The 72,089-nt window shown below is 37.0% G+C and overlaps 3 protein-coding genes, 2 long non-coding RNA genes and 1 other non-coding gene across 6 annotated transcripts; 4 read left to right on the top strand and 2 right to left on the bottom strand.

Moving 5' to 3' along the window:
• Positions 1 to 26,733: 26,733 nt before the first annotated feature.
• On the top strand, positions 26,734 to 28,736 carry LOC141655588 (uncharacterized). Its single transcript, XM_074462659.1, has 3 exons — positions 26,734 to 27,288; positions 27,343 to 28,684; positions 28,732 to 28,736. Exons 1-3 carry the CDS (start codon positions 26,734 to 26,736, stop codon positions 28,734 to 28,736), a joined length of 1,902 nt encoding a protein of 633 aa, XP_074318760.1.
• Positions 28,737 to 32,944: 4,208 nt separating this feature from the next.
• On the top strand, positions 32,945 to 33,053 carry LOC141658267 (small nucleolar RNA R71). The gene has a single exon (XR_012549161.1). It is a non-coding gene; the product is annotated as a small nucleolar RNA R71 (small nucleolar RNA).
• Positions 33,054 to 35,509: 2,456 nt separating this feature from the next.
• Positions 35,510 to 36,258, top strand: LOC141655586 (uncharacterized). The gene is made up of 2 exons (XM_074462658.1): positions 35,510 to 35,514; positions 35,664 to 36,258. Exons 1-2 carry the CDS (start codon positions 35,510 to 35,512, stop codon positions 36,256 to 36,258), a joined length of 600 nt encoding a protein of 199 aa, XP_074318759.1.
• Positions 36,259 to 39,565: 3,307 nt separating this feature from the next.
• On the top strand, positions 39,566 to 45,667 carry LOC141657601 (fructose-bisphosphate aldolase 3, chloroplastic-like). Its single transcript, XM_074464885.1, has 7 exons — positions 39,566 to 39,729; positions 40,718 to 40,908; positions 42,695 to 42,964; positions 43,079 to 43,188; positions 43,343 to 43,433; positions 43,823 to 44,092; positions 45,080 to 45,667. Exons 2-7 carry the CDS (start codon positions 40,741 to 40,743, stop codon positions 45,356 to 45,358), a joined length of 1,188 nt encoding a protein of 395 aa, XP_074320986.1. The 5' UTR covers positions 39,566 to 39,729; positions 40,718 to 40,740; the 3' UTR covers positions 45,359 to 45,667.
• Positions 45,668 to 49,061: 3,394 nt separating this feature from the next.
• LOC141656181 (uncharacterized) lies at positions 49,062 to 50,467 on the bottom strand. The gene is made up of 2 exons (XR_012548402.1): positions 50,273 to 50,467; positions 49,062 to 49,401 (listed from the first exon to the last, which is right to left on the bottom strand). It is a non-coding gene; the product is annotated as an uncharacterized LOC141656181 (long non-coding RNA).
• A 4,133-nt stretch (positions 50,468 to 54,600) lies between these two features.
• LOC141656180 (uncharacterized) lies at positions 54,601 to 55,652 on the bottom strand. Its single transcript, XR_012548401.1, has 3 exons — positions 55,261 to 55,652; positions 54,990 to 55,120; positions 54,601 to 54,747 (listed from the first exon to the last, which is right to left on the bottom strand). It is a non-coding gene; the product is annotated as an uncharacterized LOC141656180 (long non-coding RNA).
• Positions 55,653 to 72,089: the final 16,437 nt, after the last annotated feature.

Below are 72,089 nucleotides of genomic sequence, written 5' to 3'. Positions count from 1 at the left end.
GTAAATTTTCTATGTGTTTTTCATAAAACGATTTTGAAACGATTGTTTTTGTCTTAAAAACCGTGCGGCATCAGCCAATTTTTCTCACGGCAGAAATTTTTGATTTGGTCACTTATGCGTTTTTATGAAACCGTGACATGTTTTACACGGTTATTTCATGTTGTTTTCGTTGATTTTTGCATATTGTTGTTTTATACGGAGATTATAACAATATGTCATGTTTTTGTCAATTGTTAAAATTGATTTTATGCATTTTTGATCAAAATTGTTGTGGTTTTGTATCATAAAACTTGTTTCACGAGGGTTTGGAGTTTTTCAGAAAGTTTTGTACTCGATCGAACAAGTTTTTAATCGATCGAGTGTTTTTCCTGTCTTGTTTTTGCTCGATCGAGTCCCTGTTGTATTCGATCGACCCCGTTTCAAAAACCTTTTGCTCGATCGAGTCCCTGTTGTACTCGATCGACCCCTTTCAAAACCCTACTTTGCTTCGATCGAGTTGTCCTTGTACTCGATCGAGTAGATTTGTCGATAAAGGTACTCGATCGACCACCGTTTAGTCGATCGAGCACTTCTGTTTGGCAACCCTCTCGATCGACTTGCGCTTCATCGATCGAGCCCTTTTGTCCCTCGATCGAGCACTTATGTCCCTGGATCGAAGGATTTCCGTTTTAACAGCTTTGAAAATTTGTTTCTTTTGATTTAAATTTTCTTTTGGCTTCAATATGTACTTTATACGGATATTGTACACTCGCTATGATTGTGACACGGTTCACACACGTACCATTAAGTTATTTTAAAGCGCATTTAAAGTAACGGATTGTAATGGATTAAAATTAAATGATAGAAGCGGTTTTATCACATGAATTTTAATCATTAAAAGGTGGTTTGGATAAATTTAACATAATTACGGAATTATGTCACGAATGAATTTGTTTTTAGTTGATGCATTTTTATTTATCGTTTATCTTGAATGCCGTGAATGTTTTTTTATTACGTTTTTAATTTTTGCAAACGGTTGTAACTTAGTGTGGCCTTAGTAGAACGTGTTACCGTAATGATGGAACACGGTCTTGGTTGTATTTTGAGATCTCATAATCTCCGTTTTGGATTTTTCACTTGTAATTACAGTTTTTAATTAGAATGTAAATAGGTTTATTTTTGTAATTTTAAATTGTAATTTTTGAGAAGACCAAAGATGGAGACCGGATGCTCACTCCCGCTACTTGGATCAAGATGGAACATCAAGACAAGCTTCTCGGGTCCAACGGTGGATTCCAAAGTTGTTTTATGTTTTGTTTTACTAGGATAGGCCACACTAGGAATTTTTATTTACGTATTGCATTCAATTATTTATTTTTCCGTAACGATTATATGCATCATATTCCGCCTAAAAACCAAACCACCTAATAATTGCATGAAAACTGACACATATAGAGGTCACGAGTTAGTTTTCTTTGACATTCGTATGTCACACGATTTTTATAAGCCATCACCCAAATTAATTCATTCACGCAGACGCTAGTTATTCGTTCACTTAATATGAATTATAATTTAGTTGATGCGATCTTCCTCGTATAAACAAAAATTGAGAACGGTCTTTATAGGTCAAACTCCAATGAGTCCCTTCTTCGTCGGTAGGCATAATATGACCCCTTCTACGTCGGGTAAGTTGGAACCGATTGACCTATTTTATCTCAACACTATGGTCACTCGTACGATCCTGTGATCATGGTGGACTATAGATAGGATTTACGGAAATCTATCGACCAAGAGTTCTTCCGGAAGAATTAGCTAAACAGTTGGCTTATCAATTTACAGAAATTGAGTCTTGGGATCACTTGTATCATTCTTGAGGGAGATCAATTATGCAAGTGCAAGAGTCTACATGTTTAAAATGAATTTTAAAATAGACTTAAATCACCTCGATGAGTTGCTTATTTCGTTTTGTTTTTCTTTCTTTTTCAGTGTAGATCACGTTTTTAAACTGCTAAACAACAAATGGCTGGTTCTACAGATAACCCAATGCCAAGTGCCACATTGGACCGTGAGTCCTGGCTTAGGATCTTCATGAATCAGATGAATCAGTCTACTCGACTGAAGAATGATGGATCCAACTTCGCGACCGGGAGGCGGCATTACGGAATGCTGCTGCTGCCGACGGAAGCTCAAATATCTATTAGAGCCCATCCCGGCAAACCCAGGTCCCACGGCTAGAGCTGCTGAAATCACCAAGTTTAATGATTTCTGTATGGAAGCGGGTGCGATTAAAAACGTACTCATTTTTGCAATGGAACCCAATTTGCAGAAACGCTTCATAGCCCATGGTGCAAACAAGATTTTCACCACGCTCACCAAGGAATTCTCGAAAGCACCGAGAATCGTGACTTATGAGCATACCACTCGCTTCTTTGATGCGAGACTCCAGAAGGGCCAACCGGTTAGCCCACACATTCTCGGCATGATTGAGAATGTCGAAAAACGGAGACCTTTAATTGTAACATCAGCGAGAACATTGTTATCGACCGCATACTTCACTCACTCCACGATGGTTATTCGCAATTTAGAGCGAATTACTATATGAATGATTTGAAGAAAACTCCCCATGAACCGCACTCCCTTCTCGTACAGACCGAGAAGGACATGAAGTCCAATGGGAGCATGAAACAAGATGTTCTCGTTGTGTCAAATAAAGGAAAGGGTAAGGGCAAAGCTCGGCAAACCTAGCAAAGAGGTAAGGCGAAGTTCAAGAAGTCGGGCTCAGGTAAGAGTGGTCCTGGTGAGTCGAGTAACTCATCGGGCGCGACAAAGAGCAAGAAAGATAACATGGAATGCCATCACCGCCACATGATCGGGCATTGAGACGCACATGTCCTGTTTATCATGAGGACATAAAAGCGGGTCGTGTTAAACCTGTTGGTATGTCTTCTTCTTCTACTTTTATTCATATGATTGAGATTAACCACGCAAGTTACGGAACTTGGGTACTTGATACTGGTTGTGGTTCTCATCTGTGTAATCATGTGCAGGGGCTCCGAAACATCGAACCCCTCGTAAAGGGTGAGGTGGACCTGCGTGTTGGGAATGGAGCAAGAGTAGCCGCCATCTCCAAGGGGACATATGTGATCCAACTTCCTAGCGGATTTGAGTTATCATTATATGATTGCTATTATGTACCTAGTCTTTCCAAAAACATTATTTCAGTTTAAGCTTGATAAACTTGGTTTTTCATTTGTAATAGAAAATAATTCTTGCATTTTCTCATTACACGATATGATTTACGGCAAGGCAGTCTCCATGAACGGAATTTATGTTTTAGATCAGACCACGGAAATATTACACGTAATGAATAAAAAGTTAAAGGTTGGTGACAAAGATCAAACGTATCTATGGCACTGTTGTATGGGACACATTAATGAGAAACGCGTAAAACAGCTCATCAAACATGGAGCTATCTCGGCCTTTGATTTTCAATCATATGGCACGTGTGAATCATGTCTCATCGGTAAGATGACTCGGATTTCCTTCAAAGGTGTTGGAATGCGCGCTGCTGACCTATTAGGGCTCATACACACGGATGTATGTGGTCCTATGTCAATCACCGCACGAGAAGGCTATAGGTATTTCATCACTTTCACGGACGATTTGAGTAGATATGGCTATGTCTACTTAATGAAGCACAAAAGCGAATCCTTTGAGAAATTCAAGGAATACCAAAATAGGGTACAGAACCTATTGGGTAGAAAGATAAAAACACTGCGTTCGGATCGTGGTGGCGAGTATCTTTCTCACGAGTTTGATCAACACCTAAAGGACTGTGGGATTGCCCTACGCTTAACTCCACCGGAACACCTCAGTTGAATGGTGTGTCCGAACGGAGAAATCGAACACTACTTGATATGGTTCGATCCATGATGAGTCACACGGTTTTACCTGATTCATTATGGGGTTATGCTCTTTTGTCAGCCGCTCTAATACTTAACCGAAGTCCGTCTAAAGCTGTTGACAAGACTCCATATGAACTATGGAAGGGAACGGTCCCTAACTTGTCCTTTATACGGGTTTGGGGCTGCGAGGCTTATGTCAAGTGGAGACACGAGGATAAGCTCGGCCCGCAATCGGTCAAGACATACTTTATAGGTTATCCTAAAGGAACACGTGGTCATTACTTCTATTCGCCAACCGAACAACGCGTTTTTTGTTGCGGCTAGTGCGACATTCTTAGAGAAGGAATTTCTCGAGAATGCAAAGAGTGATAGAACCTTCGACCCGTTTGAGATTCCAAACCAAACACCGAGCAACCATTGGAGGAACCTGTTCCTTCAATCCCGGCTGCGGTGAATATTCCTGAGGAACCTAGGAGGTCGGGAAGAGTCTCTATTCCTCCGGACAGATACATTGGTATGGTCGAGGAACACGACATAGATGACGTTCTACTCTTAACGAGTAGTGAACCCGCAACCTATAAAGGTGCCATGACTAGTTTCGACTCAAAGCTATGGCTTGAGGCCATGCAATCCGAGATGGACTCCATGTATGAGAACAACGTGTGGGATCTTGTTGACTTACCTGCTAAGGTTCGTCCCCTTCAATGCAAATGGCTTTACAAGATAAAGCATTCTGTGGAAGGTCAAAAAGATATCTACAAAGCACGACTAGTTGCTAAAGGCTTCACCCAAGTGCCAGGTTTGCACTACGATGAGATTTTTGCACCCGTAGTCATGCCGCGTTCCATTCGGATTATCTTAGCGATTGCCGCTTTTCATGACTATGAAATTTGGCAAATGGACGTGAAAACCGCCTTCTTAAACGGCTTTTTGGAGGAAGAGTTGTACATGGTACAACCCGAAGGTTTCATCGATCCAAAGACATCCTAAGAAAGTGTGCAAGCTTAAGCGTTCCATTTATGGACTTAAGCAAGCATCAAGGAGTTGGAATCATCGCTTCGACCAAGTGATAAAAGACAATGGATTTACTCGATCGGTCGAGGAACCATGTCTATATATCAAGTCGAGTGGGAGCAAGATTGTCTTCCTAATATTGTATGTTGACGACATACTCCCGATTGGGAATGACATACCTCTCTTAACTTCGGTGAAAGTATGGTTGAAAAACCATTTCCGGATGAAAGATCTGGGAGAGGCACAAAGAATTCTAGGCATTCGTATCTATCGAGATAGATCACGACGGATGTTATCTCTCGCCAGAGTCTTACATAGACAAAGTCCTAGAGAGATTCAAAGATGACCAACTACAAGAAGGGGTTTCTTCCTATGGCTCCAGGGGTGCATTTGAGCAAGTCTCGGGCACCCGAGACACCGGAAGAGAAAGAGCGCATGACACGGATTCCTTATGCTTCGGCTATAGGATCAATCATGTATGCCATGATATGCACACGTCCGGACGTGGCATATGCATTGAGTATGACAAGTCGATTCCAACAAAGATCCAGGTGAATCACATCTGGTTAGTCAAAGAACATTCTTAAGTACCTACGGAGGACTAAAGATTGGGCATTGACTTATGGAGGCGATCAAAAGCTATGCGCAACCGCTTACGCAGATGCTAGCTTCCAAACGGATCGAGATGACTCGAAATCTCGGTCTGGATTCGTTTTTACTCTTAATGGCGCTGCAGTCACCGGAAGAGTTCGAAACAAATCATTACAGAGATTCTACGACCGAGTCCGAGTACTATGCCGCGTCCGAAGCTACAAAGGAAGCGATATGGATGCGTCAATTCTTACATGGGCTCTCTCGTGTGCCTGTTCGAATGACCCGATCACCATCTATTGCGACAATAGTGGTGCCATCTTCCAAGCTAAGGAGCCAAAGTCTAGCAACAAGTCTAGACATGTACAACGGAAAGCTCATCTAATCCGGGATTACGTGGAGCAAAAGGAAGTAGTGATAGAAAAGATTGCTACTGATGATAACATAGCAGATCCTCTCACTAAAGCATTACGACAAGATAAGCATGAAGGGCACGTAAATTCCATGGGAATCAAACGAGTTCCTGAGTTGTAGTACTTTTATGGATTAGATTCATTCTCTTTTGTACTCTATACGACATCATCGTTTTGATATTTATATATATTTTGTTTTTCATGTGGAATTGTACGACAATTTTGAACACCACAAAGTGAACTGAACAAACATCATATATTTTTAGTCCTTAATTGCCCACATGAGCTGATAACTCTGGCAATTATTTTGTGACGTTGGTTGATGGTGGGTTCAACGAGCCATAAGTCAACCGGTTGACTGACCAATCACAGAGGCGATTTATACGGATATTTCGTAGGACACACTTGTGACATCGACGTGGAGTCCTAAATGTTTTATAACATTCGTTGTCTTGGCGTGGATAGGACTTCCATGGTGATCCTAAGAGTCGATTCTTTTGACTATCGACTGTCTCTTGAGACTAAGGCATTTTGGGTGACTTTGGTTTCTTTCTCACGGTCATCCGTAACTGGGGCCAAGTAGATTTTTTCTGGGTCATTTCATGCCGTGCTTAGATCGGAAGGAGTCGAGTTGAAGGAAATATTCAGCCTTTATCGTGTACTCGATATTTCTCGGGGCCACTCGAGGAGTCAGAATCGAAATGCATGGCCATGCTCGGATACGGATTCGTTTTATCGGTTGAGTTACTCTCTAGTCGGGGAAACCACTCTAGATACAGATCGATTGTAAAATACGACCTTTGTGGATCCGGATCCGCAAATTGTTTTACATTGAGTGGGAGAAATTTTAAATGAATATGAGAATCGGTTATCGCACATACACTTGTACGGACAAGTGGGAGTTTGTTGGAGCTTGTGTCCTCCAGTTTAGTGCGGATAACGTCATTGCACATGCACTTGTACGGACAAGTGGGAGCTTGTTGGGGTTAGTGTCCTTAACGGTTAGTGCAAGGACTTATAAACCTCTAAAAGGATCAAAGGGCATACTTTTGGTATTATTATCGGTTGATCCACGTTTATCAATAACGGTTGGCTTGCTAGATAAGTTTGACGTTATTGTCATACAGATGGCGGTGATCAACTGGTCCCTAAAAGTCACACCTATAGGATACGTTCGAGAGATGTGACGGTATGAAAATACAGTCATGTAGATGCCAAATCTGACTAACCAGTTAGTCCGAGTTATTTGACTAGTAATTAGTCAAATATGTGATGTTGAGATATTATATTTAATACGGATTAAATATCATGGGCTAAGGCGAATTAACCAGTTAATTCGTAAAATTAAATATAAGCGTTTTATATTTAATTAAATGTATATTGAATATAATTATACAATATTGTTTTGTCGGACACGTATTAATAATTCAGCTAACCCGTATTATTAGCTGATGCCTTAATTTCCGATAACCGATAAATAGCTTATAATAAACCGCGTCATATACATTTAGCAATTTATGAGCCGGACCACGAGGTAAAATTAAGAGGAAGTGGAAGCCCACTTCCCCATGCAAACCCACGGCTGGCCGAGGTTAACAAAAGGAGAGACTCCCTCTCTTTTTGACGTAGACATTTTCATTTTACAAAAAACTAGGGTTTTGGAGACACTTTCTCTCTGAAACTCAGATCTCACATCTCGAAAACCTCACAACAAGTTCTCCCAATATTGCAAGGCAATCGGAGAACACGTTCTAGCACAAGGGCATATCTCGGACAAGTCTTGGGTGCAACAATTAGGAGGGAATCTCGTTTGATTTCTGTTCTTTACGCCGTGCATCAAAGGACCCGAGGTTATTTCTTGTTCCTTATCGTTTCTATTGTATTTATGTTTTATGACCATAATCACATGTTTAAATTTACGTTATAGTCCTAAATTTAAAGGGTATTATACGGATGTATACCCACATATTATTCATTTATTTAATCATTTGTAAATCACTAAATTTTGTCATTTATTTAAGTTGTTCTTTAATTGAAGTTTTGAAACACTGCCTCAGGAAACCGAGATGGTAACATCCTCCCATTACCTTTGTCGGGTAAGAAAGGGGTGTTACAACCTCAGTCGGGTAAGAGAGGATGTTACAATCCTTATAGCATATCCGATACAAGGTAATTAGCGGGCCTACTGCGCCCTTTCAACTCATAACAAGATATTCATGAGGTAGAATACTTTATTGCAAAGCAAGTAGAGTCTTGTCAAAACTTTGATACATCCATCCAAATAAGCACATAAGATCAAATTTGATGTATATATAAAAGAATAGTCACTCTCCTCATTTAAGTGGTGAAGTCATCTAAGATGGAACCGATATAAGTGTGTATACTCTATTGTAGGCACTAGTTTTATGAAATACTAAGCCTAAGAGGATAGAAATAAGTCGCCTCCAAGTGGTGTCAAACTAGAGCTTTTCGAACCAATTACTAAGATGTTTCATCAAGGACGATAGACGAAAATGGAATGTAAAGCCCCATGACGTTAGAAAACACTTTAAGTTTTTGTGGATTCCGCCTCTCACTTAGAGGAGAGGAATGGTCGTCCCTCCTTGCCAAACAACCAATTATGTGAAACCATCTAAAGGTTAGGAAAAAAATTTGATTTGTGACCTCTTATTGATTGTGTTTTGGATGTTTGTATGATAGGGACCAACAATAAGCAAATCCATGTGTAAGCAACTCAAGAGCGGCCCCTTGCGTAATGATATTGCTCGACTAGAAGTCCCAATTACACTCCTAAAACTAAAACACAATAAAATGATACAGCTTTTGGCAAACAAGATATTTGATTTAATTTGGTTTGAACTTGATCAACTTTTCCTTGTTTGTGTAGGTTTTCCTTTTTGACATTCGTGAACATGAGAACGGAGATGGCGAAGAAAAGGTAGCCGTAAGGCTTAGAGGTCACCTTGGAATCGCTGCAACCAAGGAGTTATCACAAATATTCTACATGCCGCACAATTTATCTAACAACATGCGATTCTCCTAACAGCAAAGAGATACACAACTGCAAATTCCTTAAAGTACACATCATGATCATCAACAAGCATCCCCGAAATCTTCTCGTGTGATAAAAGAAAATAGAAAGAAAGGTTGGAGAGATAGAACGGTTATACCATAGCGATCTTCTTATTCCCAAAGGCAAGCCTCATATGATGTGTGATGCAACTCTAAAAGGAGAACAACACAACACAAGTATATACAGTCTAATGACTCTAATCTAAAATCTTTATGGATTTTTCAATTTTTTAAAATTTTGAGAGATTTTTGAAATATGCAAAATTTTAGTGATTTTTGGTATTTGAAGAGGAAATGCTATAAAATAAAAATATGTTTATAGGATTTTGAAATTTTTTCAATTCTTATGAATTTTTGCATTATAAATTTTCATCCTCACACTTATTGACATCGTCCTCAATGTACAAAATGAGAAAGAGAAATGAAAGAGTAAAAATTTGTTTTCGGTAATTTGAAGTTTTTCTTAAATTGAAAGAATATGTTTTTGGATTTTCAAATATGGAATTGGAAATAACAATGCAAGAATACGATAAAGTTAGACTAAATGCAAATGAATGAACTAAATGAAATGCAAGTATATTAAATGAACTAGTCTAGACTAAATGAACTATTTGAGATGCAATATCTAAACTACATGAGCTAATTAGACAATATGAACTATCTAGAATAAATGAACTATTTGAGATACAATATTTAAACTACATGAGCTAATTAGACTATATGATCTAATTAAGCTAATTTAATGCACGACGATCGATTAGAAAGAGAGCAAATTTGAATTAACTTGGTATGCTTGCAGTCTAACCTGTGACACCCCCATATACCGAGGAGCCTTAACCAGACCTTCCTTAGCATATAAGGGCATCACCATCTCGGTTACCCGAGATAAGTAATCATCAAAAGTCGATAGAAGAGCAATTACAGTTATTTTACAAGTGTTACAGCCAAACTACTAAATAAAGATACAACTCATCAACTATATACTACTTCTGTCATAACTCGTGAGGAGTCATCCCAGCCAGGACTCCAGCAACCATCCAAGACAACACCTGCTAAGACGGACTGCTCACCATAAGGGATCACGGCAGACACATAAAACAAACAAGACAACCACACAAGGTCAGTAACTGAGGTATGACACAACAAACAGTACCAACAAACTACAAACACAACCAAACACACATACACAGTCACAACCACTCCAACCAATCTCCGTCACCGACTGTCCACTGGACCAGCCCTGCCATTGAGGGACCGTAGCTGTACCCACCAAATCCCCGCTCATCATACCGAGCGATAAACCCTGTCCCATTAATGTGCACATCCCCTTTCGTGGCGGGTTCCACGGAGGGCGAAACTAGGGCGTGAAGCCACTCCCGCAAGTGATTCCACTCAGCCGAGGACGCACCTCGAGAACCACAGACAATCAGTCACAAACAGTTGTATCATAACAACGACAACCACAACAACGACAACAACAACAACCACAGCAACGACAACAACAATCAACAACAACAACCGACACTCTAACAACCAACAGAGACTGAGTAGGCGAACCTACCTTTAACCAAAAGCAGCGATTCCTCGATCAACCATACGACATCAACCAAGCAATCAATCCCTATACAAATAGTATACAAGCCTATTACTACCAATACAACCTTACAAAGAACAACAAAGACAAAGATGATGATGACGACATACCTACGCCACTCACAACGGTGTTAAGACCGCTACCCGACTCAAGCAACTCATCCACAAGGCTCTAGCATCCTCAAAGGCTCCCATGGAAGGTATTAGGTGAAGGGAAAGGAGGGAGGCGACCTATAGATCTGACGGAGGGAGGCAGAAATGATTTGCGGTTTTAACAAAACATGATTATAAACCCTCGCTCAAAAGCCGCTACTCGATCGAGTAACCCACTTACTCGATCGAGTGGCCCCTACTCGATCGAGTACCCAAGCTACTCGATCGAGTAGCCTCTACTCTATCGAGTACCACTCACTTCTAAAGGCAATCAAGGCACAAAGTAACTCTGGCACGCATCACTAAGGGCTATTGCCTGCCCCCAAAGGTCGGTCAACGTCGGTCAACAGGTCCCTAAAAGGACGGGTATTACATAACCTCCCCAAACCGAACAAAACATTATGTCGAATACAAAAATTTGGAGGTTAGTCTGCAAGTGATCTAATATGGCTCTAGCCTCTATGTGCAACTATTATAAGGTGATCCTTAATCTCTCCAAACAAACTAAAACCTTATCTCCAGTGCAAAAATGGGAGATCAAAGATCACTAATTAAATGCAATTGACAACAAAAACATGAGAGAAAGGAAGAGGAGGAGGTAAACTTACAAATATCCATGAGCAAGATGCTAACCAAGCCACCGACGTGGAGTCACACACTCTTAACCCCCGGACTTGTCATCTTCTTTAATACAAGATTAAAACAAATGTGAAATACCCTCCCTCACTTTCGCTCATACAAAAACATAAGTGAACATGATTCTAAACACCTTAAAAACACAATCAAGAAGTTAGTCCTTTAAAAATCTAGTCAAAGATTTCATTAACTTATCAAAAAAAGTGGACCAATTTTCAAGAAAGTGGTCATAAGCAAACATTAACTTATCAAATAGGTCATGTTGGGTCAAACATTAACAAGTATATACTTCAATGTTTGACCTTACAAATTATAATTCTTTATATCAAGTTAACTGGGGCTTGCTTTCTGCGCGCCTATAACCCGTAAATGCATTAAATTTTATATTAATATCCATAAAAAAAATCATTTCATTTTATATTACTCGATTTTTATTCAGCCTTTCGATTACCATATTGTTAAGTAAGAACTCATATTTGGTTACCAAGAGACAATTTATACTTCAACGAGTACTCGGATATTTAAACCTAATACTCTATATCGTAACTTCGTCGTTTAGAATCTCCTAACTGCAAATGTACTCTATAATTTAATTCCAAATCTTCAAATATGACTGCATACATAATTTTACAAAGTTTTTTAATAAATTTTTGGGATATTATACGGGATAACCCTACGTTTTTTCGTTTTCCACATGATAACCTCATTTTCACCAAAAACTCATTTGACTGGCCATAACTCACATCCACGAGTTCTGAAAGCAGCGATATCGTTGTTTTCAAATTGCCTGACTTTACGAGATCTTTGATCTAGAAAAAAACAATTGTCAGCTTTTGAACTCATGGCAAGAATTACGGTCAAACTTTAAACTTTAACTAATCGTACCTCTTTGTCGCGAGTTTCGAATGCGACATTTTTTTTCAAATCGACAATCTTTGATTTGAAAAGAAATCGTCACTTTTAGAACTCGTGGTTGTGAGTTATTTGCCAATCAAAGTCGTTTTGGTGAAAATGAGGTTACCATGTAGAAAACGAAAAAAACATGGGTTTGGCCTGTTTTTTAAAATTGTATTCCGTGCAAATTACACGGGTTTAAAACTAGTCATGCATTAAAAAAAATATTCCAAATAGAAAAATGGAAACAAATAAAAAAATAAAAGAGTAAATTAGATTTTTTGTGGGTTTGTCCTGGTTTTTAAAATTGTTTTTGGACTTAAAAATACTTTTTGGCCAAGCACATCATCATTATTTAAAAGCAAAAACAAAATTTCTCAAAAGCAAAAAAAACCATGTTTTTACTCATAAAAATAGAAGCAACAATTTGATGTTTCTGCTTTTGAAAAACGCTTTTAAAAAATTAAGCTTCAAAAGCAAAAACTCATTTTCAACAAGTTAGGTCAAACATGCTCTTTACGCCCTTTTGAAACCAAGTTTTTTTAAAATAACTCCGTTTTGATTTTTTTTTTTAAAAAAAAAATTACTCCCTTAAGTTGCATTTTTGGCTAAAATTACTCCGTTAAATTGCATTTTTTTCCTAAAATTGTTTCAAAACTTCAATTTAAGTAGACTTATTTCCTCTATTTATGAACTCTCCCTACATATTTATCTACATAATTATACCTTTCAAAGTATAGATTGGCTAAGGCACAAATGAAACAAATTTAAAAACAGACGAAATAAATCACTTTAAAGGGAGTTTGGGAGTAATTTTAGCAAAAACAAAAATGTAATTCAAGGGCGTAATTTAAGCAAAAAAAATTTAAAAGAGAATAATTTTAAATATTTTGATTAAAAAAATCTAATTTACTCAAATCTTCTCTTTATAAAACCAAGAACAATCTTGCAATATAATGCACCCACGTCATCAGACACAATCTTCTTTGTTTTTGCATAGTGGCGGGGCCAGTTGGAAATAATAATATAGCAATTCTCTATAGATGCAATTAATAGTCTCAGAATATTGTGTAATTCACTTTCAATTTACTAAAATCGGGAAAAAAACAAATAATGCAAATTTTGTTAAAGAACACAAAAACTATTATGGATTACTCTATGGAAAAAAACCTTGGATAAAATTAATTCTAGACTCTGATTCTTTGGAAAAAAAATCCCATACTCGAGAAAATAATAACATATTTTATGGCATAAAAAGTTTCCTAATATTTATAATTAAATCTTAATGTGGTTATAAAATAAAGAATATATCTCTTTACAAAAATCAATAATATTTAAAATTTATAAGATCACTAAACTTACCAGATCTAGCAATATCGAAAAAAATGATTACAATATAAACTAACAATTAGAAAATATGAAAGTGTTAAAAATTAAAAATACATAATTTACAAAACGATTTAATGGTAATAATTAATTGGATAAATTGATAATGTATACCTTACATAATACTGTTTTTCAAATCTTATACCTCAGATATTTTTTTTCCAAAGCTTATACCACAAATGCCTAAATGTTATAAACTTAATACCAACGACAAATCCGGTGAGAAAAACTAAAAAGTGACAGTTTTGCCCTTCTAATAATTGGTCACCCACTATTTCTTTGACTCCCCTACCTTCATTTAACTTTCCTGACTTAAGAAACCTCCAAATTCCCAAAATAAAAACCCTAAATCAATCTTCCACAATCATCAATCTTGTACCATACAACTAATACAACTTCAATCCAATCAATACTAACCAATCTTCCCCTCCTTATATTGCGCACCTTTAATCAATACTAATCAGATTTGTACTGTTTTATTTTTTTTTTTGTCTACTTTGGTTGATTATGACCCAAATTAGTGTTCTTTATTCGCATCAATAGAGCTTTTAATTTGTGTTATGTTGTTGATGAATTACAAATTAATAGAACTCTTATTAAGTTTTGCATTAATAGACCCCTTATTTTTTTCGCATTCATAGAAACCTTGGTCATTGAAATGTTTTTGTTATGTTGCTGATGTAATTCTGGAGTAGTGAACCCATAATAGATGGCTTGTTTTGATACCATATATTGTTGTTTCGCTGTTTTCATCTTTTTCCTAATTTTATGATTTTCTTTGTGTGTGTAAGAGGAGTTTGAGCCTTGAGGTGCTGTCATTGTTGAACATTTTTGCAATGACAACAAACAATCATATTTAATTAATGATTCCCTAGTTTTAATTTGGGGTTTTTTGCTACACGTAACCCCAAATTCAAAGGACTGCCAAAACAATAAAATATGAGAGAAATAGAGAGCAAAAAAGTTGAAAACAAATGTTAACACAATAAATGAAATCAAAGATAAAGAATTCCAAATTTCATTTGATGTAATCTGGGAAGAAGAAAGAATAATATGATGATGATATGAACATAAACATAAGAACTTGTGTGTTATACAAAATTACAAACTACTAGAAGAGTAAAGTTGGAAACAAATATTATATTTAATAGGTAATATTTGAATTTTGATGGAATCCGATCATTTTTTATCACCAAAGTTGCTAGTTGGTATTAAGTTTATAAGTTTTAGGCATTTGTGGTGTAAGTTTTGAAAAACAATTATGTTAGGTATAAGATTTGAAAAATGGTGTTATGTAAGGTATAAGTTATCAATTTACCCTAATTAATTTTAAAAGTTACAGAGATTAGTTTGTAATCTGTATACTTAGAGGTTGTTTGGTTGATAATGGGAAGATGAAGTTCCCATGAAATAAAATTGATATGATTTTGCAATTCATGTGAATTGCAAAAAAGTTGTTTGATTGGGATATGAGAACTCAATTCATGCGGGAAATTCCACTTACCAAGGGGTGCTAAGTAAGTGACTTCCTACATTATGTAGGAATTAAAGTTCCATAGGAACTTTAACTTCCCATGAATTGGGTAACCAAACAAGACCTCATTTTTGCACTTCCTAGGAACTTTCAGTTCACATGAATTTGGAAGGTAACCAAACAACCCATTACATGAGTAACAGTTATTTGACCTAAATATCTTCAATATGGTGCAAAGTATCATACAAAAGCTCTTTTGATGTGAAGAGTAGATGAGTGATGAATTAAGAACAATAATAAGAAATAATTCTATTGATTTGATAGTAATAAGGAGGGGAGAAAGAGGAGTGTGTAACTTTGATTTAAAATCAAGTGATTTCAGATAGAAAGAATGGCGAGTGGCAAAAGTAATGCATGCATCTTACTATTTTGGCTATGGTGGTGGTCCTACTGCCATATAAGCCCATTGATAAGAACTTAGGAGGATTAGGGTTATTGAATGTTTCTTGGGGCCTTGGGGGATAAATATAATAGAGCAACTCTCTTATAGGACCGTTCTATAGCATATGACTGACCCAAAAGGAGAGAAGCCCAAAAATAACACCTAAGTTAATTAATATTCTATTTTTATTTTAACAACATAACATTTTATGATAAAAACTAACATATTTAAATTACAATTTATTAATATAAAATTTTAGTTTATCAAAATAAAATATTTTTTTTACAAGTATATTAAGGGCTTTTGGTTATTTGATTAAAAAAGGGAGCTTTAAGTAATTGTTTAGGCTTTTGGATTATGGACTGGTCTTATGCTATAAGACAGTTCTATACAATAATTTGTGAATATGATATTCATTTTAAATGTTTGTCAAAGTCTCAATTTCAATATGGGCTCAATTTAATAACAATTCCGAGCCCAATTTTTTTAAGAGAGATTATGAGTGGATCGCCTTATAATTTTAACTCATCGAATTAAACTAATCGAAACAATGTTAAAATAATCGATTTTTTATAACGGTTTTTCTATCCTATGCCCACTAGGCATAGGATAAGAAACTTAAAGATGAAAGAATTAATGATGTTTTTCTTGTAAAGTGATAGAGTATTGTAATTTCCCATAAAAACATCATTAATACTTTCCTCTTTGAGTTTCTTATCTTATGCCTAGTGGGCATAGGATAGAAAAACCCTTTTTATAAATCAAAACAAATTATTAATTAAAATAACGTTAAATTAATCGACGTAAAACGAAACGATTTTTTTAAAAATAAAGGGCAAGTATAACCACCAAGTCGCTAACTAGGAACAGACATGGAGCTATCACCTCCCCACTTGGATTCAGACATACGCATCTTTTGATTTTTAGAAAAATCAATTCACTATTTTATGTCGATTAGTTTAACATTTTTTTTATATATAATTCTTCGAGAATTAATAGCAAATGGGATTATTCTTCTATTATTACTCGAGATTATTAAGTCGATTTATATTCACATTAATCTAAACATATTTGAATACTAGATTTTGTGTCCGTGCGTTGCACGGGTTACAATATTGACTCACCTCTAATTGTTGTGGAACTTTTAATACTATTTTAAACGTTGATCACAATTACGAAATAATTACATGGAAAACAATATAATAACTATTCTTATAGTTTTAATCATTATTATATTGGAAAACAAATAACTATTTAGTTATTATATTGGAAAATAGAACATTATTTAGTTTTAAGTAACTATTGAGTTTAGGGTTATTTAATGGGAATATTATGACCTATGGCAGTCCTTCTCAAAATACTATAACCTATGGATTAACTATGAATATCACCAACTATTGTACCATTCTGATACCGTCGTTTAGTACCAAAATTAAATTTATAATTCCAAACTAAAACTATAGCTAGTGATAGTAAGGGTCGAACCACAGAGAGACAAGGTTGATTTTGTTTGCTATTTTTCAGTCTATAAAAGTAACAATTAATTGGGGGTTTTGAATTTGGTTGATTAAATGGCTAATTGCTAAAATGAAAATTCTCAACAAGATAAAAAAGGGGATCGGGAACTTCGGTTCACCATGGCAAACATCAGGTCAGTAAGGTAGCATAGGTCTTATAATACGGTCTCAGGGAAAATAAGCTAGCCTTTCGATCAAAGCTCAAATAACCTCACGGTCTATTAATTCCCCAGAATTTATCAAAACTTTCGCTCAAGAGAAATTCCTAATCTAATGATAACACAAATTACCAATCTTTCAATCTAGTAAAGAAATTTATCAAAAGATAACAAGACCAATACGGAAGAACTCATACTACACAACAATCCTAATTTAATACCATGGCTCACCTTGTTCCCAATCAAAGAAATTACCTACGCATAATCATAACTATACTAACTTCAAAATTAATAGTAAAGAACAAATTTGACATCATTGAATCAAACTAAAACAAAAGGAAAGAACTCAATTGCTGAAATTAAATTGATGAAAACAAGAATCAAAATAACAAGGAAATAAAGAAGAGAACGAATTGCATAAAAGGCTTACTAATTGAATTCAAGAACAAAAATATTGCATTCGAAGATTTCCGTCTCCAAGCTAGATCTAAAACTGAGTTTTTTCCAGAATGAAAAGCATAACCTAAAAGTTGTTGCGTTCTACTGATAAAAAGATACCGAAAGTTAATTACAAGTTGGGCTTTTAAAAGTCTAACACGAAGAAAAACGTATCAGCTCGAAAAGTGGTCGATCGACCGGTCAGCATGATCGATCGACTGAATATGCGGAACAGTAGCATCTGATGAGTTTCAGTGGTCGATCGACCTCACAGCCTAGTCGATCGACCGAATATGCTGTGCAGTGGCTCTCTTGTTCCTTCCAATCAACTCTTCACTCCTTTGCACGCATCCCAAGGTGAGTGAATACGACTCTCCTTCTTCTTGGCTTCCTTAAACTTGCCTCCGGAGGACGAATTAGGCTTGATTTAGCTTACTTCCACTCATTCCTACAATAAATCATAGAAAATGCAAAGTAAACCGTTTCGGGAGAAATAGTAGCCTTAAGCTAACAATTATGCATAGAAACATGTGCCAAAACCACAGATAAAGTGTATAGAAAATGCACGTATCAAATCTCCCCAAACCAAACCTTGCTTGTCCCCAAGCAAGCACTATGACCCGTATAAAAACTAAATGGAAAGGAGTATATCTCAGAGCTAACTACAAGCCAATGTCAAACCGTTTAATGCACAAAGTCAACTACTGTAAAGCTTAAATCAAGTGAACAAATTTATACATATAATAGAATTAAGTCGGCCGTTCGACCTTGCAAGACTCATACAATCGGACTCTCCCGGATCACTCTTCTCTCAACAAAGCAAATGGTAAGATTATATGTAAAAGAGAGGGAAGAAAAGTACAGTCTCTCACCTAGACTGCGACCGACAAAACATGTATGCTTGACTAGCATAAATAATGATTCTAGCTACCGTACATACGCATAACCACCGTCAAGGACTATCACATGCCGAACTATTGCAAGATTTGGATATGTGAGGCTAAGTGGGAAAGAGGGGCAAAACAATTATGGAAAAGTGAAGGTAAGAGCCAAGCTAGTACCTAACGAACCATTAGAAACCGTATCCCGTTCTTCCAACTCAACATAAAGACCATGCCTTTATTGACTAGGCAACACAAAAACCCAAACAAACGCCTCCAAATCATGAGGTAAGCACATGAGGCGTGTTCTTATTTCAACCAAGACCTTATTATTTTCAAGACTCTTTTTTTTTTCTTCTTCTTTTTCCTCTTTCTATTTCCCTTTTCTTTTCTTTCATTTCCAAAATTTTTTTTTTTCAACTTCTGAACTGGTGGTCGATCGACCAGTGATGGCAGTCGATCGACCACCCTGCTACGACCAGAGCACTCTGCCCAGGTAAATCAACTCTTTTTTTTTTTTTTTCATTTTTCTGAATTTTTCTTTCTTCCTGTTTTCAGGCTGAAATAATTCCTTCACTTCTCAAAAATACCCGCTCCAACATTACAAGAGCGAACCAAAACAGCTTAAATCGACAAATTCCTCTACTACTTCCTAGCTTGGCACAATGGTAGGCTAAGTATGGGATGTAGTTGAGGGCAACTGGCAGTTATGGCTTATAGTGGAGTTAATGGGGTAAAATGAGAAAGGGGAGGATGCAATAGTTCTCAAAACATGCAATACCGACCACAAACCAATGCGTATAGGCAATAAGCAATCAAAACTCATACACGTGCAAAACATGAAATGAAGGGAGTAACTACTCTCAATCCTAAATTAACCGGTCATAAATGTCACCAGTTATAGGCTCTATATCTCAGAAAGTATAAGTAGTTTGCCAAAAGTAATGAGTCAAGTCTAATTACCCGAAATGAATTCCATAACAAAATTTGAGAAATCACTTATAATTCTCGCTAAACAGTTGTGAAAAGGGCATGGAATGACATATTTGACTAATAGTGCAAAATCATCATTAAAAACTCCAATCCGACACAACTATATGCAAAAGTAAACGTGATGTTTTTGATTTTTATGGATTTTTTTCGAAATTTTTTTTTGAACAAATGCAAACAAAAATGCACTAAACATGTGACTGAAATGCAGTAAAAAAAACAAATGCAGATGCAAGACAAAAAGGCATATGCAAATACCCTCCCCAAACCAAAACGCACAATGCCCTCATTGTGCTCAGCAGCAAATCACCAGCAGAAAATTGGGAGAATAAAAGCATAATAAAAGAAAAGGAAGCTAAAAGAGAAAGGAAAATAACTCACAAAAACGACCTCCCCAAACCACCCAAAAACGGGAGGTCACCAAAGATCTAATCTCCACCCTCGTAGTCGAGTCTCTCGTCCTCGTCGGACCCCGAGTCACTCTCCTCCTCCTCCTCCTCCTCGGCCGAAGCAGCCGGGAGTGGCTCTCCGGAAGTGGAGGCATCGGCGAGTAGTAGTGGGAGGGGTCTCCGGCAGGTGAGGGTAACCGCCCGCAGGGGGACAAAGTAAGAAGGGTGAGCCCGGTCACCTCGTGGAAGCATCCCCCCCCCCCCCGAGCTAGCTCCTCGTAGACCGGGTACATGGGCTATGGCCGTGTCCAACCTCTGCTGGTTGAAACTCCCGCACAAATCACCCAAAACACGTGACATTGCCCTCGGTCCATGACCGGAGGGACAACCAAAGGAGTAGGTGTAGAAAAGTGGATGTACCAAAGCGGAGGGGTGGTAGTGGAGGTAGGGGGTGCCTGTGAAGAGGAGGCACGAGCTCTCCTCGAAGTGCTAGCAGAGGGAGTGGCCGCCACCGAGGAAGCCTCAGAATCGGGCAAGGGCGGCCGAGCCGCCCCCGAACAAGAGTAGTAAGGGCGGGACGAGGGTAACCAAAGGATGGGGATGCGGTCACAGATGAAAGAATCTATCTTCCACCGCATCTGTCTATCGACCCGAAATGACCCTCGCGTAAGGAAGGTCCATGAAACGTTGGTCGTGGTCGATGGGGTCCTCCTGTCGAGGGAAAAGTAAAACAAGGCGGTTGGCGATACGTGTCACCAACCCACCACAAGCAATGGTGGTCAAGGTGCCCTCACTTACAGTCTGAAAGTGAGCGGCGGTCAAGTATGCAATGTTATAGATGCGGGTCCGATCACAACGTTCGTATAGCCTCGCTAAGATCGAAAGCTCAATATTATTCACATTATTAGACTTTTTACGGCCAAAAATGGTGTTACCCATCAGCCGTAGAAAATAACGAAGAGGGGGCAAATGGACGGAAGTGCCCGTCCTTTTTGCCCCGTGAAAGTCACTGATACAAGACCACATGACCCGGTGAATGTCAAAGGTAACCGAGGTTCGGCCCTCGAAGTGAAGACCCAGAAAACCCACAAAGTCAGCCAGCGTCAAAGAGTAATTGACATTGAAAAGACGAAAAGAAATGCAAGGTTTGGTCGAATCAGCCACGAAAGCTTTCGTGTCGAAAGCATAAGACGAAAAGAATTCAAGGGTCAAAACATAATATGTGAACTCAGCCATGTCCACAAGACCCATCATACCTGTCCCATTTAGCAGGGACACGACCGACTCAGACATATTTAGTTTCTCCAAAGTGTCTTTATGGAGAAACCGGGTAGCTGTGACCTTCGTACGCGAAACAAAGAAGGAAAATTTAGCGCGCTGAATAGATTTAGCAAAGATAACCTGCGGATAGTCAGGTAGACTATCCGTAGTGGCTTCTATCATCAGGGGCGGTCCGCGTGGCCGCTTAGCAGGCCCTTGGCTCGATTGTCCCTCCTGCATTGGCTCCTTTCCTTTTGTCATTGTTATTACCTGCAGTTAACGCATTAACAACGAGAAACCCCCTAGCAATGTCAGTTTCTGGAAACCCGCATCAAAATCAGAAGTGGAAATCAAATTAGGGTTTCGAAAAAATTGGGGGAAATGGCTTTAAACACATCCTAGTTGCTTATTTGCTTTGAAAATCAAGGGGGAAAGGGTAGATTAAGCAATTAAAGTATAAAGAAGGCAAGAATTCATACCCAAAAATCGATTTTCCCAAATCGATTTATCCATCTCAAAAGCATATAACTCGAAAATTTCGCATAAAAGTTCAGCAAAAACGCGAATAGAAAGCATAAAGATAGGATTAGGAACATACCTTGAAGATTTACTTGGAGATTAGAGCTAGAAAAGAAGAGATTAGGGCGGAAACGGCAGGAAAATCGCGAGGTAGAAGAAGGTAATAAGGGATTTTCTGATTTTTGGGAAAATGAAAGAATAAAAGAGTAAGAGTGAAGACTTCCCTTAAAGTTGTGTTCTGATCCCGCGACGTGGTCGATCGACCACTTTACTCGGTCGATCGACCAAAATCCCTGCACAGTAGCTTCTGGACTCTCCTCGTCAGTCGATCGACTGAATGGCCTGGTCGATCGACTGCAAACGCTGGCATTTAGACTTTATCTCGTCAAAAAAATTCATTTGCCAACTTAATTTCCTGTCTTTCTCACACAACATCCAGTAAACCACTTACGCACTTTGCATAAAATAAATTCCTGCAAAAATTATCAAAGGCGTACAATTTTCCAAACCAAGAAATTGCGAATTTAAAGAGATTAAATAAAACCAAAAAGAAAACTCAAAAATGCAAGTTGAATGAAATAACAAAATAGAATTCCTAAATTACAAAAAATTACAACCTGGGTTGCCTCCCAGTTAGCGCTGGTTTAAGAGGTCCCGCACGACCTTTTTACCTCACTTTTCATCATCTGATAGCGGGTCGAAGTACAAAACCTCGACTTTCCCAACATATGCATCTGATCCATGATAGTGCTTCACATATTGGCCATTAACCTTGAACCTTTCTCCAGCAGAGGTCTCCAATTCAACTGATCCAAACTTTGTGACTGCTGTGACCGTGTAAGGGCCACCCACCCGGATTTCACTTACCAGAAATAAACGGATACGAGCGTTAAAAAGAAGTACCTTATCGCCAATATGGAACTCGCGCTTGATGATTCTCTTGTCGTGCCAGCGCTTTGATTTCTCCTTGTAGATCCTTGCATTGTCATAGGCTAGCAGCCTAAATTCCTCTAGCTCATTCAACAGTCATGCGTTTCTCACGAGAGAGGTTAGGATCCAAATTCAAATCACAAATAGCCCACCAAGACTTACGCTCTAACTCAACAGGTAAATGACATGTCTTACCATAAATCAATCGGTATGGTGACATCCCGATTGGCGTTTTAAACGCAGTTCTATAAGCCCATAAGACATCATCCAACTTAAGACTCCAATCTTTCCGTGATTTAGAAACAACTTTAGCTAAGACTTCTTTAATTCTCTGTTAGAAACCTCAACCTGACCACTAGTTTGGGGATGATACCCCAAACCTCTACGATGTTGGACACCGAATTTAGTCCATAAAGCACTAAGTTGTTTCTCTTTAAAATGCATTCCCCCATCGCTAATGACAACCCGAGGTACACCAAAACGAGGGAAAATGATCTTTTTAAACAGTTTAATCACGGCCTTTGCATCGCAATGGGGAGTAGCAATAGCTTCCACCCATTTGGATACATAATCTACAGCTACGAGGATATATTTATTACCTTGACTGCTCGGAAAAGGTCCTTGATAATCAATGCCCCAGACATCGAAAATCTCAACCTCAAGAATGCCTACCTGTGGCATCTCATGTCTTCTTGAAATATTCCCCGATCTTTGACAAGCATCGCACTCAAGAACAAAATCATGACAACTGCATGCAAAGTTGGCCAATAGAAACCAGATTGGAGTACCTTAGCTACAGTCCTGGACGGACCGTGATGACCACCATAAGCAGAAGAGTGTCAAGCCTCTAGGATATCCTTCACCTCCCACTGAGGTACGCATCTCCGGATGAGACCGTCTACGCATTCCTTGAAAACATAAGGATCATCCCAAAAATATTGTCTAGCATCATAGGCAAACCGCTTCTTCTCACGCCATGAAAGCTCGGGTGGTATCCTACCACACAAAGAAAGTTAGCAAAATCAGAAACCACGGAGGTGGATAAGACCCTGAAGTAGTAATAGCTAACCGACTCTCATCGGAAAAGAATCATTAATAGGCAACGAATCCTCCCTTTCTCATCACCGTAGACGAGATAAGTGGTCAACTACCACATTCTCTGCTCCTTTCTTATCTTTGATCTCCAAATCAAACTCCTGCAAAAGGAGTATCCACCTCAAAAGCCTCGGCTTTGCATATTTCTTAATAAAGAGAGTCTTCAAGGCTGCATGGTCAGTATAAACAATAACCTTATAACCTAACAAATAAGACCGAAATTTGTCTAAGGTAAAAACAACAGCTAGAAACTCTTTCTCAGTGGTAAAATAATTAATTTGAGCCTCATCCAGAGTTCAGCTCGCATAATATATGGCATTCAGAGCTTTATTCTTCCGCTGTCCCAAAACTGCACCGACTGCATAATCGCTGGCATCACACATGATCTCAAATAGGAGGTCCCAATCAGGCGGCTGAATGATTGGCGCAGAAACTAGGGCCTCCTTTAACCTGTTAAACGCGACAAGGCACTCATCAGTAAATTCAAAGACAGCATCCTTAAGGAGCAAATGTGTAAGTGGTTTAGCAATTTTTGAAAAATCCTTAATGAAACGCCGATAGAAACCAAATATGACCAAGGAAACTCCTCACTCCTTTAACATTCACGGGAGGAGGTAATTGCTCAATCACCTGCACCTTTGCCTTATCAACATGTATACCTTTATCGTAAATCGATGCCCTAACACAACTCCCTCATTGACCATAAACTGACACTTTTCCCAGTTTAAAACAAGATTAACATCTATACAACGCTGCATGACTTTATCAAGGTTAGCTAAACAACGATCAAAGTCACTACCATAAACTGAGAAATCATCCATGAATACTTCCATAATATTTTCGATATAATCGGAAAAATCCCCATCATGCACCTCCGAAAGGTAGCAGGGGCGTTACACAATCCGAAAGGCATTCTACGATATGCAAAAACACCCCCGACAGGTAAAAGTAGTCTTACTCTGATCGTCCGGATGAATAGGGATCTGAAAGAACCCTGAATATCCGTCTAGAAAATAGAAAAATTTGTTAGAAGCAAGTCTTTCAGTCATTTGGTCAACAAAAGGGAGAGGGAAATGGTCTTTCTTGGTGGCGGCATTCAACTGTCTATAATCAATGCACATCCGCCACCCTGTCACTACTCGAGTTGGTATTAATTCATTTTTATCATTTTTAACCACGGTAGTCCCTTCTTTCTTCGGGACTACCTGAATCAAGGGCTAACCCACTTGGAGTTGCCAATCAGTATAAATAATACCCGCATCAAGTAGTTTCATCACCTCACCATAACAACTTCCCCGCATCTTCTGTTCAACTTGCGTTAACCCCGTCCTCTAAGGCTTGTGGCCTTCTTCCACTCTATCCTGTGCATACAAACATCGTGGCCGATGCCCTTAATGTCATCCAAAGAGTAACCCAAAGCCTTCCCCGTTTTTCTTAAGTACACACATCAAAGCGCATACCGTCATCGTTAAGCTTAGAGCTGACAATAGCTGGGTACTGCTCCGTATCATCTAGAAAAACATACTTAAGATTAGGAGGAAGTGGCTTACGCTCCGGTACCTTTACCTCTACAGCATAGACAGAATCGGCTTCAATGGTGTAGCAAGTGTTGACCAAGTTATCGTTGGCCAGGCTCAAAAGCATCTCATCTTCTTCTTCATTGAGCTCGTAGCTCTCCATTGAGGCAACCAAAGCATTTGGCTCCTCAAAGATTCTCCATCAGATTACCTGCACACTCATCTAAACGGGTTAGATCAGCTAAGGGATCCTTGGCTAAGGATTCCCTCCAATTACAAGTAACAACCCTGTCAACAATATCAATGGAATAACACGTATCCTCATCAGCAGGTTCAGTTCCTTGTGAGCAAGACTGAACTCAATGGTGTCATCCCCTACCTCTAAGGTGATGGTTCCGCGTTTGACATCTATCACAGCCCCAGCTGTATGTAAGAAAGGTCTGCCTAAAATAATAGGTATCTGACTGTCCTCTGCAATGTCCAAAACAACAAAATCGACAGGAATAAAAAACTTACCCACTCGAACGGGTACATCCTCTAGAACACCTATAGGTCTCTGAGTCGATCTATTTGCCATTTGAACGGTAATATCGGTCACCTTAAGTCTACCAATGTTTAACCTTTCGCAAACAGAATACGGCATGACACTAACACTGGCCCCTAAGTCACAAAGGGCCTTTCCAATTGATGCGCTAGAAGATGCCGAGGAGGTCACGGTTGGGCCAACTGATGAACATGGGCTGGTTGCTACTAATTCTCGAGTGGTGGATTACTTGGGCTCGCATTTCCAAGTCCAGGGAGTCGGAGTTTTATTTGTTGGGGATCCGAGTTGAGCTAGGCGTGTGGAGTTGAAGCATGGAGCTGATTGTTTATTTCCAATTCCGTTATTTCCTTATTTCCTATTCTGTTATTTCCTTAATCTCGTTTTAGGATATTTTATTTACTGCTATTTTCTTTTAACCAAGAATAATATCTCATAGGAGATACTAGGTCAAGTTTATTAGTTTATTTGTAAGCCTATATAAGGCGTGACATGCTGCTGCGTTTTGATTCATTCATCGATTAATAAAAACTCAGAAAACCCGATCAAGTTTGATCACCAAACCCTAGATTTGAGAACGTACTTCAAGTCTTTCGCGATTGTTGTTCGGGCTCCGAACTCCTTCGTTATTAGCTGCGAATTCAGGTCGAATCTCAAAGCTAAATATCCCTTTCTTGTTTCGTGATTGTACTGTTCATTCGTGTTACTGTTCACCGTCATACTATTCATCGTTACTGTTCACCCGTCACTATTCACTCGTTACTATTCACCCGTTGTTTCCTTAGTATTGCTGTTGTTATTTGCGTCATAAAATCACAAAAACAAACCCCTTTGTTTTCGCTATTCTGCTTTTGTTAGTTGCTGAAATTCGAGTCTTAAATCGTCACATTTAATTCGTTAATTGCTTCCGCGTTTTATATCATTTGTGGTAATCAGAGCAAGGACGATGGGAGACGACGCCAATCTATTGCAGCAGTTGCGTGAATTGTTTCGTGCAAACCCTGACTTAGGGACTCGCAATTTTGGTAATGCTAGACATTTTGAGAGTGCAAGGCCTGTGGATGAATTTAAGATCACGGAGTTACCAGAATTCGATGGTAATACAGACCCAGAGGTGTACCTTGAATGGGAACGGAACATAGAGAGGATGTTCGAGTTCAAGGATGTTCCTGACGAGAAGCGTTGCAAGTTCGCTATTCTGAAATTGGTGAAGAATGCGTCGTTGTGGTTTGAGAATCTTAAGGCCAAACGAGCAAGGGATGGCAAGGAGAAACTGAAATCTTGGGATGCCCTAAAACGAAAACTCAGAAAGAGGTGTGTTCCGAGAAGCCATAAAATCGATCTTTATAGAAAAATTGCTGAATTGAGCCAAGGGAGTTTGTCAATTGTCGATTACATTGCTGAATTTGAAAAACTCTCTTTGATGAGTGAAATGGATGAATTAGAGGAACAAAAAATGGCTAGGTTTTGTAGGGGACTGAACAAGAACATCGCTTTCACGGTGGATTTACAGAGTTATGATTCGTTTGATATGCTATGTTAATTATGTTTGAAGGTTGAAAGACAGAATAAAGTGAGTCGTTCTAGCACAAGTTTCACCCCGAAAAATAATGCGTGGTCTAAACCCGAGGGAGCTAGGTCTGGTGGTTCCGTGTCTACAGTAGTCACGCCTACCCCCACACCCAAACCGCTCATTCGTGACAAACCAGAGGCGAGTAGCAAGGAGAAAGACCTGGCCAAGGTCCGTTGTTTCAAATGTCAAGGGTTTGGTCACTTCCGAAGTGATTGCCCTAATAAAAGGATTGTTATTCTACGAGAAGCCATGGATTTACGTGATGAGCTATCGTATGATTTGGCTGTTGAGGAGGAGGGATTGTTTGTGTTGAACGAAGAGGAGGAGGCCGAGAATGAGGAGTTGTCTTATGAAGCTCCTACATATGATACTTTGGTCTTACGACGTATGTTGCACTCTAAGGTTGAACCGGTAGTTGTAGAGCAACGAGATCAGATTTTTCACACAAAATGTCAGGTTGGTGATAAGTGGTGTAGCGTGATTGTTGACGGTGGGAGTTGCACCAATGTTGCTGCTACGGAGTTGATTGAAAAGCTTGCTCTCGTGACTACACCGCATCCAAAGCCCTATACTTTGCATTGGCTTGATGACGGTAGTAAAGTGAAGGTTTCGAAACAGGCCCGAGTGAATTTTACAATGGGTCCTTACAAGAATGAGGTTTTATGCGATGTTATACCTATGGATGCGTGCCATTTGCTTCTGGGACGTCCTTGGCAATTTGATAAGGATGTAACGCACCATGGGAGGAGCAATGAGTACACTTTCTTCTCTAATGGTAATAAGGTAACATTGAAGCCTATGACCCCGAAGGCTATTCGTTCCATGTATTCGGGCAGAGGTAAGAAGCCAAGTTTAACCATGTTTGCAAATGAAAGAGAGGTTGAACAGGTGCTCGACAATGGTGGGTGTGTTTATGCGCTCATAGCCTTAAATCAGCCCCAACCACAAGTAAGTGAGCACGGTGCTATCAACGAGTTGCTTCTTGAATTTGCAGATGTATTCCCGGATGAATTGCCTTCTGGTTTGCCGCCAATAAGAGGAATCGAGCATCAAATTGACTTGATTCCAGGAGCTCCATTACCTAATAAGGCTGCTTATCGAAGTAATCCCGAGGAAACTAAGGAGATGCAGCGCCAAATTGACGAATTGTTGGAGCGTGGTTATGTGCGTGAGAGCTTAAGTCCGTGTGCTGTTCCGGTCTTGCTAGTTCCCAAGAAAGATGGTTCGTGGCGAATGTGCATTGATAGCAGGGCTGTCAATAACATAACCATTAAGTATCGATTTCCCATCCCGAGACTTGATGATATGTTAGATGAGCTTCATGGTTCAGTGGTATTCTCGAAAATTGATTTGCGAAGCGGATACCATCAGATTAGAATGAAGGAAGGAGATGAATGGAAAACTGCATTCAAGACCAAACACGGCCTGTACGAGTGGTTGGTTATGCCTTTCGGGCTCACGAATGCACCTAGCACCTTCATGAGACTAATGAACGAGGTACTCAAACCTTTTCTTGGCAAATTCGTTGTTGTTTATTTGGATGATATACTCGTGTACAGTAGAAGCATAGATGAGCATTTGCGCCATCTAAGGGCTGTTTTTGAGGTATTAAGGGCTCAAAAATTATATGGCAAAACCGAGAAGTGCTCATTCCTGGTCGATGAAGTTGTCTTTCTTGGCTATGTCGTTTCTAAGCATGGGGTGTCCGTGGATAAGACTAAGGTAGAAGCTATTTGTTCTTGGCCAGTACCTACAACCGTGACTGAGGTACGTTCATTCCATGGGTTGGCTTCATTTTATCGTCGTTTTATTCGGGATTTTAGTACCGTTATGAGTCCTATTACCGAGTGCTTGAAGAAGGGCTCGTTCATTTGGGGTACAGCAGCCCAACGAGCTTTCGAGTTGATTAAACATAAGCTTTGTGAAGCACCGATTCTTGCACTTCCTGATTTTGCAAAACCATTTGAAGTTGAGTGCGATGCTAGTGGTGTCGGAATAGGGGTTGTTCTTGTCCAAGAAAAGCGTCCCATAGCCTATTTCTCAGAGAAATTGGGTGGAGCTCAATGTAATTATTCGACATACGACAAGGAATTCTATGCTATTGTTCGAGCCTTGGATCATTGGAGCCATTATTTGAGGCCGAATCATTTTATATTGCATTCTGATCATGAATCTCTGAAATACATTAACGGGCCGCAGAAACTTAACCCACGACATGCTAAATGGGTCGAGTTTCTTCAATCGTTTCATTTCTCATCCAAGTACAAGGAGGGTAAAAGCAACGTGGTAGCTGATGCGTTATCTCGCAGGTATGCATTACTTACAACTCTTGGAGTAAGGCTACTTGGTTTCGAGATGTTGAAAGAGTATTACCCAAGGGATGTTGATTTTGGCGAGATTTTTAATGAATGTGCTGCTGGTTCATTCAAGGATTACATACTGCAAGACGGGTTTCTCTTCAAGGGAAATCGTTTATGTGTTCCTAAGCATCCAGTTAGAGAATTGTTGGTTAGAGAGGCTCATGGTGGCGGCATTGCTGGTCATTTCGGTACTCAAAAGACGCTCGAAATCTTACACGAGCATTTTTATTGGCCGAAGATGTTAGGTGATATACAGAATTTGTTGAGCAAGTGTGCTACTTGTCATCTCGCAAAAAGTAAGTTCAAGCCGGGTTTATATCATCCCTTACCAGTTCCTAATCGGCCTTGGGAGGATGTATCAATGGATTTTATCGTCGCTTTGCCAAGAACACAACGAGGTAAGGATGCTATAATGGTTGAGGTTGATCGCTTTTCGAAGATGGCACATTTCATACCATGCCACAAGACCGACGATGCTGCGAATGTGGCTGATTTGTATTTCCGAGAAATAGTGCGGTTACATGGTGTCCCAAAGACAATTGTGTCCGATCGAGACTCGAAATTCTTAAGCTATTTCTGGAACACTTTGTGGAGGAAATTGGGTACGGTTCTTTTGTTTAGTACCTCGCATCATCCCCAAACCGATGGGCAAACCGAGGTTACTAATCGTACTTTGGGGACTATACTTCGTGGGCTGGTTAGCAAGACACAAAAGGATTGGGATGTGAAGCTAGCTCATGCCAAGTTTGCATACAACCGTACTCCAACCATAGCCACGAAGCACTCTCCTTTTGAAGTGGTATATGGCGTTAATCCGTACCTGCCCATAGACTTCATTCCGCTTCCTAGTGATGAGTTGGTACACAAGGATGCTGAATCAAAGCTTAAATCGATGTTGAAGCTACATAAGCAGGTAAAAAGGCGAATTGAAACGGTAAATGAGGCTTACAAGAAAAGATCGAACAAAAACCGTAAGCCTAGGCTCTTTGAACCGGGTGATCTGGTTTGGTTGCATTTAAGGAAGGAACGTTTTCCAGGAAAGCGCAAGAACAAGCTCATGCCTCAAGCCGAGGGTCCTTATAAAGTAGTTGGGAAAGTGAATGACAATGCTTACAAGCTCGAACTTCCCGGAGACTATAGAGTTCACGCCACATTCAATGTGGGAGATCTTTCACCATACTTAGATGATGAGGGACTATCCGAATTGAGGTCAATTCCCTTTCAAGAGGGAGGGGATGATGCGCTAAAAGATGCCGAGGAGGTCACGGTTGGGCCAACTGATGAACATGGGCTGGTTGCTACTAATTCTCGAGTGGTGGATTACTTGGGCTCGCATTTCCAAGTCCAGGGAGTCGGAGTTTTATTTGTTGGGGATTCGAGTTGAGCTAGGCGTGTGGAGTTGAAGCATGGAGCTGATTGTTTATTTCCAATTCCGTTATTTCCTTATTTCTTATTCTGTTATTTCCTTAATCTCGTTTTAGGATATTTTATTTACTGCTATTTTCTTTTAACCAAGAATAATATCTCATAGGAGATACTAGGTCAAGTTTATTAGTTTATTTGTAAGCCTATATAAGGCGTGACATGCTGCTGCGTTTTGATTCATTCATCGATTAATAAAAACTCAGAAAACCCGATCAAGTTTGATCACCAAACCCTAGATTTGAGAACGTACTTCAAGTCTTTCGCGATTGTTGTTCGGGCTCCGAACTCCTTCGTTATTAGTCGCGAATTCAGTCGAATCTCAAAGCTAAATATCCCTTTCTTGTTTCGTGATTGTATCTTGTTCATTCGTGTTACTTTTCACCGTCATACTATTCATCGCATTCGTTCACCCGTCACTATTCACTCATCGTTCACCCGTTGTTTCCTTAGTATTGTCAGCTGTTATTTGCGTCATAAAATCACAAAAACAAACCCCTTTGTTTTCGCTATTCTGCTTTTGTTAGTTGCTGAAATTCGAGTCTTAAATCGTCACATTTAATTCGTTAATTGCTTCCGCGTTTTATATCACCAATTACGTGGTTACCTATAGTGCAAGGAATTGAAAAACTACCCGGGTCCTTTAATTTAGGTGGCACATTAACTTGTGAAAGAGCATTACATTCCTCCACAAACGCAACATTACCATCATCACGAAAATTTCTCTTACGATTCAAAATATCTTTCATAAATTTAGCGTAAGAGGGTACCTGGGTAATTAAATCATGAAAGGAATCACACCTCGAGATTCGACCATCTCCGAAACTTACCAAACTTACGCTCCAAATTAGTAGCCTTCAAACGCTCCGGATACGGATCGCAACACCGCCGTAGGATCGGTAACCTTCGGCTTTCGAGGTTTAAAACCCCGTCAAATCATCAATGAGTGACGAATCATGCAAACTAGTTGACGGATTTGCATCCTCGCTTCGAGTTCCAATCGATCGATCGTATGAGTGGTCGATCGACCAAGTAGCCGGGCGTGAATGCTTCCTCGTCTGTCAATTGACTTCGTCAGGTATCTCAGTCGATCGACTGAGAATGTTGGTCGATCGACTGGATGTGCTGGGTGTGAATAGTTTCTGACCAGAAACTATTTTATCTGACGCTTCAGTCGATCGACTGAGAATTCTGGTCGATCGACCAGAAGTACTGGCATTCAAGCTCGTTTTTGCAGCAGAATTTAAACGAGCTTCTTCATCATTTCCCGAGTCTTCCTTTGGCTTGTCGAGACTTTCATAAGAAAGGCCACTTCTGAGATTGATGGCATTGATCGTCTCAACCGGCCCTTCACATTTGCTTGAAGAATTACCAGCTTGCTTAGCCTCCATATTCTCCAATTGTTTCACAAAATTCCTTGAGGACTCAATCCCGGCTGCTTCCATATTCGCCACTTGAACCAAAAGGAGTTGGACCATCTCTCTCAACTTCTCGATCTCCTCTGAGTTTTGAACAGGAATTTCGACTTTCTCCTTGGAAGCTTCAGAAATCTCGAGCTTCTCGAGACGGGTAGAAATGGAAGTAATAAGTGTCACAACGGCACTCATTTCATCACTTTGCTTTCGTGACTTCCCACGCGAACTTCCAAACTCAGCTCTATGGACTGCCATCTCCTCAATAGTGTTCCAACCTTTACTTTGACCGGTATTGTTTTGAAACCTGCCATTAGCAGCTGCATCCAAGATGACCTTGTAATCATCATATAAAGCATTGTAAAATAGGTTGCAAAGATACCATTCTTGAAACCATGATGAGGGACAAACTGGACCAAACTTTTGAAACGTCCCCATGCTTCACAAAAATCTTCGTCGGCTCCTTGCTGAAAACTCGTGATTTTACCCTTCAAGGCATCGGTCTTTGAAAGTGGGAAGTACTTCTTGTAGAAGGCTAATGCTAAAGATGTCCAATCCGTGACTCAACAATGCTACCCTATCGAGGTAGCGGTACCAATCTCGCGCCGAATCCTTCAAGGAGTACAAGAACATAAACCCCTTTACTTCATCTTGAGTTACCCCAGCCGGTATAGGTATGGAACAGCAATAGTCTGTGAAAGTTTCCATATGCTTCAAGGGGTCTTCATCCGCACCACAACGATTTCGCTCCACTAAATCAATATAAGAGGAACGAAACTCGAAATTACCGGTATTAGGGGTAGGTAACTGGCGCCCCTTTGGAAGGTGGTGCTCCTTTGGCTGAAAATTATCATATATTGTAGCCATAATTTCCAAAGTGAGAGTACTCAAGTCTTCCTCTCAAAAACATGTCTTCTAACTGTGCAAAAGCAAAACTAGAAGCAAAGGTAAGCAACGGCCTCAAGGAATCAAAGTTCCTTGAGACAAGAAAAATAAACTAAAATAAGGCAAACAAAATTACACCGTCTCCCCGGCAACGGCGCCAAAATTTGATACCGTCGTTTAGTACCAAAATTAAATTTATAATTCCAAACTAAAACTATAGCTAGTGATAGTAAGGGTCGAACCACAGAGAGACAAGGTTGATTTTGTTTGCTATTTTTCAGTCTATAAAAGTAACAATTAATTGGGGGTTTTGAATTTGGTTGATTAAATGGCTAATTGCTAAAATGAAAATTCTCAACAAGATAAAAAAGGGGATCGGGAACTTCGGTTCACCATGGCAAACATCAGGTCAGTAAGGTAGCATAGGTCTTATAATACGGTCTCAGGGAAAATAAGCTAGCCTTTCGATCAAAGCTCAAATAACCTCACGGTCTATTAATTCCCCAGAATTTATCAAAGCTTTCGCTCAAGAGAAATTCCTAATCTAATGATAACACAAATTACCAATCTTTCAATCTAGTAAAGAAATTTATCAAAAGATAACAAGACCAATACGGAAGAACTCATACTACACAACAATCCTAATTTAATACCATGGCTCACCTTGTTCCCAATCAAAGAAATTACCTACGCATAATCATAACTATACTAACTTCAAAATTAATAGTAAAGAACAAATTTGACATCATTGAATCAAACTAAAACAAAAGGAAAGAACTCAATTGCTGAAATTAAATTGATGAAAACAAGAATCAAAATAACAAGGAAATAAAGAAGAGAACGAATTGCATAAAAGGCTTACTAATTGAATTCAAGAACAAAAATATTGCATTCGAAGATTTCCGTCTCCAAGCTAGATCTAAAACTGAGTTTTTTCCAGAATGAAAAGCATAACCTAAAAGTTGTCTTTGCGTTCTCTACCGATAAAAAGATACCGAAAGTTAATTACAAGTTGGGCTTTTAAAAGTCTAACACGAAGAAAAACGTATCAGCTCGAAAAGTGGTCGATCGACCGGTCAGCATGGTCGATCGACTGAATATGCGGAACAGTAGCATCTGATGAGTTTCAGTGGTCGATCGACCTCACAGCCTAGTCGATCGACCGAATATGCTGTGCAGTGGCTCTCTTGTTCCTTCCAATCAACTCTTCACTCCTTTGCACGCATCCCAATGTGAGTGAATACGACTCTCCTTCTTCTTGGCTTCCTTAAACTTGCCTCCGGAGGACGAATTAGGCTTGATTTAGCTTACTTCCACTCATTCCTACAATAAATCATAGAAAATGCAAAGTAAACCGTTTCGGGAGAAATAGTAGCCTTAAGCTAACAATTATGCATAGAAACACGTGTCAAAACCACAGATAAAGTGTATAGAAAATGCACGTATCACATTCCCCTCGTATTAGAAAAAGAGGAAAGGCAATCGGATTAGCAGGTTCTCTTTATTTTAAACACACTGAATGACCGACTCTTTTCTTATTTCACCAACTTTTCCTTTTCCATTATTACCTTCTCTCTCTTTCTTTTACCAGTTTATCATCACCATCCTTCTCTAGTTTATCCATCATCACCATCTTCAACAATCCTCGCCTAATTTGAATGCTTCATTGATCCTTCATCAGCAACCCTAATTTGAATGTTGCTCCTCTTTTTTTCATTGAAGGCGGACTAATTTCAATTAATGACACAGGTAATTCGATTTTTATCTAGTACACACCCCAAATTGAAATGGGGATTTAGGGTTTCAACCTTTCTGCAAATTTTAGTGCTATTGTATCACATTTGAATTTACCTCCAAATTTTAATGGGAATCTAAGGTTTCAAAAATTGAAACTGAAATGGCGGTTCAAGGCGGCAACGCGGTTTAAGGTTTAAGGTTCAAGGTTCAAAGAGGAAGGCGGTTCGAGGCCAAATACATAAATGGTTCGGGTATGATGTTGTTAATGATGATTATAAGATTTTCCGCAATTGATGAAAATCACATTGCCGTTTTCAATTGGAGGGACAAATCATGGTGTAATTTCGATAATTCTTGCATTGAAATGGGGATTTAGGGTTTCAACCTTTCTGCAAATTTTAGTGCTATTGTATCACATTTGAATTTACCTCCAAATTTTAATGGGAATCTAATGTTTCAAAAATTGAAACTGAAATGGCGGTTCAAGGCGGCAACGCGGTTTAAGGTTTAAGGTTCAAGGTTCAAAGAGGAAGGCAGTTCGAGGCCAAATACATAAATGGTTCGGGTATGCTGTTGTTAATGATGATTATAAAATTGCCGCAATTGATGAAAATCACATTGCCATTTTCCATTGGAGGGACAAATCATGGTGTAATTTCGATAATTCTCGCATGGATTATGTCGCGAGCGTACGAGGTGGCCGTCTGGACCTTGCAGTTTATGATAACCATTTATGTCTTTGGCTGTTTTGGTGTGGATTACAGAATAAGCATCGAATTGTTTGTTTCGATCTTTTGATCGAAAATTGGACGCAGGATATTCCTTTGCCTAATTGTAATGTTGATAACTCTGTTGATAATCCGGGTATTAAACAGCATTTTGCTGAAATGTTGTTTGACGAGGGTCGGGATAAACGAAATGATTTGATTGCATTACATGTTTTGGACGGGTTTTTATCGGTGTTGAGCCAGAGTAATACGGGTAATGATGGTTACGATGTGTGGGCTATGAAAGAGTATGGAATTAAAGAGTCATGGGTTAAGTTGTTCGGGTTTTCAGATTGGAGAGAAGAAGAGAGCTAAAGGAGAAATGAGGGAGAACAAGTGATCGTTGTAATGGAGATGTAACGGGAAGGGGATGAAGTTTGAAGTAAACAAAAAAAATGGCCTTACATCATAATTACTTGCTGCATCAGGTAAAATAAAGGGGGATTCTATTCTAAGAGAGAGGGTACAATAGTTGGTGATATTCTTAGTTAATCCATAAGTCGTAGTATTTTGAGAAGAACCATTACAGGTCATAGTATTCCCATTAAATAACCCTTGAGTTTAAAACGTTTAAAACTAAGTAAAATGTGAGAAATATAATTCCATATAGTTTTTAATATTTATTAGTTTTTTTGTAATACTACTATCTCATAGAACTATTATTATACTCGTATTATATACTCCCTCCATTCCTCTTTCTGATATTAGTTAGGAAATTTTGACTTTTATATTGTTTTTCTCACCTCTTAGTTTTAGGTTAATAATTTTTTGTAATATTTTGGTATTGTGTAAGGCTAATGATTTTACAACAGACTTGACATGACCATTCTAAATAATTAACTCGACAACAACACACCCGAAAATGACTCCGCATCTCACCCGACTTGAACTCTTAAAATTCTAAATGACATGATCCAACTTGACCTAACATACGTCCGACTTGCGCGACTTGAACCCGTTTGCTAGGTTTACTTGTAGGTATGAGTACTTGCATGGATACACAGGTTCGACATTAAAAGTTACCGTTAACTAATGATGGTGGAATTCTGGATAAAAGAACACATATAACTATATAAGAAAGGTTGATGACTTGTGGGCATGGGTTTTTAACATTAATAAAGCATCTGGTTTTACCTAATTTGGGTTTTAAATTTGTCAGACAAATATAACATTCTAAAAGAGCAAAACCACCTTAAATGTCAAAATGACATTGAAAAACCGCTAAGAATAATAGATAAATATCATTACTATAATAATTGATAAATAAATACTACGAACAACGATAATAAAGAAATAATGAATCCGAGTGATGCGAAATCCAACTGACTTCATAATTGACCTGAGTGGTGTTACTCAATAGGCATTGTGGCCTGAAATTGATAAAAAGAGAACCTATGGTTTCAGTAACATAATACAGTACAAAGTATGTTGGCTAATATTATGAGTTCAAGTCCAGTTTGTCAATAAACATGATTATATGATTTTTTATTGGAAAATATATCAATATCTCAAATAAAAACCCTTGGTTCACCCTGCATTAGAATGAAGAAAAGTAAAAGAAATAAAAAATTATAATGAATGAAGTTAATGGTTTCTGTGAAGCGGTTAGTCTCCCTTAAAAACGGGCCGAAGTATCATTCCACATGTTAGTTTGAGAGTTTTCAAAGGTTGGATCTCAGAAGGAAAATTTCTATTGAAATACTTGAGAGAAGTTACCTCACTTTATTTCCCACGATAGATATCAACAAACCTGTAAAAAGAAAAATAATACAATTAATTTCATAGCTTGTGTGACATAAATACCAAACAATATTAAATATAAAAATCATAGACCATTATAAGAATAGTCCTAGATCACAATGTAGTGTCAAATTTTTGATGGCATAAATATATAAATATATACTCTATTATCGTATAATAAACGAAATATGTTGTCTTCCAATAAAATACCTGAAAAACATGGAAAATAGTTGTTAGAAAAATACTAACTTGGTTAAGAACTCAATAGAGTATAATAGAACAACATGAGAAAGTAACTCATACTACCAAAGACAAAACAAAAACGTAGTCATACACATTAATTTACAAATTGAAATATATTGTTCAATGTATTTATAAAATTTGTTTTCCGGGTTTGTACGTAGCGTTTAAATAATACAAAAATCCTAGGTGTTTTCAAATAGAGGAAATTGAAACATTGTTAACTTCTCAATTTTTGTTAGTAAAACTTTATCCCAAGAAGATATATATTTTGAAGAAAACTTTATTCCAATAAGAAGATATATATATTCTTAAGATATTTTTTTATTTTATTTTTATTTAGTGTTTTACAAAACTGGGAGAGTGGCTCGTTGCCTGAAAAAAACCTCTTTTATATATGAGTAATTTAATAATTACTCCCTTTTAGATACCTCTTTTCTAAATTTACTCCCTTTTGAAAACTTTTTATTATTTTACTCCCATGAAATGTTCTCAGGTCAAAAATTGCACCCAAATGCACTTTCAGGTGAAAAATCTTTATTTATGACCGTTTTGCCCCTATCTTCTTCCCTCCCTCATTTGTAAAACGTGTTCTGGACTGCACCATTCGTCAACGAACCATCTTCATCTTTAATTGTGAGCTCGGAATCGGACCTTTGTCTTGCCTCAACCACGCTGCCAACATGGTACCCACACCTGCTTCTTCAATCATCATCACCTCCGCACCATCATGGCAGCCTTTAATTCCAAGGATCAGCACCATTTCCCACGCCGGTCATCTGCCTTCAAGCGCGGAATCGAAATCGACACCACTCCATTCACGCACTATTGCAGCAACAACACCATTCGTCAACCCCAATTAAACCCAACAACGTACCACCACCCACCACCACCAATACCCAACACAAACCACAGCCATTATCGCCAATTTCTCGACAATTCTCCCCGACCACCATCAACCACCAATACCCAACACAAACCACAAATATATCGCCCACACTTCAAATTCCCGACACAAAAAACTTTTAAACAATTAAAATCAAAACAAATCAAATCACTAATTTCTCCATTTTTCTCTGTCACCTGGGTTAGGAGGAAGAAGCGTTTTTCAAAGCTTCAATTAGTAGAAAAACGTTCTTGTCATCTGTGTAGTGTTCCCTAATTTCCCAATTTTCAAAGTTTCAATTAAACACTACCCAGAAAAATGTTTTTCAAACTTTCAATTAAATCCCTATTTTCCCAATTTCCTCAATCACCTTGTTTGATTTTTTGATGTTTTCGCCAGGTCAATAAGTGTTTGTTGTTGGCGTGGTAGTGGTAGTATATTGGTGGTGGTTGGTTATGGAGGATTGGAGGAAGTAAGGGAGTGAAGGGTGTGAATGATAAATGAAGAAGATGAATATAGAGAAGGGTATTTTCCATAAAAATAGACTTAAAATCGAAAAATTTAAAAATTGACGGAATTTGTTACGGAGTGTCAATTTGGGTGCAATTTTTGACCTTAAACATTTCATGAGAAAATAATAAAAAGTTTTCAAAAGGGAGTAAATTTAGAAAAGAGGTATCTAAAAGGGAGTAATTATTAAATATACATTGATTGATTGATTGGAATCTTAAAAACTAAGCGGTGCATTTTCACACGGGCTAAAACTAGTTTACTCAAAATAAAAAGGGTTGATCGAAAGACCCCCGCGCCTAATCCATTCGCCTAACTTTGTTTGTATCGAAAAAGTCGATCATTAGATCTGTGCGTCTTCTGTAATTCCAATTTTCTTTCACTCTAATTTTCATCCATCTCCTGTAACTGTAAGCAACCCCTTTCCCTCTGTGAATAATTTTTATTTATTTTAACCTTTGCATGCAGTAACTTTTATTGAAATGCTTATTGCAAATATGCAATCTTCAATCTACTTGTATATTCACGATCACTTGTTTTGATTAATAACAAAAATTAAACACTAAAGATTCCAACTTTATGATGCACTTGTTTTCTGGTAGGAAATAAATGATCAATATTATAAATTTAAGTGGATTAATGAGCTGCTACCTTTTATTTATGGGAATTTTAATGCCACCCTATTATGAGTGCAGTTTGAATAAGGTTGTGATCAAATTGGATCAAGTCTTAATCTTTGTTTGAGCTGCACCCTATTGATTTTGTGTTATTTAACCCTTTTTACCGCTACATAGATGGTTAACTACTGGTGATTATACCTTGAAGGTTAGCTTTCAAGGGTTTATAGCGTTAGCGTTGCATTAGGTTTCTGGAACAGAACGCTCGTATTGTTTGGGGTCCCGATTATTTTTGAGTTTCATTATACGGAGTATTTAACTTGCGGGCAAGGCAAATGTTCCGCAGCTCTATTGTGGAACTATGGTGGAGGTTGTCATACATTTCATATTTCCACTATATTTAAAAGTATTTAGAGGGTCATTTTTAACGTATGCACAAGCCTCCGAAATCACTCGGATGACCTTGTTGATTGGTTTCGAGCCCTTTGTATTGGTGCAAGTTTCATAGAGCTCAAAAGCCATGAAAGATCACCTATCTCACCCTTAAGTTGTACATTCAAAGAATATACTAGCTGGACCAATAATATGTTATTTAAGTGGGTGGCTGTGTTGTTTGGCAAGTTGGAAGGTTAAGTATAATAGTACTGGTAGTTGTTAATTTGTTATTGCCTTTATGTAGTCAAACTTTCTTTGTTTGCCTTTGTTTATTGCCTTATTTGATGCACATCTTTCTCTCCACTAACAGTATAAGATTCTCCACACTTTTTCTTCTTTTGTTCAGTATAGTTAACTGAGAGATCCGCCATGGCGTCTATGAGTTTAGTGAAGCTAAATGGGTTATCTTCACAATGGATGGGACAGCAATCCATCAACCGAAACGGTGGATCGCCGATCAACTTTTCAACTCGTCGAGTTTCCATGCCAGTCCGTGCCAGTACAAGCTCTTATGCTGATGAGCTTGTTTTCACTGCTGTATGTTCTTTCTCTCTTTTGTTAACTCCTACGTCTGCTGTGATTTGATTGTATAATTTAATTTAATCTAAAATTTTCACGATATCATATTAGTTATGATGATCCATGACTTAAAATGCATGAAAGTGATCTATATTGTTTTGGGGCTTATCAGACTAATCAGAGGGTTGATATGATTGGCCTTTATGCCCTTGATTGTGTACCTAGTCGATCTTCGAACTCGACATTCATGCTTTCGAGTACCTGAAATCTATCTTGAACTATCTTGCTATTGATATCAATTGAGGCTGTCTTTAGACCTACTGTTTGATTCTGTAGATAATCTGTAGTCCAATTGAGGCTTGAGCTTCTTTGAATAGGATAGATCTAAGTTTTCACAGACTCGGATGTTATGGGTATTTTACATGTACCCAAATCTTTCTTGGATTAAGACTTTGATGTTTTTGGTGTTGCTCGATGGGTATTCTAGTATTCTACAGGTCCTTCTGAGTCTTCTCTGTTGTTTGTAAAATGAAATTCATTGTGCCTACACCCAAATCCTGATTTTAAGTATTCGCGGCAATTGCATGTAGCTGAATTATAGGTTCATCTAATTCTCAGTTCTTATTTAAATCTGGCTGAAAGCTTTTGGCGTTGTGATATGAATATATGATGGATTAGTTTGCTCTCAAAACGCTCATTATTTTGTTTTTTTACGAACTAGCAAATTATTAGCAAGGGACAGCTACCAATGACAGTCGTCCCTTCAAGCAGTCTTTGAACATAATTTTGAATTCGTATAAATTACTGTGATGCTTTTCGCATAGTGGTTTCTACTTGAGTTCAATTGCATGGGATGCGGGTGGATGCCTTATCACCCTTGTTTGGATGTTTTTATTTTTTTACTTTTGGCATTTTGGACAATTAAGTAGATTTCTAAAGAATTTTACCCTCCGAACTACAAAAACTGCGCCCACCCCCTATATGCTCAGCTGCTGGTAATGATATGGTGAGAGGAGCTTTTATATTTTAATTAGTTACTTTCTTCGTCGCTGACCAATCAATGTGGAAAAGCTTTCTATGGAGTTGATTAAGTATTCTTCTTGAAAACTTTTGTGTCTGAATTAATTACTTCCTCATTTTCGGGAACTGATTCTAAAGCGACTAATGTAGTCAGTATGTATATTTGTTGAAGCAATTAATGAACTAAACTCTTTTGGATTAGTCAGCATATGCTGGTTGTGATCAAAGTAGTTGATGTATATTCGTCTTACTTACCTTTGGGTTTGCACTTTTTCTGTCAGCATGGCAATAAGTGGTCTACAATTCTGCATGTAACTACTTTGATGTTTTACTGCTTGGTACTGCATGAAGATCTGACCGTTGATCTTGTCATAAATTTTTATATTTACATATATATCTTTTTTAATTTTCAAATTTTTTTTGGCTTATAAAAATGTATTGCTTCACTTGAATGGGGTAGCCTTGACTCCTTGTCATTGATGATTTTGATATTTTACTGCTTGGTACTGCATGAAGATCTGACCGTTGATCTTGTCATAAATTTTTATATTTACATATATTTCTTTTTTAGTTTTCAAAATTTTTTTGGCTTATAAAAATGTATTGCTTCACTTGAATGTATCCTTAACTCCTTGTCATTGATGAATCTAATACGACCTGCGAATTTTGATATTTTACTGCTTGGTACTGCATGAAGATCTGATCACGGTATTGCATGAAGACCTGGCTATTGATCAATTCATAAATTTTATACTTTGTTTTTGGTTTTGTTTATGGCTCATAGAAAACTATTGCTTCTCCTGGACGTGGCATCCTTGCAATTGATGAATCTAATGCAACTTGTGGAAAGAGGTTGGCATCAATTGGTTTAGATAACACAGAAGCCAATCGTCAGGCTTATAGGCAGCTTCTGCTGACAACTCCTGGGCTTGGTGATTACATTTCTGGGGCCATCATGTTTGAGGAGACACTTTACCAATCCACAACAGATGGGAAGAAATTTGTTGATTGTTTACGTGATGAGAATATTGTTCCTGGCATTAAAGTTGACAAGGTATTGAAGTGTTGCTTATATTTTCTTCATTGTAATGCACGGGGGTTTGGAATTGGACAAGTGATTCTCGCATCACTAATCATCATTTTTTCCTTTTGTTAACTTTCTTTTAAGGGTTTATCTCCTCTGCCGGGGTCAAACAATGAATCTTGGTGCCAAGGGTTAGATGGTTTGGCTTCTAGATCCGCGGAGTACTATAAACAGGGTGCTCGTTTTGCGAAATGGTAAGCCATTTTCCCCAAGTGTTAAGCATGATGGGTTTTCTTTAGATCAGATGGCTGCAACATTTTTGAATTTCCTTTTCGATGTTAAATCCATTTTCCTTGCTAATTGTAATTTCTCTATTTTCTGCAAATTAAATGGCATGCACAAATATAGGCGTACAGTTGTTAGTGTGCCATGTGGACCTTCTGCATTGGCTGTTAAGGAAGCTGCTTGGGGACTTGCTCGCTATGCTGCTATTTCTCAGGTACGTAGTATTCTTTGATGCTTCTGTTTGAGTTTCAGCTTTTTGTTGGTGCTGTTTCTTTTGTCATAGGCTATGGTCCTCCGACTCTTCGTATCTTCTTGCGTACCTGTTTCCAACTCTTGATACTCAAACATGGGTATGATGTGTACTTACTTAGACACTTCATTTTAAGCCGCAACAAGAGTATTTTTCAGAAAATAGCCAAAGATTGACACATGGACATGTAACCATGTTAAATACTCGTAGCCGGGTCTAACAGAGGTAGCAAGATAGTGGTGGGTTTCTTATCGATTGAGGGTTTTGGTCGATGAAGAGTTTCAAGATCGAAGTGCATTCAGATTGATTACGCAATTCACAATTTTTATTTATCCCATATGTAAATGCTACAGGACAATGGTCTTGTGCCGATTGTGGAACCAGAGATTCTTCTTGACGGGGACCACCCAATTGAGAGGAGTCTAGATGTAGCAGAGCGAGTGTGGGCTGAAGTCTTCTACTATTTGGCCCAAAACAACGTCATGTTTGAAGGAATCCTTCTCAAGCCCAGTATGGTAACACCAGGAGCTGAACACAAAGAGAAAGCTTCCCCTGAAACCATTGCCAAATGTACACTTCAAATGCTCACTAGGAGGGTCCCTCCGGCTGTTCCTGGAATCATGGTATGCCTTTAAAAGCCTCCTTCTCTTATTTGTGCGGCTAATATGTAATATAAACCATGGGTTATATCCAACTTGTCATATTAGGTTATCAAGACAACTATCATATTGTCTTTTAAAAATAGTTGTAGCTAGTTTATCGTGAAAGAAATAGCAGTCAAAGTTCACTATAGATGAGATGGTGGGAGTACTAGTCTTTGTAGAACCTCATTCTTCTGTTCTCTTTTCTTGGCAAACTCTGTCGTCCGGAAGTAGAGAGACTGCCCTGTTGTCAGCTGGCCTCAGTTTCCATGTTAAAGTTGCTTATTTAGCCTCCAAGGCTGCTATAGCTCAAGCCCATCTTGGCATCGTTTAGGCACCATTTTCCCACCTCAAAATGGCTAGTTGATGCTGATATAGTGATATGGTGTTATTTGATTTCTTAAACTTTCCTTTTAAGGGGTATAGGTTGTTTTTTCCATTTTTAGCCCTTGAATATGACGGAATGAAGCAAAGTGGTTAATCATAAATGTATCTTATATTGCAAAGTAATTGGAAGCGATTCTCCATGTATCTTTATAATGGGTCATGACGAACATGACGTTTCAACACAAGGGTAAGGACCTATACATCCGACCCCCTACCCCTTAGCTTGGAACCTTTGAGCCACCTGGATGATGACATTACGAGTCTTTTAAGGCACTGGGTGATGTTGCTGTAAGTGATGACGTCACTTGTTTTTTTTATATATAAGGTATTAAGGTGTTCTCTTTTTCTTTTGTTTCCCTGGTAGGGAGAGGGTTAAGTATGCTTCACCTATCGTATTATTTGAATGTTTTAAAATCTTTGTGCTTTTCTTGGCTGTAAAATTGAACGCATATTTTCCCCGGAGATAGTCTCGTGATAGTCAATACATTGCAAATTTTTTCACTACTTCACTGAAACAGTACGAGATTCTCTCAAGAAACTTGTTGAAATTTGAAGATAACATAGTTTGTTTTTGTTATGTAGTTCTTGTCTGGAGGACAATCCGAAGTGGAAGCAACACTAAACCTGAATGCAATGAACCAAAGCCCAAACCCATGGCACGTTTCCTTCTCATACGCCCGAGCTCTACAAAACAGTGTGCTAAAGGCATGGCAAGGGAATCCTGAGAATATAGAAGCAGCCCAGCGAGCTCTTTTGGTGCGGGCCAAGGCAAATTCCATGGCACAACTGGGCAAGTACTCGGCTGAAGGAGAGAGTGAAGATGCCAAGAAGGGAATGTTTGTCAAGGGTTACACCTATTAATTAGCTCGAGTTTTGGGGTCGGCCAAGGTGTATTTTTCGGAAGCAGAGGAATGTTGATTTTTTTTGGTTAAATTTAGAGATATGGTGCTTGAATAATGGCCTGTGATTATCTACACAGAATGTTTTTCGTATGTGGAAAATACCACAAAGAACTGCCCTCTTTTGTAGAAAAAATGATTTCTTTCGGATTTTCGATACCCAGTAACTCTGGAAGTGTATTATTAATAGTGGTCCTAGATAATTTGGAAGAGCTAACGAATACAATTACCATCTTAAATAAAAATTTGCAAAATTTTATACTGCTGAAAATCAAATCCTAAATCAACGACTCTACAGTTCAATAAAAGCATCTGTTTGAATTTGAGCTGGTAATTTTTATTTCGAATTTTGCACTTCCAATGTAGAAGGCGGACTCTTCAATTTAGAATGAAAAAGACTCAATTCTTTATTTATATTAATATTAAGGGAAATACCAATGAAATGAAGTAAAATATTATGTAGCTTAAACCGATCGTCCTTATGTAAATGATTTTGTTGACGGCATTTTTATTTTGGATCATTCAAAGATAACTTATTCTATCTGTGTTATTTTGCACATGGATAAGTAATCGGTTGAAAAGAGTTGAATTGAACTTAATTAAATTAATGGAGTTGAACTAAACCGAACTTAATTGAATGAAGGTTAACTGAATTAAAGTAAGAGTTAATTTGTGAAAAGATAAGCTGAACTGAACTTAAACTGAATGAATAAATTTAAATTAAACTGAATTAAAACAAGTTAAAATTAAGTTCAAAATAACATTGTCTAACTAAAGTTGATCAATACATTGGAGTATAAATTTGGGATGCTTTTTTAACCATTAGCTAAAGTCTAAAGTAATGGGATTACGAGGATCCACTCATCCACCATCAACAAAGTCATAATAAAGTCAGCGACTCGTGTATTACCAAAATGTCGTCTTCTGAGTTGTGAATAATGCTCAATTGTTTCTTCACTACTTGGCTACTTCGGTTCCGTCCAACGAGTTATTTAAATACGGATAATAATTACTAATTTTAGATCATGTTTAATAAATGATTATTTTTTTAACATAAAATAACAACGTAACTTTTTAATCCGATTGGTAATTTTTTTTTGTCTAAAGGACAAATACAATATTGCCGAGTTTGAAATTTGGGTCATATTATTAACTCCTTTTTACTTTAATAATCAAATTAACCGCAACAAATTAAACAATAATTCTTGTATATAAAACCGTTTTATACCAGTGTTATTGTAAAATAAAATACTCCAGTATTTTACTTAAATGCTTTCATTAAAATAAGTTTCACTAATCATCACTTCCATAATAAGGGCATCAAACCAATCGTTGGTTGACGCAGCGATTGGTAGCGTAAATTTATGGCTTGGTAGGGAGGTCATGGATCGATCCCCACAACTGCGATTGGGAGGGGTTTAAATACCGTAATCCTTGGACACGCCTCGAAATCCGGATTAGTCGGCCCAATGTGGTTCGGATTACCGGATGGTTTAGACCAAAAAAAAAAAAAAGGGCATCAAAGTATAACAACAAATTTTGTATAGACGATAACTGAAATATAAAATAAGGAAATAAACGAATTTTATTAATAAATAAGTTCAATTGATGAAAACACCCTTTAATGTTGCACTTTTTAAAACTTTTAACACATTTAGAAAAGTTTTTTAAAACTTAATACCTTAATGTGCATTTTATTCACATTTTGGTACCTTAAGTGGATTTAGGCACAAAAAAAAATGTAAAATACTGCCGAAATTGAATCAACTGTGACTTGTAGTTATAAGGGGAAAGAAAAAGGTTGAAAATGTGATTGGAGTGCATCATAAATACGTCAATTCATGGATTATACAACCAGCTGTATATGTTGTACGATGTAAAATATGAGCTTTGTGATAAAGTATTCACATGTTGTACGGTGTAGAATATGAGTTATAAGGGGAAAGAAAAAGGTTGAAAATGTCATGTCTTTAAAAAATGGCCGGAATATTCCATTTTTTTGGCCTAAATCCACTTAAGGTACCAAAATGTGAATGAAAAGCACATTAAGGTATTCATTTTAAAAAAAAAATCATAAAGTGTTTAGTTTTAAAAAGTGTAATATTAAAGGGTGTTTTAATCAATTAATCCTAATAAATATCAAAAAGTATGTGTGTACAATCTCAAATTTATCCTTTGTTCTAGTATGCCGTAAAAAGGTACGTGTACGCTGTACACGCAAGGGCTGAGCTATAGACAAATTTTATTGCTACACGTGCGGTGTTAGTTCGATTTCTTGAGAGGGTCGCGATGACTTGAATCTCTCTTGAAAGTATGTAATTGTGATTGAGTCTTCACAGCGAAATTACAAGCGACATAATTTGTTGTGCTTGTTGACTGCTTGCAACAATTTTGCTAGAAATGATTTGTAGAAATCTGTACCTTGTTTTCTCTTCTCAAATGTCAACAATTTGAAATGAATGAGGAAAGCTCTACTTATATAGTTTTGATTCTCGTTCATGGACTTTTGTAATCACATGCCCTTTTATGGTTTTATTAGTAACCATGGCCCAAGTATAGTTCTTTCTGGATTTAATGATTCGAATAACTCATTTTTCAATCCGAATGACCCATATTTCAATTAATGGAGACAAAAGAATTAAATTGAGTAAAAAATCTAGTATTAACTCACAATAATTAATTAATTTGATTTATTTTCCACATTAATAAATTTTCCTTACCTACACAGTCATTCTAATATAATTTTATAGCGGTTTTATAAGAAAACTTACTTCAAATTAAAATACTCAAATATATTGGCATGTTCGCATCTTCTTCTGGTTCGACCCCTACTTAATTATCAATATTAGTTAGTGTTCTTAGGGTATTTTCTTATTTTCATTAGATTGGTTTTCGATTATGTATATTCTTTATAGATGGCGTAAGACATTTTATTAATGAATTGTTTTTTTTTTGCTTTCAAATATATATATATATATATATATATATATATATATATATATATATATATATATATATATATATATATAATAAGATCAACTAAGTCCATGTCTTACATGTGAGTCCATGAGTTCCATTGTCTACCCTTAGATTATGTTATTGAATGGCTTAGCCAAGAGGAAGACAAGTACTGTACACAAATTAACCTGTACTGTACAGCTTTTTCCTGATAAAGTTTGAGTAAAGATAAGCAAAAGTAAAACACGTTGCCAAGCATGCAATATGAAATAGCATCCAACTTACCGGAGGCATAACCAGCAGCAAAAAACAACACTGTACAAGAACATCTGTTACATGGCTTAAACTGATGGAATCTCGTAGACTCCATTCTCCCATTTTTGCCATATCATCTGTGATTCCATTTGCTTGTGTTCCTCTGAACTAACTGTTTAATCATGAAGTGCTGCCATTTATTTGTTGGAGTATTTTTTTTTGCCATCATCTGTGATTCCATTTGCTTCTAGTGAAATATTCTACGACACTAACATAGGAACATTAACATTTAACAACCACTCCTTATTGCCTACAAATCAATTTAGCATTTCTCATTTATCTTTCCGTCTTTTTCTCAAGGGTAAAAGACGAATGACTATGAAGCAGATTCGAGCTTGCGACCCTTAGCACTGCTAATATAAAATATGACATAGCTGAGAAATCCAAGCAAATAAAACTCACAAATACCGTAGATTTGACAATAAAAAGTACGTTATATAACACATAAACACTTAAGCAAATCTTAAGTGTAATAATGAATTGATTTTAAGACACCTACATTTGAGCTAATCTCAAATGTTTTATTACTGAAATTTAAAACATAACTAAATAAATTCTAAATACTTGGACCAACTAAACCATGAGGATAATAACATGCTCCCTCCAATACTTATACTCTTTATCACTTGGTTTTATTTGGGAATCCATGACTGTTGTTAGAACCTCCGCCTTTGCCTCTTGCTTTGGCATTGTCGTCCAAACACTGATTCACCTGCCTATCCACATCGGGTCCTGCAAAAAAAAAATATAAAAAGAAGAAAAGTGTTAAAATTCAGCGGAGTAAGAGTTTGTTAGTATATGAATATATAATATTGTGTACACTTAAGCGGACGAGAGAATTAATTCCACGGACGACTTCTCTTTCTCGGAAAACGGTTGGGGACAATTCGTATAAAGAGCAATAACAACATACTTACATACAGGGGTGGACGCAGGCTTTTGTCATAAGGGGGCACGATTTTTTTTTTTAAAATAAATCGTCTTATTTTATAACACTTTATGCATATTATTTTTTTTTAAATAAAGTAATTAAAAATTTTTTAAAAAAATATTGATCTCAATGTTAATTACACATCAAATTTTATTTTTTTCCGAAACGTATTTACGAAACGTATTTATAAAACTAAAGAACATCTCCTTTTAAATATGACAAAATTTAACTCTTTTTTAAACAATGAACACTAATGGCTTAATGGGAATTGTTAACCGCATACAAAGAAGATCCATGGTTCAATTCCCATCAGAAGCAAACTTTTTACAGAGCAGACTAAAGCCCAAAAAATTACACAGCAAAACACTTCGGTAGGACTCGATCCCAGGGTTGGTTCCTAACAACTCTGCTACCACATCCCATATGCAAAAATCCTACAATTAATCATACATATTCTGAACTTGAAAAAAAATCACAAATTTAAAATGCAAAAACACTTCGATGGGACTCGATCCCAAGGTTTCAGACTCAACTATAAGGTTCCTAACAACTCTGCTACCGCATTCCATATGCAAAAATCCTACAATTAATCATACATATTCTGAACTTGAAAAAAATCACAAATTTACAAAAATTGGATGGAGACGGAAAAGAAATGAAAAAAATGCTTACTGTTGTAGTCCACAATAACTGTTTGATTATTTTTCACTGTATAGGTAGTCTTGTTATCCATTTCTGTTTGTTTGGGTAGAGGTAATATACGTATGATATGTGGGATGTCGGAAGTGGAAGTGGAAAGTGGGATGTGGGAAGTAGGGATGTAGGATGCGTTCAGTATATATAGAACAAATGACGGAAATGAGCAAAGGCTATGCTAGGGTGTATAATAGACAAAATTGCTAAAGACCGCCCCTATATTACTCATCTTGCCTCTAATGTTCATTTCACTTTTCAACTTTGCCCTTCACTCTAAAACACTCTATAAAGTAATTTTTACCGATAATTAAATAAATAAGTGACTGTGACCCATTTTACGATAATTAATAACCAACTACGATTAAATTAGAAACAAAAATAACGATTAAAAACGTAAAACTAGGGGCGGTCTTCAGCAAGGTAGAAGCTTTCAGCCTAGTTAGGTACAACTGTACAAGTACTATTCAATATTCCACGGTTAGTAGTCTATAAATGCATGACAACATGAGTCGCCATTTTTGGTTACGGTACTTTTTCCGAATTTTAACTGTATTGAAAATTTGAAATATTGAATTATTGTCTTGTGATCTCTTCATTTTAATTGCGCGCGGATCCTCTCGAGGGTCCAATTCATATACGCAGATGCTGACACGTGTTATACAATAGAACCAACGACTGTAAAAATTTATATCTTCCTCCCTGGTGTAAAATAAAGCAAATACCCACTATTATAAATTTATTAAAATCCCAGCTTATTTTTTATCTTCTTATTAACAAAAAATGTGGACTAATGTAATTTCTTCAAGATTATCACAAAAAAGGTGAAAAACCCACAAATCTTACCTTAATTCCCATTTGTTTTTTATGGGTCATATAAATTCAATTAGTATCATGTGACCAATTAAAAGCCTCACCTGCACTAGTAGGTGAAAAAAATTGTACCAATTACATCATCCATTAATTTGGTGCAGGTGATGTTACATCAGCCATTAATATAGTGCATTTTGAGCTGATCAGAGCATCCCCAACTCAAAGCGTTTTGTTGAGGATGAATAAATCATGGTTTTCAACCATGATGAAAGCTACTCGTTTGATGAAGCCCCACAACGAATTATCACGGATGAAAGCAGGCAGCGTAAAAAGGCCCCCACTCCTCTGCAAGTTAATTTTTCTATTACTTTTATTTATTTGATCCACAAACCTATGCCTTTTTGGATAATTATTGTACCAAATGACTGTAAACAATTTGTGTTGTGAGAGATACCATGGATAGAAAGAATTAATTGTTCACCAATTCTTTATTTTTGCCAATAATTTGTGTGTAATTATTTTTCTTTAAAAAAAAATAATTACACCATTATTTCTCTTTTTTTTTCCTCTACAAATAGGTAGTAATATTGACATATATCCACACATGTCATACATTTTTTCTATAATCAAATCAAAGTCGATAAATTATTGAGTTGAAAACACAGCAAATTACGAAAATGGTTTTTTAATGTAAAAAAATGTGTAGGATATGTTAAAGTAAGAGAGATAAATGATGAAAGAGAGTGATGAGGAATAAATGTAAATTATTGTTGGGGGTGTAAAATTGAAAAGTTGAGTAATAATGGGGTGGATGAGTAAGAAGTGATAAGAGAGAGTGAGATGAGAAGAAAAAAGAATCATGGTTGGAGATGGTCTCAAATGGCCCGACTCGATTATTTTCCCGAGTTTGGAATTCCGGTCGGATTAGTTTTGGCAGGTGTACTGTGTACAATTCACACTTTCAATTATGTAATGTTTTTTTAGCGAGTAGATTAGTTTATTAATTAGAAGTCATACGGCATCTACAAAAGATGTCAAATTTGTCCGAATACAAATTTATAAATACGGAGTATTAAATACAATAAAACGTTTTCTTTTTATCGCGCGTAAATGACTAGTATCACCCGAATAAATGACCAAATTACCCTTTTATTTAATCATCTTTCCCTCCTATCATATATTTCATTTATTTTGTAGTTTTGTACTATGCATTTATCAACAACCCTCTTAAAGTTTTAACCTACCCTTACATGAATACATGATGCAACCTCTCTTTTACCAGTCAAAGGAAGGGATTTGCAATTAAAATAAAAGATAAAAAATCTAGAAGGTCCCACCTTTGCTCTATAAATACGCGCAAGTTCTTATTTCAAACGAGCTTTTTCCCGTCTGAAATAAGATGGAAAAAATGTTACCATTTTATGATAAAATTTTATTATTTTCTGATAAAATGTTACCATCATTTTTAGGGTAAAAAGTGATAACTTTAGTTATAACATTTTGTCATTAAATGGTTATATTCTTTTAAAAAATGATATCACTTGATCCGTCTTATTTTATACCATTTGAAGATATACGGATTGAGTTTCAAGAGACTTGCTAATTTGCTATATACCATTTTACTTAGTACGTAATTCTTTAGCATAATAATTACTTGTGTTAGTTTAAAGAAAAATTCTCACAATAATTCTACTTCTCACACCTAATAAGTCAAATATTTCCTCCAATTTTCCATTATTACTTGAAAATTTTCTATTCCCGATTCGGTTTCTAAAGAGTGAACCTAGAAATAAAATTTCGTAATACCAAATTTTTCTTATATTATTTTATTTTAGTTTTACTCATCTCGCACCCTAAAAGTTACCTTTTTACCCTTTAATAATTAAAACCCCATATACCATCCACTACCTTCCTTTTCTCTCATTTTCGATTTTGATTTTCAAATTTTAAAAAAACCGCTTAAAAAAGAATGAACCAATTTCATCATCATATTGTAGTTGTAGTTTTTTTTTTCTTTGGTTTTGTTTTTGGAAGGCTTTTTTCTCGGTTTAAGGTTTTACGGGAACGATAGTTTGAGGTTGGACAATAATTTAAATGAAGAGGTGTGAGGACAATAATTGAAATGAAGAGATCACAGGACAATAATCCTATATTTCAAATTTTCAATGCAGTTAAAATGCTGAAAGTGTACCGTGATAAAAAATGGCAATGCACGACTCATGCTCTCATGCATTTATAGACTACTAACCGGTGAATACTGAATAGTACTTGTACAGTTGTACCTAACTAGGCTGAAAGCTTCTACCTTGCTGAAGACCGCCCCTAATTTTACGTTTCTAATCGTCATTTTTGTTTCTAATTTAATCGTAGTTGTTTATTAATTATCGTAAAATGGGTCACTGTAACTTATTTTTTTAATTATCTATAAAAATTAGTTTAGAGAGTGTTTAAGAGTGAAATGCAAAGTTAAAAAGTGAAATGAACATTAGGAACCAGATGAGTAATATAGAGGCGGTCTTTAGCAATTTTGTCCATTATACACCGTAATATCTTTCCTAGTACCATAATAATGCAAAAAAAACTTGGGTAACTCAGTCTTTCGGTACCACTTTTATACTCCATTTCATCCAGTCCAAAGGTAACATAGACCCACTTTTTGTGAGAGAAAAAGTGAATCCATGTTACCTTTGGAGTGGATGGCAGGGAGTATGTTTTTGATCTTTTTACTGTTTATTACGACTTAAAATGACTTAAATTTCTTATTTATTTTCATAATAAACGTACTTATCTTGACTTTAACCGTGATTCACACATTTTTATTATAACATTATTATTTTTTCTTTAAATTATAAAATCGTGTCACAGTAAATTTATTGTAAAACCGTTTCAAAATCATTTTGTATCAATCCTTGATCATTTATCTTCTATACTAATACCATAGGATTTGCACTTTAGTGTAAATATTAAATACACTCTTTGTATACATCTTTAGTCTATACTATCACAAAATCTCATTTGTGACGGCACGTATCCGTCACTTTGGAGTGACGGATACCATTTTCCCTCACAAATGACCCAAATAGAGGAGAGAGGGAAGCACATGGGGTGCCACACCTTGTCCCGCCCATTCGTTTTGTGAGTGGCATTATCCGCCACTTGCTCCGACCCGTCTTCAGCAAGACTAATACTATTTGTTGCACCGCGCCGGATGCCCCAATTTGGTGAAATGCTAAATAGAAGCAAGTCGGTAGTGTATCAATAAAAACGTGACTTGGTCTTTTATATTTAAATATGTGGAATGAGCATAGTTTTCATTACAAAATTCGAGTAAATACTTTACAATACCATCTCTAATGCAAAAATAATGATTCACATGTGAATGACTAATTTTAATAAAAAGGGGGTAGAGTTACACTGGCACAAAGGCATAGGACATTTTTTTTTCAAACAGACTAAAAGATCGAGAATACAACACCAAAACAACTGCACAAGCGCCGAGGACAGATATAAGTCTCATGCCACAGTGACACGCCTTGGAAAAACTTCAGAAATAAAACCGCTGAAGGCGACGTCGATGGCTAAAGCGCATTCACATCTGTATCAGTGATGCAGGTGTCTCTCTTGCATTCAACAATCTACTCCTTTAAACATCAAAGCATATTTGGTTAAGCTCTTTAAATACACGAGTGCTACAAAATGTAATGAACCAACCTTTGGCAAATTTGAAAAAGGCAAATAAATGGCGTAATAATAAGAATGCTGGCATTTATCTAATGTGTATCTAATGTGTATGCTCCACAATTTATCTATGACTTTGAGAGTTATAAGTTAAGCAACTACTTTATTCCTTTAAGCTTCATTATGATAGTGGCTATGTACTTACCCTGGTGCAAATCCTGCTGCAACTCCAGCTCAGCCGGTTGTCTTGAACCATCTCCTACTTAAGTTCCAGCACCATATGGGCTCCTACCTTTTACATTCTCTATCTCGAGCATTCCAGCTCCAAATGTGTACCTGATTGGAACGAAGATCATTCCATGGTGAATCAGTTGGGTGACGGCAGTCAAACTGTAAGGAGCATCATAGAGAATTAAGTAACTCGGAACGACAGTCCGAAAGCAGAGAAAAAAACGTACGCGTGTAAAATTGATTACTTGCGCTGTGCTCTCCTGTCCGCCACCTTGAGATCCAGTCCTAAAGAACAGACATGCAGGCTTTCCTGCAAGCTGCTGAGTTCTCCACAGTCCACCAGTAGCATCCAGAAAAGCCTTGAACTGAGCCAGCCATCATTCCGAATCTTGTGGGAAAGCCGAAAATAAATCCATCGGCGTCGACAAGCTCATTTGGGGTTTTGAAGGGGACATTTCTATTTAGTGGTACACTCATCTTACCAAGCACCTCATCCAAAAAAATCTCAGGTACTTGCACTGTATACATCATATAATTATATTTTCTGTGGGAATTAAGTCTTCTACGTCGGTTTGGAAACAAGATCTTGTAAAATCAGCCATTAAGAAAACTAATATGGTCACATATTGTGTAGTTGCACAATAACGTTAATGTAAGGTTATCTTACAGAAATATTAGTAAGCGGTTGGACGTAAAAAAAAAGAGTAAATAAAAGTTACGAGTATCTTTTAGTAAATAGTACGGGTAAAAGCTAATGTTTACCTGCCAGAGTTTAGCCTCAACGCCCTCCACAGAAGCCAAAGAAGCAACTCCTTTCTGAATCTCTTCTGCTAGTTGTTGTACATGTCTGTACATGGAATATAATAGTACCTGAAACAAGAATTAAGTTACGTCATAAGTCATAACCCCCTCAAAGTGTCAAACTCGTATAATATACGATGTCAAAAATAAGTATTTCCAACTTTTCACTTACAAGTATAAGCCAAAATCACCCCCTCCTTCGATCTGAATGACATTGAATGACGTGCAATATCTTCCACAGAAGACCAACAACAACTATCCTTTATAACATGTTTGTGATGGGTGTTGTCATCTTAAACTGACTCCAGAAATCAATGCTACAACACTTTCCGAGAGAAACTCGACGACAATATGACATTCTTCGACTCTTGTGCGAGACACTCTCGCACGTGAGAACAACTAATCCTTATGTATGTACCTTATTCAACTATAGGATTAATGGGGTGGTCTCACATGTTGGAGTGTAAGACCCTCTCGCGTAATAAGCAAAAGTAAAGCACGTTGCCAAGCATGCAATATGAAATAGCATCCAACTTACCAGAGGCATAACCAGCAGCAAAAAACAGCACTGTACAAGAACATCTGTTACATGGCTTAAACTGATGGAATCTCGTAGACTCCATTCTCCCTTTTTTGCCATATCATCTGTGATTCCATTTGCTTATGTTCCTCTGAACTAACTGTTTAATCATGAAGTGCTGCCATTTATTTGTTGGAGTATTTTTTTTTTGCCATCATCTGTGATTCCATTTGCTTCTAGTGAAATATTCTACAACACTAACATAGGAACATTAACATTTAACAACCACTCCTTATTGCCTACAAATCAATTTAGCATTTCTCATTTATCTTTCCGTCTTTTTCTCAAGGGTAAAAGACGAATGACTATGAAGCAGATTCGAACTTACGACCTTTAGTACTGCTAATATAAAATATGACATAGCTGAGAAATCCAAGCAAATAAAACTCACAAATACCGTAGATTTAATAATAAAAAGTATGTTACATAACACATAAACACTTAAGCTAATCTTAAGTGTAATAATGAATTGATTTTAAGACACCAACATTTGAGCTAATCTTAAATGTTTTATTACTGAAATTTAAAACATAACTAAATAAATTCTAAATACTTGGACCAACTAAACCATGAGGATAATAACATGCTCCCTCCAATACTTATACTCTTTGTCACTTGGTTTTATTTGGGAATCCATGACTGTTGTTAGAACCTCCGCCTTTGCCTCTGGCTTTGGCATTGTCGTCCAAATTCACCTGCCTATCCACATCGGGTCCTGCAAAAAAAATATATATATAAAAAGAAGAAAAGTGTTAAAATTCAGCGGAGTAGGAGTTTGTTAGTATATGAATATATAATATTGTGTACACTTAAGCGGAGGAGAGAATTAATTCCACTGACGACTTCTCTTTCTCGGAAGACGGATGGGGACAATTCGTATAAAGAGCAATAACAACATACTTACATACAGGGGCGGACGCAGGCTTTTGTCATAAGGGGGAACGGTTTTTTTTAAAATAAATCGTCTTATTTTATAACACTTTATGCATATTATTTTTTTTACATAAAGTAATTAAAAATATTAAAAAAAAATATTGATCTCAATGTTAATTACACATCAAATTTTATTTTTTCCCGAAACGTATTTATAAAACTAAAGAACATCTCCTTTTAAATATAACACATTTTAACTCTTTTTTAAACAATGAACACTAGTGGCTTAATGGGAATTGTTAACCGCATACAAAGAAGATCCATGGTTCAATTCCCATCAGAAGCAAACTTTTTACAGAGCAGACTAAAGCCCAAAAAATTACACAGCAAAAACACTTCGGTAGGACTCGATCCCAGGGTTTGAGACTCACAAAACACTTCGATGGGACTCGATCCCAGGGTTTCAGACTAAACTATAAGGTTCCTAACAACTCTGCTACCGCATTCCATATGCAAAAATCCTACAATTAATCATACATATTCTGAACTTGAAAAAAATCACAAATTTAAAAAAATTGGATGGAGACGGAAAAGAAATGAAAAAAATGCTTACTGTTGTAGTCCACAGTAACTGTTTGATTATTTTTCACTGTATAGGTAGTCTTGTTATCCATTTCTGTTTGTTTGGGTAGAGGTAATATATGTATGATATGTGGGATGTCGGAAGTGGAAGTGGAAAGTGGTATGTGGGAAGTAGGGATGTAGGATGCGTTCAGTATATATAGAACAAATGACGGAAATGAGCAAAGGCTATGCTAGGGTAAAATATCACTTTTTTTTATCATAAATGACGTGGAAAGTATCTATTGGTGTAAGTAATTAAGATGGATTAATGATGTGGCGGACTAAGGACTATGGATCAAAGTTACAACAAACACACTTTAGCAAATTATCTCACATAAAAGAGGAAAAAAAGTCAACAACTACTTTCTAAGTTCTAACAGACACAATTATATGAGGTAGATTATTGACACATTTTATCTTAAGACGAGTATATCCGAGAAGCGTAAATGTCATAAAATGAGTAGGTAATATTTTAGGATCCGAAAGAGTACTCTATTATTCAACGGTCTCACGATTATATAGTCAATTCGCCAATTGTACTTTGGCTGTCATCAAGAATGTAATTTACCATGGCTTTTGAATAATAGTGGTTGCTACAAAAGAGCATTTTGGTCTCTTTCTACATTGTACAGTTACACTAGAATTTTGCATGTGCAAACCAAATAAATAAGTAAATTATATTGTTAACGTACTCTTACTAATTTTGCATGCATGGCAACAACATCATGGGTCCAAGGAAAGCCTTACTTTGTACTTCTCTTAATTAGGGGGTTGTTTAGTTGCCACTTAGAAAATATAGGCATTGGAAAATCCCATGATCTTGAAAAACATGGGTTGTTTGGTTGCCATAAATTTTAGAAAATGTAGGAATTAGAACTTCCCAGGAACTTCCAATGCCTACATGATGTGGGAAGTTGTTTACCTACTCATCCCCCCCCCCCCCCTCTTGGTCATTAAAAGTTCCTATGGAATTTAATTCTTACATGAGCAACCAAACATTTTTCCGAAATTCACCCGAATTGGATGAGGGAACTTAATTCCCATGAATTGTATTTTCCTAGGAAAATTAAGTTCCTTGATCAACCAAACAACCCCTAGAAAAACTAATAATGTTATAATAAAAATGTACGAATCACGATTAAAGTCAAGATAAGTACGTTTAATATGAGAATAAATAAGAAATTTAAGTCATTTTAAGTCGCAAAAAACGGTAAAAAGATCAAGAAAAACAAATAAAGTGGTACCGAAAGACCGGGTCACCCGATTTTTTTTTTTTTTTTTTTTTTTTTTTTTTTTTTTTGGCATTATGGTACTAGGAAAGATACTACGGTGTATAATAGACAAAATTGCTAAAGACCGCCCCTATATTACTCATCTTGCCTCTAATGTTCATTTCACTTTTCAACTTTGCCCTTCATTCTAAAACACTCTATAAAGTAATTTTTACCGATAATTAAATAAATAAGTGACTGTGACCCATTTTACGATAATTAATAACCAACTACGATTAAATTAGAAACAAAAATGACGATTAAAAACGTAAAATTAGGGGCGGTCTTCAGCAAGGTAGAAGCTTTCAGCCTAGTTAGGTACAACTGTACAAGTACTATTCAATATTCCCCGGTTAGTAGTCTATAAATGCATGACAACATGAGTCGCCATTTTTGGTTATGGTACTTTTTCCAAATTTTAACTGTATTTAAAATTTGAAATATTGAATTATTGTCTTGTGATCTCTTCATTTTAATTGCGCGCGGATCCTCTCGAGGGTCCAATTCATATACGCAGATGCTGACACGTGTTATACAATAGAACCAACGACTGTAAAAATTTATATCTTCCTCCCTGGTGTAAAATAAAGCAAATACCCACTATTATAAATTTATTAAAATCCCAGCTTATTTTTTATCTTCTTATTAACAAAAAAGGTGGACTAATGTAATTTCTTCAAGATTATCACAAAAAAGGTGAAAAACCCACAAATCTTACCTTAATTCCCATTTGTTTTTTATGGGTCATATAAATTCAATTAGTATCATGTGACCAATAAAAAGCCTCACCTGCACTAGTAGGTGAAAAAAATTGTACCAATTACATCATCCATTAATTTGGTGCAGGTGATGTTACATCAGCCATTAATATAGTGCATTTTGAGCTGATCAGAGCATCCCCAACTCAAAGCGTTTTGTTGAGGATGAGTAAATCATGGTCTCCAACCATGATGAAAGCTACTCGTTTGACAAAGCCCCACAACGAATTATCACGGATGAAAGCAGGCAGCGTAAAAAGGCCCCCACTCCCCTGCAAATTAATTTTTCTATTACTTTTATTTATTTGATCCACAAACGTATGCCTTTTTGGATAATTATTGTACCAAATGACTGTAAACAATTTGTGTTGTGAGAGATACCCATGGATAGAAAGAATTAATTGTTCACCAATTCTTTATTTTTGCCAATAATTTGTGTGTAATTATTTTTCTTTAAAAAAAAAATAATTACACCATTATTTCTCTTTTTTTTTCCTCTACAAATAGGTAGTAATATTGACATATATCCACACATGTCATACAATTTTTCTATAATCAAATCAAAGTCGATAAATTATTGAGTTGAAAACACGAGCAAATTACGAAAATGGTTTTTTAATGTAAAAAAATGTGTAGGGTATGTTAAAGTAAGAGAGATAAATGATGAAAGAGAGTGATGAGGAATAAATGTAAATTATTGTTGGGGGTGTAAAATTGAAAAGTTGAGTAATAATGGAGTGGATGAGTAAGAAGTGATAAGAGAGAGTGAGATGAGGAGAAGAAAGAATCATGGTTGGAGATTGTCTCAAATGGCCCGACTCGATTATATTCCCGGGTTTGGAATTCCGGTCGGATTAGTTTTGGCAGGTGTACTGTGTACAATTCACACTTTCAATTATGTAATGTTTTTTTTATTGAGTAGATCAATTTTATTAATTAGAAGTCATACGGCATCTACAAAAGATGTCAAATTTGTCCGAATACAAATTTATAAATACGGAGTATTAAATACAATAAAATGTTTTCTTTTTATCGCGCGTAAATGGCTAGTATCACCCGAATAAATGACCAAATTACCCTTTTATTTAATCATCTTTCCCTCCTATCATATATTTCATTTATTTTGTAGTTTTGTACTATGTATTTATCAACAACCCTCTTAAAGTTTTAACCTACCCTTACATGAATACATGATGTAACCTCTCTTTTACCAGTCAAAGGAAGGGATTTGCAATTAAAATAAAAGATAAAAAATCTAGAAGGTCCACCTTTGCTCTATAAATACGCGCAAGTTCTTATTTCAGACGGGCTTTTTCCCGTCTGAAATAAGATGGACAAAATGTTACCATTTTACGATAAAATGTTATTATTTTCTGATAAAATGTTACCATCATTTTTAGCGATAACTTTAGTTATAACATTTTGTCATTAAATGGTTATATTCTTTTAAAAAATGATATCACTTGATCCGTCTTATTTTATACCATTTGAAGATATACGGATTGAGTTTCAAGAGACTTGCTAATTTGCTATACACCATTTTACTTAGTATGTAATTCTTTAGCATAATAATTACTTGTGTTAGTTTAAAGAAAAATTCCCACAATAATTCTACGTCTCACACCTTATTAGGTGTGAGAAGTAGAATTTTCTATTCCCGATTCGGTTTCTAAAGAGTGAACCTAGAAATAAAATTTCGTAATACCAAAATTTTCTTATATTATTTTATTTTAGTTTTACTCATCTCGCACCCTAAAAGTTACCTTTTTACCCTTTAATAATTAAAACCCCATGTTAGGACCTATTTGTTGATGATGACATGCCCAATTTAACCGTGTTCTAAGTGTATCATTTCAGGAATAATGCACCCTCCTTATGCAAGAATTAATCAATGTCAAAGTCAAGAATGGTTGATAATTTGCTACCCAAGATTTAGAATCAATTGTGTCATCTAATGTACAAGTTAGGGAGTAGAGTATTTAAAAGCAATAACAACAGTCAAGACTACTGTTACCCTTACAAGTAACAGTAGCCGGGTCTGTCACCATGGTCCGTAACACTTGAAATGGCTTGGATTTAATTTCCTTTCGAAAATCCTTTTTATCCTTTTTAAATGGCTTGGATTTAATTAAAAACTTTCAGATTTCTTCTCTAAAGATTTGGGTTTCTAGAAAAAGGAAAAGGTTTAGCTAATTATCAATTCAAATTGTTTCCTCTTTGTGCCAATTTGACTCCTTGGTCTTTTGTAAAAGAAGGAATGTTTTTTTGCCATTTTTGTGAAAGCTTGTCATCTTGTGACTTGTTTTCCACTCTTTGTTTTCAAAAATCAAAGGCTTCTTTTGGATAATTATAAACCTTATTTTCTTCTTTTACCTCTCAATAAAAGTACCTTCTTTTGTGCAAGTTTGGGGAAGTGTTGGTCTTCATGACATGTGACGACCTTTGACTCACAAACCCTAGCTTGCCTCCTCTTGTGTGCCTCCTCTATAAAAGGAACCCTTCTCTTCACTTTGCAGGTAAGATTTTTCAGAGAAATCAAAGTATTTTTGCAAAATTAATTTTTAAAGAACACGAAATTTTCTTTGCAAAAAATCTTCTAAGGGCATTAGCAATAGAGGTTCATCAAGAGGTTTATAGGATGACATGTCCATTATTTTAGAGGTTTGTCAATAAACCTTCTATTGTTGGTGATGAGTGTTGAGGTTCATGGATGAGAAAGGTTACAAATTAGTAACCAGGTTTGTGGAGAGAGAATGTGAGAGGAGAAAAAGTATAGTGGGCCATGATATGAACCTTGAAGAGGTTTATTTGTTGTTGGTAGAAGGTTTGTAGGTAAATGGGTTTGTAAATTAGCTTATGTGGCATGAGAACAAACCTCTTAGAGGTTCATCTATTGCTAATGCCCTAAGTCTTCAATTGCGACAGTCGAAATCACTGTTACTTCACAGTGTTCTATCCTCTCATCTAGAAATCGTTTGTACCAATAAGTTGTCCTTCTCAATTCTTTTTAAGAATCAGTCTAAAGAAACTTGGTTTGAAAACATTCTAGTTAGAGTGTAGAGTTTGCAAAATTGTTTTCAAGTTTTCAAATCCTTTTGATATTTTGCAAAGCTTTCAAAGTTTTCAAGTGTTACAATCACAGTGACTGTTGCTTTAAGTATTAAACTCTCTCACTTATGAACCGTTTGATCTTGTAAGTTGTCCATATCAATTCTTGTTAAAGAATCAGTCCGTGGAAACTTGATCCTTATAAGCGTTCTAAGTTAGAGTGTTGAGTTCTAGGACGGAGTACTCCTTTAACTCTTGTGACAACCGGAGTAGGTTGTGAGTTGTTGAGTTCTAGGACGGAGTAGTCCTCTAACTCGTGTGGCAACCGGAGTAGGTTGTTGGTAGTTCATAGACGGAGTAGTCTTAGAACTTGTGTCGCAACCGGAGTAGGTTGTTGGTCCTTTTGTTGTTAGTGTTTCAAAGTAGTCGGAGTATATTACATCACTTATCAATAAAAGAAGATTGGACGTAGGCCTTTAGAGTGTCGGCCGAACCAATTCAAAAATCTCGTGTTTGATTTTATTTGTTTTATTCCGCTGCTCTTTATTTCGTTTGCTTTGCTTTGCTTAACTTTTGAAGTAACAGTTCCATATACTGTCATATTTGGTCTGCAGTCTGTACTCCATAAACTGAGACAAATAGCTACAGTCAGAACAGTTGTTACTTTCATACTTCAGCAAACATTCATTTTAATACTCGTTTAATCTCTCCATATTATCCGAAGTATTCTCACATCTCTTTTCATCCTACAACTCACTTTAAATTAATAAAGTTGAAGTTAAAATTTTTAAATAGTACCTAATTCACCCCCTCCCCCTCTTAGGTTCTTGAATCCATAAACTCAACAATTGGTATCAGAGCCTCGTGCTCTTGATCGAGGCTAATCACCTTAGAGTTTGATTCGTGGGTAATGGATTCCGAGAAACACTCCAAGATCTCGGTCTTTACCGGTTCGAATTTCGGATGGTGGAAACTCAAAATGGAACATTACATCAAAAGTATCGATTATCAATGTTGGAACATCATCCAAAATGGACCTCTTGTTATTGAGGAAACCGATATGCTAACCGGTTTCACCAAAACTAAAGAGGAAAGAAATTACAATGAAAATGACTTCAAACTTGCCGAGAAGAACTCCAAAGCAATGTCGATTCTTCAACGTTGTGTTGGTGAGGGGGAAGTTAGTCGTATCTCTGGATGTCCTACGGCAAAATCTATTTGGGATTCTCTTGCACTTGCTTATGAGGGGACTTCCCAAGTTAGGAAAAACCGTACTGACCTTCTCATGCAACAATATGAGATGTTTAGAATGTCAAAGGACGAGTCCATAAATAGCTTTTCTTCACGTCTTTCTTGTATTATTAATGAGCTAAAGAGTCTAGGAAGGAATTTCGATTCCGAGGACATCATTCGAAAAATCCTTCGTAGTCTAACCTCTAAGTGGCAACCCAAAGTTACCGCTATAGAGGAAGCCAAAGATTTATCAACCCTATCTCCTCATGAACTAATGGGATCACTAATGGCTCACGAGTTCAATCTCGATAAGCATTCTAGTGAGTCTTCAAAGGGAAGGAGTCTCGCTTTCACGTCCTCTCCAAGCGATGGAGAAGACGAGGAGGAAGACGAGCTTGCTATGTTCTCAAGGAATCTAGTTGGGTTGGTCAATGATCAAGAAAATAGAAAGTTCAATAATAATTACTCGAAAAAACGTTTTCCTAGGAAACGACCTAGTTCCACCGTGGGATGCTTTAAGTGTGGGGATAAAACTCACCAAGTTAAAGAATGTCCCAAGTGGGATGAAATCGAATCAAAGGAAAAACGAGATAAAGTTAAAAGGGACTACAAACATAGAGTCATGACCGTAATTTGGGGAATGTCCGACTCCGAGGAAGATGAGGAACTCATCGAGGAGCAAGTAAAGTCTAAAATGTGTCTTACAAATCATCTCAAGGACAAAGTCTCAAAAAATTCTAAAAATGAACATCTTAGATGTCTCATGGCTCACCCCGATTATTCCGACTCGGACTCCGACAATGAGGTAAAGCATCTAAAAGCCAAGGTTAGATCTTACTCCAAAGAAAAGGTATGTAAGCTTCTTGACAAACTCTTTGATAAGTGTCGTTCACAAAATGATAAGCTTGATATCATGCAAGACGAAATTGAAGAAATTTCTCAAGAAAACTTTAACCTTAAAAATGACCTAAAAGCAACAGACAGTGTCACTGTCACCTCTGATGCTTATGATGAAGTAAAAAGAGAACAAATTGAACAAACAATTGACTAAAGAACCTGAGTGTCTTAAGATGATCCCCACGGATGTCTCTGACCTTGAAAATGTCAACACCACCTTGGTGATGTAAGTTTCCTTGCTAACAAAGGAACGTGATGACCTTTTGAAGGACAAAGATGCTCTCAAAGATGAATTGGATGACCTAGTGGTTGAGATAATTGAGTTAAGAGAAACAGTGTCTGGGACTGTTGCTTCCAACAAATATTTAGACGAGTCCAATGAGAAAATTAAGTGTTTGGTTAATGAAAACGAGTGTCTAAAAGGTGAGGTAGTTAGTCTCAAGAAAGAAATAGAGGTTCTTCATGAAAGGCTTACCTTTCTTCAAAAGGGTATGCTCGAGTGTAGCTCTTCTAGATCTACTCCTCATCAAAGATCCGAAGAATTCGTTGATCTAAACAAACGTCTCGATGAAATGACATCTAAGTATGAGGATTCTAAAGAAAGAATTGGATACCTTGTGTCGAAACTCAATGCTCACACTCATGACTTCATAGTGAAAAAAAGGTTGTCTATAGAAGTTGAAAAGAATGATGAACTTTTAAAAGAAAAATTTCTTTTCAAAGGCATCATTAATGACCTAGTTGATGAGGTAGATGAACCTAAAGTAACATGTCTCGATCACCTCTGATGAGAACAATGAAGTCTCAAATGAACTTGTTACTAAATTATCCAAGGACAATGAATGTCTTAAGGTTAACATAGATGTCTACAAAAGGGAAATTAAAATGCTTCACGAAAAATTTGTCAAATTGCAACATGATTCTCCCGAATGTAGTTCATCTAGTTCTAAAGTCATTCACCTAGATAAATGCATCTCGAGTCTTAAGCTTAATGTTCAACAAAAATATGAAACTTTCATAAAGCTTAAATCCGAGTATGACATAATGAAAAGGGGGCTTGAAAGCTCTAAAGAAAGAAACAAGTATCTCACTTTCAAAGTCGAGGAACTAAACAAGGAACTTGTTGAGACTAAGAATGTTTCAAAGAATTGTGAAGGTGGACAAAATGTTTTAAACTTTCCAACAAATCAGCCCAAAAGATGTGATAAGGTTGCCGGTCTAGGTTTTAAATGGAACAATCATCATCCGATCACATCCAAAGCCTAAACCCGACTTTAGTAGAAGGAAATATGTTGGTCTTCCCGAATACATTATTTGCAACTATCGTGGTAAGAATGGTCATGTCTTTAATGCTTGCAAGAAAAGACATAATGACATTAACAAGAACATTAAAGTTGTAAAGCAAATGTGGATTAGGAATGACATTGTGAGATATGTTGATCATAAAAGGGGACCCAAGTTTGTTTGGGTTCCTAAACTCAAAGTCTAATCTTGTGTAGGCTTGGTGAGAGGCGGCCGCAATTGGTACTTGGATAGTGGATGCTCTCGTCACATGACGGGTGACAGAAGCCAATTCCTCTCACTCAAAGCATACAATGGTGGCACGGTAAGGTTTGGTGACAACAAGAAAGGTGAAGTAATTGGCATTGGAAAAGTTGGTAAGTCACCGTTACTTTGTGTCGACAACGTGCGGCTTGTCAAAGGTTTGAAGCATAACCTCCTTAGCATTTCTCAACTTTGTGATAAGGGTAATATCGTAGAATTTAGTCCTAATATGTGTCGAATAATTGACGCCACTACCAATGAACTTATACTCGAAGGAAGACGTGTCAAAGACGTGTACTTAACTAATTTGAACACTCTATCCGGTCACACCATGTCTTGCATGAGTGTAATGAACAATGATCCTTGGTTATGGCATAGAAGGTTTGGTCATGTTAGTACTAAAACTCTTAATACCCTTAAAAGACTCGTCTTAGTTGAAGACATTCCCAATATGAAATTTGACTTTGATAAAGTATGTGATGAATGTGCTAAAGGCAAACATGTTACAAGTTCCTTTAAATCCAAAAGAATTGTGAGTACATCTCAACCTTTGCAACTTCTACATATCGACTTGTGTGGACCAATGAGAACTAGAAGTAGAGGTGGTAGTCGTTATGTGTGTGTCATTGTTGATGATTTCTCTAGGTTTGTTTGGGCACTCTTCTTAAGCTATAAGGATGAGACATTTGATGAGTTTCTAATTTGGTTAAGAAAGATTCAAAATAAACTCGATTTAAAACTTGTTTCTATGAGAACCGATCACGGAACCGAATTCGAAAACTCATCATTTGGTGCTTATTGTGATGACAATGGTGTAGACCATAACTTCTCGTCTCCTAGAACCCCACAACAAAATGGTGTGGTTGAAAGGATGAATAGGACCCTTGAAGGAATGGCTAGAACAATGTTATTATGTATTAAGTTGCCTAAGAACTTTTGGGCCGAAACGGTAAATACCGCTTGCTACATTCATAATCGTGTCATGATAAGGAGTATATTGAATAAAACTCCCTATGAATTGCTACGTGGAAGAAAACCCAATATTTCATATTTTAGATGCTTTGGAAGCAAATGTTTTGTTCATAACAATGGTAAAAACAACTTGGGTAAGTTCGATCCACGTAGTGATGAAGGAGTATTTATTGGCTACTCCGATTATAGCAAGGCCTATAAAGTTTACAATAAACGAACCCTATTGATTGAAGAAAGCATCCATGTTATTTTTGATGAATCTAGTGTGCTTGGACAGGTACAAAGCGTGGACGATGATGATGACGATGAGTTTGAGATTGGTCTTGTTCGAAAGGACTTCGTGTTTGAGGAAGTAGAAGCTCCCAACGCTGAGTTGCAACAGACACATGGACTGTTACCTTCAAGGGAAGTCAGCAGCTCAGGGAGAACACGTAGCACACTGCTTCGTTGTTTTCCTCTATGGAAGCAATGCCCAACGATCGTTGCCTCCACCTCCGAATCAATCAACCCAAAACAAAGTGATGATGAAGATCACTCCGTGCCAAAAGAAACAATCCATCGTGGATCGATGTTGCTGAGGGGGAACAAGAAACCGTTGTTCCAAAGAAGTGGAAACATCAAAGCTCTCATCCACTCTCTAATCTCACTAGCAATCTCAACTCGGGAATTCGAACAAGATCATCCCTCAACAATCTCGCTCTTCTCAATGAATTTTGTGCCCACAATGCCTTCCTTTCTCAAATTGAACCTTCAAATGTAACTGTCGCTCTGACTGATGCAGACTGGTTGCTTGCCATGCAAGAAGAACTCAATCAATTCAAGAGAAACGAGGTATGGCACTTAGTTCCTAGACCGCCTAATCGTACCGTCATTGGTACTAGGTGGGTCTTTCGCAATAAGCTTGATGATTCGGGAGAAATTGTAAGGAACAAGGCTAGGCTAGTGGTGCAAGGTTATAACCAATAAGAGGGTATTGACTACGATGAAACCTATGAACCGGTAGCTAGACTTGAGGCCATACGATTACTTATAGCTTTTGCGGCTCACAAAGGCATTAAACTCTTCCAAATGGATGTTAAAACCGCTTTCTTAAATGGATATTTGGAAGAAGATGTCTTTGTAGAGCAACCACCGGGTTTTGAGAACAATGACTTGCCTAACCATGTTTTCAAATTAGACAAAGCTCTTTATGGTTTAAAACAAGCACCTAGGTGTTGGTATGATAGATTGTCTAAGTTTCTTATTGAAAATGGTTTTAAAAGAGGCTTCGTTGTCAAAACATTGTTCTTAAAGTCACAGTCAGATGAACTGTTGGTTTTACAAGTATATGTTGATGACATTATATTTGGTGCAACAAATGAACTCCTTTACTTATATTTTTCGGAACTAATGAAATCAGAGTTTGAAATGAGCATGATGGGTGAGCTAGGATTTTTCCTTGGGCTCCAAATCAAGCAATCAAAGGATGGAATCATGTTCCATCAACAAAAGTACATTAAGGAAATCCTTACGAAATTTGGGATGACTAATGGTAAGTCTCATGATACACCTATGGTAGCCGGGTCCAAAATGGACAAAGATGAACTCGGTAAGAATGTTAGTGAAAAGGTGTATAGAGGTATGATAGGCTCACTTCTTTACTTGACCGCAAGTCGTCCCGATATTCTCTTTAGTGTTTGTTTATGTGCTAGGTTCCAAGCAAATCCGAAAGAATCTCACTTCAAAGCCATTAAACGAATTCTTCGGTATTTGATTGGAACACAAGATCCCTACTTGTGGTACCCCTTACATTGTCCATTTGACCTTATAGGTTTTTCCGATGCGGATTATGCGGGTTTCACGGTAGATCGAAAGAGTACATCCGGTATTGCAACATTCTTGGGTCCGTGTCTCATTTCATGGGGCTCAAAGAAACAAAATACGGTGGCTCTTTCAACGGCCGAAAGTGAGTATGTTAGTACCGCACATTGTTGTTCTCAACTTCTTTGGGTAAGACAACAACTCCTTGATTCAACATTCTAAGACTAAGCATATTGAGATTCGTCACCATTTTATTCGTGATCACGTAGAAAAAGGGCATATTAAACTTATTTTTTTTGCAAAACCAAAAATCAAATTGCCGACATATTTACTAAACCACTTGCAAGAGAACAACTTGAAAAACTTAGGTTACAAATTGGTTTAATTAATTGCATGTAGTCTTTGTGTGAATTCAACTAATCCCTCATATGATTGACTAGAACGGGTTTGCTATCTTTTATTCTAATTTATTCATTCCATGTTATTTCCATAATCGATAAACTGTGTTTGTGCTTAATAATCACTCAACCGCATATCTAGTCTTGTGTTTAATGGTACATGCCCTATTGAATGAGGACATCTCCCCTCTCAAATCAATCCGAAAACCAACCCTTTCAACCACCTTCAAATGGATGTCTCTTATACTCTTCAAATTGCTCAAAATCCTTCATTTTCAATACCCAGAGACCTCACCCCTTCACATTCAATTCACTTAAGTTGCAAAGGTCTATATGAAACAAAGCACCAAACAACTACATGTTCTACATATGCATCAAGAGATGATTGGGAAGTTGGTTAGAAAAACGGAGATAGATGAAATTGAAAATTGAAGTTGGTTGGAAAATTTGAAAAAAAAAAGAAAAAGGGAAGGCAATATGCGAAATGTCAAAGTGATTGTAATTATTGGAATACATATAGAAGCATTGAGGATGAATTTCTTGAAGAAAGTAGTAAGGAAAAAAAATGGAAAGAAATGGGAAGGCAATATGCAAAATGTCAAAGTGATTGTAATTATTGGAAAAGAGATAGATGCAATTGAGGGTGACCTTCTTGAGAGAAGAAGTAAAGCGAAAATTTGAAAAAAAAAAGAAAAAAAATAGAAAGGAAGTCACAGTGTATGCCACTGTTGCTATGCTCAAAGGTCAAGATCAAATTTGTCAAGAATTTTCATGAAATGAGAGCAACATATAAGAAGTTGATGTTCCCTCATCACATGTTATGTACTAAGGAAAATATAAGACGTTGATGTTCCTTCATCAGAACTTATTTGGTGCATACCTTGGTGGTTTCAATATTCAAAGTCCAATGCAACAGTAGAGATGACTGTGACTCAGACCTTCATTGTCAAACCTTAACCATTTTGCTATCTTCTTCCTCATCCTCAAAAACGATCACCAAACTTCCGCACCCTGAATTTGCCCATAATCAAACTTGTCTTTTGCCTTACACCTATTGTCCCTCTCTCATTATCATTCGGTGGTGTACTCATTAAACTATGGTTTAGCCTTGTTGAACTTTGTGTTTGAACTCATGTTTAAACCTTTGCTTTGTGTTGACCTTGTTATTATGATGCAACCACGGTTGTCTTTCATGTGACGTCTCATGCATGATTATTCTGTGTCCGGGGGTAGCCTCTTACCCTTTTGATGATGTCAAGAGAGGGAAAAGGGGAAATTCATGTTCTTTCTACTTACTTATTGATTAAACTCTTGCTATGTGGTGGACTATATATGTTAGTAATCTTGTTCTAGGCCTTGCGTGTTTCTTAAGTCTACATTGCTCTTATTTCTACCTTCATGATATATCTTGGACTGACCACTTAAGGGGGAACTCAATGGGAACATTAATTTTATGGGGCTTGTCATCATCAAAGGGAGAATTTGTTAGGACCTATTTGTTGATGATGACATGCCCAATTTAACCGTGTTCTAAGTGTATCATTTCAGGAATAATGCACCCTCCTCAAGCAAGAATTAATCAATGTCAAAGTCAAGAATGGTTGATAATTTTCTACCCAAGATTTAGAGTCAATTGTGTCATCTAATGTACAAGTTAGAGAGTAGAGTATTTAAAAGCAATAACAACAGTCAAGACTACTATTACCCTTACAAGTAACAGTAGCCTGGACTGTCACCATGGTCTGTAACACTTGAAATGGCTTGGATTTAATTTCCTTTCGAAAATCCTTTTTATCCTTTTTAAATGGCTTGGATTTAATTAACAACTTTCAGATTTCTTCTCTAAAGATTTGGGTTTCTAGAAAAAGGAAAAGGTTTAGTTAATTATCAATTCAAATTGTTTCCTCTTTGTGCCAATTTGACTCCTTGGTCTTTTGTAAAAGAAGGAATGCTTTTTTGCCATTTTTGTGAAAGCTTGTCATCTTGTGACTTGTTTTCCACTCTTTGTTTTCTGAAAAATCAAAGGCATCTTTTGGATAATTACAAACCTTATTTTCTTCTTTTACCTCTCAATAAAAGTACCTTCTTTTGTGCAAGTTTGGGGAAGTGTTGGTCTTCATCACATGTGAAGACCTTTGACTCACAAACCCTAGCTTGCCTCCTCTATAAAAGCAACCCTTCTCTTCACTTTGCAAGTAAGACTTTTCAGAGAAATCAAACTATTTTTGCAAAATTAGTTTTTAAAGAACACGAAATTTTCTTTGCAAAAAATCT

Source organism: Silene latifolia, chromosome 5 (assembly GCF_048544455.1).
Source record: "Silene latifolia isolate original U9 population chromosome 5, ASM4854445v1, whole genome shotgun sequence".
Taxonomy (NCBI): Eukaryota; Viridiplantae; Streptophyta; class Magnoliopsida; order Caryophyllales; family Caryophyllaceae; genus Silene; species Silene latifolia.
This window is presented reverse-complemented; position numbering and strand designations above follow the sequence as displayed.

Excerpts from the sequence above, each read along its gene's own strand:
- LOC141655588 (XM_074462659.1), top strand. The coding sequence starts at position 26,734 with ATGGGAGACGACGCCAATCTATTGCAGCAGTTGCGTGAATTGTTTCGT. Across the intron at positions 27,289-27,342 it reads ACAAGAACATCGCTTTCACG|GTTGAAAGACAGAATAAAGT; the intron begins GTGGATTTACAG and ends TTATGTTTGAAG.
- LOC141657601 (XM_074464885.1), top strand. The coding sequence starts at position 40,741 with ATGGCGTCTATGAGTTTAGTGAAGCTAAATGGGTTATCTTCACAATGG. Across the intron at positions 43,189-43,342 it reads GGTGCTCGTTTTGCGAAATG|GCGTACAGTTGTTAGTGTGC; the intron begins GTAAGCCATTTT and ends GCACAAATATAG. Across the intron at positions 43,434-43,822 it reads GCTATGCTGCTATTTCTCAG|GACAATGGTCTTGTGCCGAT; the intron begins GTACGTAGTATT and ends TAAATGCTACAG.